The 55,518-nt window shown below is 31.5% G+C and overlaps 1 protein-coding gene across 1 annotated transcript; it reads right to left on the minus strand.

Annotated features, from left to right (window-relative positions):
- Nucleotides 1-25,449: 25,449 nt before the first annotated feature.
- LOC127715983 (uncharacterized) lies at nt 25,450-49,566 on the minus strand. The gene is made up of 5 exons (XM_052222085.1): nt 48,681-49,566; nt 40,702-40,924; nt 39,414-39,631; nt 37,270-37,450; nt 25,450-31,056 (listed from the first exon to the last, which is right to left on the minus strand). The coding sequence occupies exons 2-5, from the start codon at nt 40,922-40,924 to the stop codon at nt 28,376-28,378; spliced, it is 3,303 nt and encodes a 1,100-aa protein (XP_052078045.1). The 5' UTR covers nt 48,681-49,566; the 3' UTR covers nt 25,450-28,375.
- Nucleotides 49,567-55,518: the final 5,952 nt, after the last annotated feature.

The following is a 55,518-nucleotide window of genomic DNA, read 5'->3' on the forward strand; positions in this document are numbered from 1 at the left end:
TCTACCATTCAGCATATAAAAAGTTGAAAAAATTGGAAACAACACGTTATAAATTTCATGCGTCCGAAGCGCTTTTCTGGATTTACCTTCACCAGGAACGCTCAAAGCCGAATATTTGAAAGCCAAGAAAATTTGTTAACTCATTTCAAACACTGATCTAGGAGTTTCGCTTAACTCATGAATTATCATTTGATGTACATTTCGGAACTGTTCTTGGTAACAGAACAAAATTATAAAATGCTTTTCAATTGGAAAAACATAAATTGTTTACGTTAATCTTTTAAAAGGCTGGCATGTGATAATGGGTCTTAATCTAACAATAGCTCGATAATTAACAAGCTATATAAAAATAATGAAATGTGGTATGATTGTAAATGAGAAAATTATAAACTAGAGACCAAATGACAAGGATGTGAACACTAACTGGGCACTGTACTGTACAACAATGAGCTAAACCCATAACATATCGTAAGCCATAAAATGCCTCGGCGCATGATAACATTTTAAACAATACAAAATAGGAAACCAACGGTCTGATTATGCTACCTAAATAAAAAAAAAATCCAAAGAAGACAGACATCAACTAACGACAACAACTGAATCAAAGGATGCTGACTTAGAAGAGGAACATGAAGAATGTGGCGGGGTTGAAAACCCACACTCTTAACTGGGACAGCTGTGTAACAGCATTCAAAAACTAAACTGTGAAAATCAGTTGAAACGGTTGACTCATGAGAAGTAAAAAAAAAATGCAAACAAAAAAATGAAAAAAATGCCCCCTCCCAAGAAATATTAAATCACAATAATCCTTTGGTTACTCAAAGCTAATTCAAGGCTGATTATTACTAATCAATTCACATTGCATTTCCAAGTGTACTCGTTGTATGTTAAATGACTAAAAAAAGAATTTAAAGGTGTCAGACCATCAATTTAAATTCCTATCTATTCAACCAAATTTTGCAATTTTCACAGCTTTCTTAATATTTTACTTTAAGTTTCTCTTCATAGAAACCAGGTATATCCTGAATTTTACATGTATCACCTTTCTACATGCCAATTTTCAACCCATGTTTAAAGTCTTCTAAGAAAGAGATGCCTTGTGGAAGTCAAGTACTACTAAAAATAGCACCTGGGTTTCTGGAAATCTTAAATTGGTATACTATGGAGCGCATTATCCTCAATTTTAAATGCAAACTCACAGACAAGTAAATTTTGGCTCAAAATGGTCTAAATATATTTCTCATTCTCCAAAAGTTTCATTTCTGCAAATGTGTTGGTTAGTCTAAGTTTACAATGACATCAAAAGCACTATTTTGTGTCAGAGTAGGGCTACTTTTACATACGGTCTAAATTGAAGGGAGTGAATTGGTGGTATGACACCAAAAATTACCACAAACGGAAAAAGTTGCAACATAATTTATGATAAAATATTATTGTCCCTCATCACGAAGCGGAGTGGGGTTATTGAAATTCTAATGTTTGTTTTTGACAAGTGCGAAACTCAGGACTGTAAGGTCTCTCACACATACAGTTCTCATCAGATTTCTTTAAAATAATATGTCTAGAGAGTATGTAAGCCAATTCGCGGACAATTTCGAACTCCCATGCTGATCGATTATTTTTGGGTACGTTATGGCCCTTGGAAATGTTAACAATAATGAAATTGACATTGAAAATGCTCTCACACCTACAGGTCTCATCAGGTGTAAATAAAATTTATATAAAAGTTCAAATAGCAAGTTTAAAAATCAGTGCCGATCGTGTTTGATTTTTTTCGGTGGAGGCAACGTTTCCCATTGAAGTTTGATTTAATGTAGGTCAAGATTATCAACAGCGAAATCTATGACGAATTACGAAATCTGAGTTGGTGGAATATATTTGGGAAGTTATATCACCCTTTTAAAAGGAAATACATTTGTAATACGGGAAAATAAACATTTCTCAACTTCATATGAACTTCACCTCACTTTCGTGTTTACTTTGTCAATATTACGTTCTCTCAATTAGTTCAGTTTCCCAAGATCAACCGATAGGAAGTTTATCTTATATGTGCATTAAGTAAGATAAACCTTATCTGATCTATAGAATGGTAAGGTGTACATGTCCGTCTGACTTGGTTTATCTGAATTGACGTAATTTCATGGTACATTTGTCCAGATTAGTGTTCTTGAATACATGAATTTTGCAATTATTTTCCAAGATTTTGTTATAATCTATATTAACGTCATTCCAATAATTACGATTTTAGGTAGTTGGGAGAATTTGTCAGCTATTGGAGCAATTTTATTTTATTTGAATTTTACTGTTAGATTTGGTTTTAATAGACGTTTTTAGTCTAATAAAAGGATCATGTTTTGTTTAAACGACAAAGAAAGTTGCTATACGTAGAAGTCATCAAGGACATTTTTAGTGTTTGATTTTAATCAAATTTATTGATATGTTTTAGATATTGAGATTGTTTTGAAATATAACTAAAATTTTCAATTGGAAAAAACTGACCTATACTACATTGTTCTTTTTGGCTTTCTTTATTTTCAGGGGTAATTGACATTTTGGAAGATATTATTTGGTTTCTTCAATTGAAAATTAGCCATTTAGAATTTAACATTGTTCTGATGACCATTTTTTTTAAGTTGTCCGATTCAACATAATTTGTTAACACTGACTTTCGTAGTATTGAAAAGTAATTACAATTCATATACAGTACTTTACGTGAATTATTATTGCAAGGACGTTATGTATCTGAGAGGAAGACCATTTGAATTCCCATATGATGGCTTTTGACCGACCTGTTTTAACCCATTTATACCCAGAAGGATTGATTTGCATACAATAGTTAACAAAAATGAATACAATACAAATATAATAAAACAAATCTTTTAATTACCAGATACATAGATGTGTTGTGAACTATACATTTACCGAGTCCACTTTCCGCTGTACTGTGCACATTTTAATAAATGGATAGAAAAACAACTGTATACGTTCAGGCATAGTAAGTATTTTGATTAGTTTGTCTTTTTATCAAAATTATTCAGATCTGGAATCAAATTATAATTTGTTTTTCAAAATCTGGACGTACAGTTTTATTTTTGGGACAATATAAAAATATCACAACTTTGTATTTTATTGATATTTCTCATATTTTTAAAACTTGTTTCTGAGAAAAAAAATATTTGTGTTGTAATCAGTTTTAATTTTGCCATATAGGAAGATTTGACTACTATTTATATCGGAAAGTTATTTTTCAAAACAAGTTTTCTCATGTTTAAGTGAATCTATATTTGTATAGCCTGTATCTTAGGTCAAACCTGTCAAAAACTTTGACAAGTTGAATAACCTCCATCAGATGCTTGAGACTTAAAGTTTAAAAAGACGGATAACATTCACCAAGTCCGCTTCACACATAAGATTAACAAGTGTAAGAACATTTGGCAACTCCGCTTCAGCGACACATAACGACAGTTCAGGACATGAAATCAACTGCCTAAACAGGACAGGAAAATCCGTCCGAAATCGGTTTGTCTGAGGGAACTGCTTCCTTAGTTATAAAACAATTATACAATCACATAATTCATGAACAAGAAATGATATTGGTTTATGCACTAGAAATTAATTATACACCGGCTTTCTCACAATGAACTTAGTTTACCGATAGTTTTCTCAATTGAATTGTTTCATATTTCTCATGTCGGGGCCTTTTATAGCCGACTATTCGGTATGAAACCTTTTCATTGTTTAATGCCTATAATTGATTATATCAACTTCATTTGAATTTTGGTGGATAGTTGTCTCATTGACAATCATGCCACATGTCCTTATTTAAATCAGCATTTATATAAATTGAAAATTAATGTTGCTTATTCATAAAGAAAAAAAGGCTAACAGCGGGAAGTACATAGATAATATCACATTCATAATATTGTATTACATACAAGTTTGAATAATTTATTATTCAATATCATACTTTGCACAGATGAAAGTTTTAAATATCATCTGACCCTATACAATCGTTTTAAGGAAGTTCGTTAGTTAAAGTATTGTATTACACGAACTGCAAATACTTTAAACAGCTAGACGAATGGTGAAACTTTATACAGTTGAGAAACACTACCAAATAATGTGCATGCAGGATGATATTCCAAATCGAAAGGCTAGTTTACTACGTTTGGGTTTCATGCGATTTTCACTATTTCCAGTAACTAGTATTATGTTTATACCGGCGTTTCAGATTTATTCCACACATCGCTGCACTTCAATCGTGTTTTATATGATACCTCATAAAAAGTGAACTTTTTATCGAAGGAAATTGTATTGGTACAAAGCAACGTTATATCTGTCAACACTTGTTTCAAACGGTTGACACTTTTAAATCCAGATTGCATACACAATCCAAAGAGTTGTTGTAATTCTTTTTTGTTCATATCGAAAGCGTCTACTCAGAACATGTTAACATGTTGAATTTTGAAATCGAATGTTTTATGTTAAAATTGAAAATTGATTATTGTACAGAAAATGTTGAAAGCTACAAATAAAATGTAGATTTTGAAAATCGAACGTTGAATATTTGAATGTTGAAGTTTTGAATGGAATGCTGAATGTTGAATGCTAAAAATAGAATGTTGACAATTATTGATTTAAATTGTTGAATGTTGAAAATTATAGTTGATAGTTGAAATCGAAGATTTATGATAAAATCTAATGTTGAATGTTGAATGCTGAAAATTGCATGTCAAAATTTGAAAGTTGAATGTTGATAACGAATATTTGATGCTGAAAATCAAATGTTGAAGGTCGAAAATCAAATAATCAAATAACAAATAATCAAATAAAAAATTTGAATGTTGAATGTTGAAAAACGAATATTGAACAGTGAAAAAAAAAACAAAAAAAACGACAATTGAAAGTTGAAAAAGAATGATGAATGTTGAATGAAAAAAGAATGTTAGATATTGAATTCAAATGTTGAATGTTGAAATCGAATGTTTGAAAATTTGAATCGAATAATAAAAATAATATTTTGAATAAACAAAATTGATTGTTGGGTATTTGAATGTAGAATATTAACATCAGTCTAAATCATTGAGTTAGTAAACTATATCGTTCTGTAAACCCAGATGGAAAAAGTGAAATTCGAAGACAAGTAGATTAAATTATTATTAATTTCAATAATTAAAATTACCAATATCTGATTTAGCTTCAAAACAGTTCGTAATGTTATGTTTCAATGAGTCAAATGGGTAGTGTTTGTCTACTTGTAGGATGTTATACTTTGTAAGACGTTTGGTCATTTCTGTGTTCCCGCTGTTGATAGGGTCACAACTAAGTAAGTACATTGATTGCATTAATTCTTTTCTCCTTTCACTTACAATTTATCATACTAAATTCCTCTCTTTACTAAACAAAATAAAACACAATTGTTTTTATAAAATGTGTCTTCGATTTTGACCACCGATTCTTATTTATGAAAAACTTCCATAGAAAAAAATATCTAGAATATTGCTTTATATTAAATACAGAATGATTAACTGTTTGTACTGATATGTACTACGTATATAAATACAATAAAGAAAGTCCAACAAGGATTAATGTTTGGGAATTGATGATTTAAAGCGACAAAAACACAGTTACCCGTTTATAAACGTATTTAATTCTTATATTGTTGATATTCATTATAAAGCTTTGACATTTTGATTTCTATTACACGGGAATAACAAACAACAATTCTGCCATTAAAATAAAAACGAATTGACATGGGTTACTACTTAAGGAAATGCATATCTGATGTTTAAATTAGGATTTGAAAATCTAAATTTTCCTTAAGCGAAAAATAAACTTTGAAAAAATGAACCGTAACTTATCTCTCTTGATTTCTTTTTCATTTTGTTATACGGTTCGGGGTGTGCTCAATTCGAAGAACCTGCGATGACCTATAATTGTTTACATCTTATAGTAATGAACAGAGTTTTAAATGGCAATCATATTACATTAGGTTAAGAGTAATCTGAAGAATCGTTACAACTTATTCATCTTTCTGATAAATATAAAACTAAGAACAAAGTTATGATTGCCAATAAGACAACTTTCCATCAGAGACTAAATGACGTAGAATTTAGGAACTATACTTCACCATACGGCCTTCAACAAACAACAAAACACATACCAAATGGGAAGCTTTAAAAGGCTTCGACATGACAAATGTAAAGCAATTCAAAAAGGAAACTTACAGCCTGATTCATCTACAAAACAATATGACACACATCATCAAACGACAAACAATTTCGGTTTATCAGACTATTTTTTCATCAATCAGAATCATATTAGAGTAATATGTTTACATATTTTCAATGTAAAATATGTGCCGTACATGTTAATATCTCAGTAGCAGATCCTGGAGGGATGGGAAGGGGAGGGTGATACACTTTACAGAATTTTGTATGAACAAACTCATAGGATTGACTTAGGTATAGAAATATGAACATCTCTTGACTCCTCACGGTCGGCAGTAGCACCTTGCTAAAGTGTCACAAGAAAAAAGTGATGTAAGTTAATCAATTATTTTCCTCGGAAGGAAAAATGTTTTTTTAGGATAACAGCAGCGTCTTCAAAAGACAACGTCATGGATATTAATTCTATACAGAAAAAAAGTTAGTGTTTGTGTGTACTGTCACTTGCAAATAGAGATTGTTCAATTAACCGATAATGGACTCTAAGAACTTTGTCAGTGGTTCTATGTCATACCCAAATGTTGTTTTATCTATTAGTTGGAGAATTGGGTTTTAATGGCTGGTCTTTGGTTGTTCTGTAAAATTATTCACAACTTTATAGACTCAGGACGATGTACAGCTTGAGATAATATTGTTTTAACACCTTTCTATGATTAAAGACTGTATATGTTGCCCTGTACATTTCTTTTGGTAATTTTAGTCGTTCGATTGATGCCTAATTGACATTTACGCTTCATCTACTTTTATTCTTATTTGTACTTTTCTTTGAATAAAACTATTTATTCGGGCACTTGTTTTTTGTGCATTATAACCGATAATTTAGACACACCACAGAACTGATAAGATATTTTTTTTCAAAATCTATTAGGTATGCATGTTGCAAGAGAAATCTATGAAAAAATAGTTGCATCAAATTCTTTGCGATATGTCGAATAATTCTAAACTTGTATTTTATGTTAAAATGTTATCATTAGTGGTTGATTTTAAAATTTTAGATATCTTAATAGACATTTAAAGTTGAAATCTCTTTTCATCCAAAATAATTCTTGTTTGTAATTATCTATTCTTGCAAGGACTTTAGGCATCATAGAATTTTTTTTCCAATATGATGGCTTTTTGCTAACATGTTTTTGGTCAAATTGGGATACACTGGACGTTTAGCAACCAACAATCAACCAATCAAATTGGGATAAAACATCAACATATAGTTTTTTAAGAAAAATCTATAGAGTAGAAATTTTAGATTTTATGATTTAAGACAAATTTCAGAACGTTTTTCGCTTATTTTATGTGCTTTCTATACAAATATTTACCTATTTTGAAAAAATACAATCAGTAATATTTCAGACAATTAAAGAGATAAATGCATTATTTTTTCGATTTTCAGTTCAACGAGCCAAAGTTATATGCAAAATTTTACCAAATTCTGTGACATAGCTCATTTACTGTAATTTGACCTTAAAAAACATGTAAATATGGTCAAAACACTCACTGAGACAACATTTAAAAATATTTCGATGAATGGTTTGTTTTAATTTTACTTTTAATTATGTCTTTGACTAGTATATGTTTGTTTGGTTTTCGGACAAAAAAATAAGAGCTGATGTCTGTCAACAGTAGCTCACACTGACTGCAAGAACGTGTATATATTTGCTTGATATTAGAGACCCCCAATAAGATAATACAACAAAACAAAACAAAACAAAACAGAAAAAAAAAGGAAAGAAAAGGCACTGATGATAAAATTTAGTAAATGTTTTGACTAGTTTGTGATAATGAACCCTGGAGTAATAATTTTTCAATTATACAGTTTTTAGCTATTCAAAGGAGAATAATGTCGACATTAAAAGTGAAACAAGGGTGAATCATTTGGTTGACTGATTGGATCCACAAATAAATCAATTTTATGAGGTGAAAACGATGATTTACATATTTTGAAACTTTAATATGAAATCAAACATAACTAGAACAATCCAATTACACGTTATCGCTAACTTTTTATATCTACTTATTTTTATGTCGGGTTATATGACATGTGGAAGTCTTTGGAGGTAATCTAAAATTTTAATATTTTGACTTATATCTAGACTAGAATAGAAACGAAATGCTGATACAAATTAATGAGTCCATGCATTGTTAATTGTTATAATTTTAGACTTATTGTTATTTCGATATACATTTAAGTATGCAACAAACAAATTCGAGAATTTGAGTCAAATTGGTTGAAATGAATTTGACATGCCCATTTTATGTTGAAATTTAAGGTTTAATGTTAAAATTTTAATGCTGAAAACAGAATGCTGAAAAAAAGTATAATACTGAAATCAAATGTTAAAATTTAATCTAGAAAACACATAGCTTCAAACAAAATATTAAGTGTTAAATGGCAAATCTTGAAATTGCGATGTTTGAAAATTTTGGATGTCGGATAATGAAGCGAATGAGAAAAATAAAATTTGAATGAGAAAAATAAAATTTGAATGATAAAAATTGAATTGAATGTAAAAAATCTAAATGTTGATGTTGAATAGTAATCGAATGTTAAATGTTGAACATTTATTGTTGAATATTAGAATTTAAATGTTGAAGTAATGTATGAAATAATGAAATCGACGGTTGAGAATTTGAGAGTAAAATACCGAAAACAAATATGAATATTGAAAATATAGTATAGAATGTTGAAAATCGAATCTTGAATCTTGTTGGATGATGTAATAGGATATTGAATAACAAAATATTGCGTACAATGACATTAGGTCATGCACATGCTTATCTTTATACATTAAACTTCTGAAATTCTGCAACCTGTTTTAATCATTGAGATAGTTACTTACATCGATCTGTTTGACGATATGGAGAAAGTGCATTTCGAAGTCAAACTAGATGTTACTATATAAAGGCAACAGTAGTATACCGCTGTTCAAAAGTCATAAATCGATAGAGAGAAAACAAATCCGGGTTACAAACTAAAACCGAGGGAAACATATCAACTATAAGAGGAAAACAACGAAACAACAGAAACACTAAAGCGCAACAAAAAACAAACGACAATGCAACATATATAAAAACGAACTATTAGATAACAACTGCCATATTCCTGACTTGGTACAGGGCATTTTAAGAAACAAATGGTGGGTTGAACCTGCTTTTGTGGTTAGCCAAACCTCGCGCTTTTTTGGCAATGTTAAATATACTGCTAAAATGACAACATTACATGACAGGAATACAGTACAAATCAATGCAAGAACACTCAGGACAGACAAATACATAAATAAATAATATAATTGTACATTTCGACATGTTAACCACAGAATAACAACGAATACATAAAATTAATTTAGGACAGTACACAAAAACAGCATAATAGAATTACGAACTGTGTGTCACACGAATGTATCAACGCCACAAAAGGTGACGTCACAGGTAAGTTTCTAAAAATTGGATATAAATCGAGATAAGGTTTGTAATTATGTTATTTGATGTATTTTATAACAATTACAAGAATATAAATATAGAATTGTGTTAGTAATTGTGCAACTAACTGCACTATATAACTATGACGGCCTTTCTTCCAAATCAAACTGTGTGAAACAAATAAATCCTGTGGACATAATTCTTTAAACTAAAATCATACAAATGAACTGGGTGATTTATTATCTTTATTTTTACATACGAATAGAAAATAAAAAAATAGAATTACAACTACAAACGATATAACACAAAACAATATCCGATCAGAATTACAAATAAAACATCATAACTAAATACATGAACGCTGGATAAACAAATACCGAGACACGTCTTATAGCAATGTGAATTCACACTCAGCAAAACAGTCATATTCGGGAATAGGTCACGTTCGGTACTTAAAAGACCAGACGACGTATCCTTAAATTTCAATAATAAAATTCCAATATCTGATTCAGTTTCTCAACATTTCGTGTTTTTGATTCTAAATGAGTAATATGTGTTGTTTCTGTATTCTTTTAGGATGCAATATTTTGCAAAAGTATTGGGAATTTCTATTTTTCATCTGGTTATAGGATCACAGCCAAGTAAGTTGAATAATCGTGTTATCGCTATTTTACGAAATTTTCCTTTGATCTTACTGACTGATAATTTCCTTTCTCAGCACAGTAGAGTGATGTTAAAAATTATCGCTAGAAATTAAGGACGCACGTGCCGTTGTCAATGAAATTAACAACGTCGTCATAGGTGAAATAGCGATAAACAGATTATCATTGGTCATCTCAACTCGATTGCTTTTCTCACTTTCTCCGTACCGGCTCAAGCGAGAAAACCAATCTCGTTGAGATGACCAACGATAATCTATAATGATTGCATTAATAAGTTTCTCCTTCCATTCGCAATTTTCAATTTTAAGCTTCCCTTTATATCAAATAAAATGAAATACAATAATTTTTGTGACATATGTGTCATCTTTTTTGGCTGCCAATTTTTGTTCATGTGGAACTTCTGTATAAGAAATATCTAGAATATTACTACTAAGATACGTAAAATATATATAAACTATATGTACTGATATGTACTTTGCGCCACACAATTTTTTTTTATATTCTTCCTATGTTTGCGTTATAACGCAAACCTTTGCGAAATAACGCACACCTTTGCGATATAACGCAAATCTTTGCGTTATAACGCAAACTGTTCTATCTTATTTCTTATTTAAGTTTCAAAGGAAGCAGCTGTTATTAATGGAGGATGCTGCATATATTACAATTTATCACCCTTTGTACTCATTGCGAAGTTAAATGCTTGAATGTTTAGAATATATCATGGACTAATAATGAGCAGGATAATACATGTATATATTACAAAGAAAATTGAGTAAATTGAAGTAATACCGAAGAAAATAAAAAATCAACCCTGCTAATATAGCTATTAAATATATTTAAAATATTTAAATATACTTATATAAATCTTTGGACTCTTTTTTTAATTCAGTAATGAACATAGTCTTAACAATAACCTTATGGAAATATTCTTTATAAAGCACAAAAATGTCAGTATTCACCTCTGAAGCTAACAAAACCTTTAAATAGACTTATTAAGAAGGGATATAGTTACGATACTGTTGTCAGGTCATTAAAGATTGCGTATTTTGGCGTTAATATTGATTCACTTATAGGGTCTTTGCATCGGCACTAAACACATTTATTTAAAAACCAGTTGTTGGCATGACACGGGTTATGTTCTTCTCATATATGTTATGATGGTATGATACTAAACCCCTAACGGGAAGGATTGTGCCTGATATTCATATGATGAAGACATAATCTTTCAATCAGTTTAATTGAAGTCTGGAGCTGGCATGTCAGTTAACTGCTAGTAGTCTGTTGTTATTTATGTATTATTGTCATTTTGTTTATTTTCTTTGGTTACATCTTCTGACATCAGACTCGGACTTCTCTTGAACTGAATTTTAATGTGCGTATTGGTATGCGTTTACTTTTCTACATTGGCTAGAGGTATAGGGGGAGGGTTGAGATCTCATAAACATGTTTAACCCCGCCGCATTTTTGCGCCTGTCCCAAGTCAGGAGCCTCTAGCCTTTGTTAGTCTTGTATTATTTTTAATTTTAGTTTCTTGTGTACAATTTGGAGTTTAGTATGGCGTTCATTATCACTGAACTAGCATATATATTTGATATGGGGCCAGCTGAAGGACGCCTCCGGGTGCGGGAATTTCTCGCTGCATTGAAGACCTGTTATTGACCTTCTGCTGTTGTCTGTTCTATGGTCGGGTTGTTGTCTCTTTGACACATTCCCCATTTCCATTCTCAATTTTATTTCAAAGTGTTCTCGTTTGAGCATTGTGTAATGTCGGTTAGATCCAAACAAGCTACCCTTCTGCAACAAATGTATGAAATGAAGATGTTTAATTATTATAACTATGTTCTCTACATTCAAATTGCTACCCAAGCATCTTAAATAGCTACCTCACTGGTTTGAAATGAAAATTCCATGACTTTTTATCAAAGAATCTTTGTCATATTCTACATATATCATATATATCAAAATTAAAAAAAAAATGTTTTTTTTCTGAATAATTCATTTAAAACCAGAAAGATCCTTTGATAGCTTCACAATTGTATGACATTATTTTTGTTCTTTTCTACTTAATCAAAATTTTCTAAATCTTGGCCTTTCAATCAAAATATGCCTATACTACATCTATTTTCTTGTTAAATTATATTTTTTTCTGATACAAAAATCATTTTTAATTGGTGTATAACTGCTCTTCAAGTATTCTCTTATTCCTATGCATATTTATTATAATAATTTGGCCTTGTATTTATGGTTCTTTTCTTAACTAAATAACAACCGAAATTTATTGACAGACGGACATATATACAAAACTAAATGAATAATTGATGCAAAGGTTTGCGTTATAACGCAAAGGTTAGAGTTATAACGCAAACATAGGAAGAAATATAAAAAAAAAAACAACATTGTGTGGCGCTAATACGCTTCCGTAGATATGTACTAAATGTGAAAAAACAGATTAGAAATTGCAACAAGGATTCAATCTTTTGACCTGTTTTATAAATAAAAATGCAATTGACCGTTTACAATGCTTTATAAACGTGTATTGAATTGTTAGATGGTCCATGTTCAAAATCAAAACTTTGACATTTTGCATTCCATTAATGACAATAACATTAACCTCAATAAATACAGATCGAAAAACCAATCAAATCTTAAATGTTCACTTTAGAAGATGAAAATCAAAGACGCAAATAACAAAAAAAGTGTTTTCTTTTTTGAATTTTACACATCTTGTTACACGTTAGCAAGGTTGCTCGTTTAAGAACATGCGATGATCTCTAAATATTAATCTGACGAGTCAACAACACTTATGCATCTTTTATTAAATGTAATGAAAATAAGAAAATGCGGTACGATAGCAAATGAGATATGTTTTCACTATATGTCACCATATACGGTATTCAACAATAAAAATAAACATTGCAAATAACAAGCTATAAAATGCCAAGACTTGAACAATGTAAAAAAAAATCAAGCTAGAAACATAACGGCCTGATTAACGTACAAACGAAACATCGAAAAACAAATTTAATATGCATCAACACTTATCTTCGTGGGTCTGAAGGACTCTCCGGATTTATCTTCATTAGGAATACTCAGCCAGTGTGAAATACGAGCAACGTGCAGAGCTATGTAACCAAAAGAGACATAGAAAAGCAGAATTTTTCTAAGGTCAACTTTGCACGAAGGAGTTGAAACCTTAGTTTTCTTAGTAATTCTTAATTTATCAACAAAACATAAGTAACAATACATGTCACTACCGGACTCCTAAGCTCATGATATCACAGGAAACCAACAGTCCACCGTGATTGGAATGAACCAGTACTAGCAACAAAAATAACATTATACAAATGAAGTGCGTCCAGTGCGCATTTTTGGATTAATCTATATCATGAACACCCAAAGCAAAACATTTAAAAGAAAGGTAAGAAGTGTTCAATGAGTTTATTTGCACGCTTATTACATTTACATGTATTAAACAGTGAAGAGCTTATTGATACAGTGAGATGGATCTTCTTCGCACCGTGTAAAACCTAGAAAAATAACAAATCCGCAATCATTGATCGTTGATGGAACGTTTTTTTTATCAAAAGTACAAAAAGGTGTATCAAAGATACGACAGAAGGAAAATTTCATGGTCGCAGTGGACCTCATACAATGCAGAAAATCGATATTGTTAAGTAAACTATTTAAGTCCCCGTCACTTCAAAATGTTAATTAGTTCGAACGAGAAAACCAACGGCCTCAATCATGTAAAATGTTTGTCTCTTTTCATCAAAACACTTGTTAGAATATACGTCGTGTCACAAACATACGGACTTATTTCCTCTGTCATCAAATCGTATTTGGTATACATGGAACCAATAATATTTCATTTACATGTGATGATTAATGTTACTAGTACCTAAAAGATTGCACAAATATGTTTCTTTTGACGAGTGTAATCTTATCGCGCAGATTAATTACTACATTCTACAAGGAAGACTTTATAAAACAATGTTAATATACATATAACGTCAATATGTTAGCTGTTAACAATATTTGTTAGTGTCATGTTGAAATAAATTTTTAGGAACTCAATATTACTTATTCATCGTACTAAAAATCCCACTCGTACCTTCCTGTGGTGAACAGGTTATAAGCGTTATCAATCAAATTAATAATACAATTAATATTACTATATATAAGAAGATGTGGTATAAGTGCCAGTCAGTCAACTCTCTATCCAAGTCACAATTTGTTAATACGGCCTTCATCACGGAGCCTTGGCTCACATCGAACTACACGCTATAAAGGGCCCCAAAATTACTAGTGTAAAACCATTCAAAGAGGGAGACCAACGGTCTTATCAATTTAAAAAAAGAGAACCGTGAAACACTTATGAACCACACTAACAAATGACAACCACTGAACATCAGGTTCCTTACTTAGGACAGTTGCAAAAAAATGCAGCTGGTTTAAACGTTTTAATAGGCACCAATTTTCGACTTATATCGAATATATTAGCTGTATTTAATTTGGCTCAAACGAAAAGAAAATACTTTATTAAAAAACGAATTGTTGATTGGCGCAAATTGAAAACATACTTTGAAATCTCTGATGTATTCACATCATGTTCGGAGCATAGGATTAGATCAACAAATATTTGACGAGAAATCATGTAAGGATGAACAATAAAAACATTGCTTTATGCTAAACGGATATCAAAACTAGCATCAATGTATATTCTGGAAATTTTTTCATATTTGATTCTAGCTGATTTCCCTATCGCCATGTGTCCATGGATATAAGGTCAAGTGAGGGTAACAATGTTGGTTTGGTAAAGTATCGTCAATTCATTGGGGCATTCAAATACGTTACACAATGTGAATACTCAGTAATATAATTGCAGACAATTATTCCAATTGAAGAACATGTATATTCTTGCAAAGGACTAAAACAATTACATCAGTTTGCAAACTGTCTTCTCGAAATAATGATATAAGTCAATTCTCTGACAGAAAAAAATGGTACTTTAGAACGAACAAGGATTTACTGGTATTTTTCTACTTAAATAATTAAAAGTATCATTTAATCACGCTTAGGTTTAGTAGTTTTTCAAATTAGAATGCGACCTAGACTATTGATCATACTTCAAGGTTGCAGGTACATGATCTAAGTTGGAATAAATTCAATCCATCAGGAAGAACTTGCAGCTAAATAATATTTCAAACAGTATGATAACAGTACATTGTGTTTTAGTATTTTGTTTGTGTGTATAGGTACTTTTACTTGTCCTACTGGTTGGGAATCTTATGGATTAAAATGTTATAAAATATCTCATCGATTTTCTAACTTTTCGAATGCACAAAAATACTGTCATGATCAAAATTCTGAGGTTATCATGCCGAAAAAAGAAGAAGAAAACAATGTTACGAAAACGCTGCTTCAACAGTAAGTTGTAATGTCATATTTATATTTACAAGATTGTTTTTTTCTATGAGTTATATCAAAATTAAATTTTCAAAAGAAAGCCTTTCAAAAAAGTCATCACACTCATATATTTGTTAGTTTTCAATATAAATTAGAAGATTTTAAATGAGCGCAATGAAACAACGGTCGCCCAGCGTCTATATGACACCAGGTGCCCATAAAAGATTTGGTTCCCAGGTCAACATATTACAACTGTCGTAAAATTATCAACAAATGAAAGCTAGAAAAAAGACCGAATAGCTGAGGTTAAACAAACAGCTAGAAGAATGTCAACGAGTTGTTATGAGATGCAGTCTTGTCCATTTGTCTTTTTCACAGATAGGTGTCTCACTGGCAGTATACCACATCAGTCTTATTTCAAATAATCTATTTTTGAACTGTTTGCCAGGTAATGGAATTAAAATAACAAAAAAAAAAAAAAAAAAAAAAAAGTTTCATTTATCCTATACTTTGTTCGATGCCTCTGAATTATGTAAACATATGCTACATGAATGTTTATTATATTACTGCATACAATCTTTACAATCAAAAGGGTAAAAATTCAACAATTCTGATCAATGGAACGGAATTTGGATTGGACTAACCGATAATGAACACGAGGGAACATGGTTTTGGAATGATGGCACAAAACTAGATTCTATATATATGGACTGGAAAACTGGTGGAGGTAAGTATGGTCATATAATTTTAATCGGTCGATTTTAAGAATTAGAATGAAATAATTTTCTTCTGAATAGACTAACCTTAGGTGGCGTGTTAGGTTTATGTGTTTTGTGTCATTTGGTGATTAAATCATTTGGCATAACAGGGTCTACTCGATCGGATACTTTAATTTTCCTAGTTATGTTTATCGATCTAAGTACATTTGAATTTAATTATGGATAATGTAGGTGAACCAGATATCTCATTGAGATCTGTTTTAACTGCTTTAAACCAACAGACACATAAAGAGGCAATTATTGATGTCAAAGTGACGGAAATAAATGTTGATTTAAGAGAAGAGTTGAAGGGTGCAAATCAGTTCATGAAATCCAAGTTAAGAATCTTTAAACGGAAACTAGGTATAAATGGAAGTACGAAGTTAAAAAAACTCAATTAAACTTTAATACTGCGAATTTTGTGCAGAATGTGTGGGCTATAGACAATGGGAACGTAGCTTATGCACGAGATTTCTTATCATCTACCATAGATTAAATGAAGCATTGTAACAAGCTCATAAGAAAAGCTGACACTTCCGAGGGAGGTTTGGATTATAAGTTGAAGCAAAAAACATCAGAGCTGACAATATAGCTGTCTGCAAGAAGAAAGTAAAGGCTAAGAAGGATAGAGGAACTGGTTTTAAAATCTAAGGCCAAGAATCAGTCTCTAGGAACGGCTCCAAATTCGTTCCTCACCATCATTGGTTAACGGGATTTCCTTTCTTCAAGGCTTCAACGCTGAGGAAAAATGCAGAGGAAACAATGCTCGTCTTGTGGGTCCTACACATACGGTAGGTCCAGATATCCGAACGTCAGTTGTAGTAAACAAGCCACCCAAACCAGGCCACAGTGAATTATTGAAAGATGAGTATTCTTTAAAGTATCGTGAACTTTCACCTGTAGATAATCATTCTGCAATTCAACGAATGATCATTTTAAAATGCACTAAAGGTCAATCTGATATCACTGGTCAATATCTGAATTTGTATTTCAGATAGTTGAATCCCTTTGGGGGTCTTATGAGATTGATTATTTTGCCTCTGATGACAATTTCAAATTATCATAATTTTAAATAAATTTTCATTATTTATATTTCTTTTCAATTACAAATATATTTGTGTAGGCATTTGCTGGAGTATTGAGTAGTTAGTAAAGTGAATTTTCTTCCAGAATGTCTTTTATTCCAGATTTTTATACGATAGCAAAAAAATTTTTGTGGTCGTATATTGGTATGACGTTGGCGTCGTCGTCGTCGTCGTCGTCGTCGTTGTCGTCGTCGTCCGGCGTCGTCCGGCGTCGTCCGAAGACACATTGGTTTTCGCACTCTAACTTTAGTTTAAGTAAATGGATCTCTATGAAATTTTACCACAAGGTTCAATACCACAAAAGGAAGGTTGGGATTGGGGGTTATGGTACCAACAGTAAAGGAATAAGGGGCCAAAAAGGGGCCAAAAATATGCATTTTTGTAACTTCCAGACATTACTTGTGTGTCAGTGTATGGATCTCTCTGACATTGTACCACAAGTTTCCATATCACAAAAGGAATGCTGGGATTAATTTTGGGGGTAATTGCCTCAAAATTTTAGGAATTAGGGGCCAAAAAAGGGGCAAAAAACAAGCATCTTCTAGTTTCCAGACAATAACTTGTGTTCAAGTGTATGGATCTCTCTGAAATTGTACTGCAAGATACCATACCACAAAGGGAAGGCTGGGATTGAGTTTTGGGGTGATGACAATAAGGGGGTTCAAAAAATTGGGGGGGGGGGGTTCCTTTTTTTTTCTTTTAAAATTTTCCATTTTAAGTTGGTTATTTCTGATTTATATTTAAAAGCAAATAATAATGATATGGTAGGAGATACACACCAAACAGGATGTGTAAATTATTATATAATAAGTATTGTGCAATAGCAAGAAATTTTCAATTGCACAGTATTGCACAATAGCAAGAAATATCCAATTGCACAGTATTGCGCAATAGCAAGAAATCTTCAATTGCACAGTATTGCGCAATAGCAAGAAATATCCAATAGCACAATATTGCGCAATAGCAAGAAATTGTCAATTGAACAGTATTGCGCAATAGCAAGAAATATTTAATTGCACAGTATTGTGCAAAAGAAGATACTTCGTATAAATTGCTTATTTCTTGACCAATTTCAATGGGGTTTTATTCTTGAATTCTTGGGGTTCTTTAATATGCTGAATCTAACCGTGTATTTAGTTTTTGGATTTTGGGCCCCGTTTTTAAATTGGTCCACATTGAGGTCCAAAGGGTTCAAAATTAAACTTTGTTTGATTTCATCAAAAATTGAATTATTGGGGTTCTTTGATATGCCGAATCTAACCATGTATTTAGATTCTTAATTTTTGGTTCCGTTTTCAAATTGGTCTACATTAAGGTCCAAAGGGTCCAAAATTAAACTTAGTTTGATTTTAACAAAAATTGAATTCTTAGGGTTCTTTGATATGCTGAATCTAAACATGCATTTAGAGTTTTGATTATGGGCCCAATTTTCCAGGTGGTCCAAATCCGGGTCCAAAATTAAACTTTGTTTGATTTCAAAAAAATTGAATATATGGGGTTCTTTGATATGCTGAATCTAACCATGTATTTAGATTTTTGATTTTTGGGCCCCTTTATCAACTTTGTCCACATTGAGGTCAAAAGGGTCCAAAATTAAACTTTGTTTGATTTCATCAAAAATTTAATTCTTGGGTTCTTTGATATGCTGAATCTAACCATGTATTTAGATTTTGGATATTGGACCATAATAGGTGAATGTCCAATTTTAAATTTTTAAGTTCTTAGACCACATTCATTCTGTGTCAGAAACCTATGCTGTGTCAAATATTTAATCACAATCCAAATGCAAAGCTGTATCAAGCTTGAATGTTGTGTCCTTACTTGCCCCAACTGTTCAGGGTTCGACCTCTGAGGTCGTATCAAGCTGCGCCCTGCGGAGCATTTTATTTAATTTGTATTCATCAGGTGTTGACGCGTTCTTGGTTGACCAGCGAGGGATCAACGAGTTGTTTGTTCTTCCCGTTTCTTTGATCCCAAGCCATTTTATCATGTTTATGTATATGCGGTAGTGTGAAGCTGTTGGTACTTTAACGTTGTCATTCTGGTGATGGTCTCATTCCTGGTAGGCAAATTTCATAGATCCTCCTACTTACAAAAATGCTTATATATCTGGTAAGAGTAAGAAGGCCATTTTTGGCAATTTAACTGTTCGTATGTTAGCATTCAGGATGGATATTTTTATGTGATCATGCATTATAAACCTCTCTTGATCTCTGCATGTAGAATATAAGCGTCATTAGTATTATAATCTTTTTTGAGATTTTGAGTTGAGATTTGATATAAGAGTTGCAGATATCACAGCGACAATTAAAAATCGTAGTACTAAATTAAAACTGATTATCATAATTTTAAATAAATTTTCAATATCTATGTTTCTTTTCAATTACAATTATATTTGTGTAGGCATTTGCTGGAGTATTGAGTAGTTAGTAAAGTGAATTTTCTTCCAGAATTGCTTTCGGAATCAAGAGCAGTTTCTACTACAAAAGAATATTTTTAGAGTTTTTTTTTTATGGTGGACGAATTGGACTACATTAAACGGGATTCAAAATAGTGATGTTTACCAGCTAAAGCTTTTTACGTTGCTTTATGTTTAATTTCTTTGACACAGTCGGGCAAAGTCGTGAGTCCAGTTCAAGCGTTTAATCTTTAAACTGGATACATTCTCTTATTGGCTAAGCATGTTCACCGACAGATCTGTCACTAGTATTTAACGTTATAGAAGGTGCGAAATGTAGCTTGGATACTCCTACGAATAAAAAAAAAGAACATATTTCTATAGAATTGCTGCATAAAATGTGTAAAGCTATGTTTTCCTTTGGTAATTTATACAATCAGCGTATTATTTTCGCATGTTTTCCCGCATTTCGCCTGTTTTTCAAGAGTTTCTGAGTTGCTTAATATTCAAAGAAGTGATAGAGTTATATAGTAATTTTAGATCGTTTTATATTTAAGAAATAATTCAAATACGGTCATTGAAAAACTGAAGTGAGGGTGGGTATGCCGTGTGTGGCTGTTCTATTTTACCCCTTGTTAGATTAATGTAAAAAAATCTAATAAATCTGTAGCTTGCATGAATTATTTCTTAAATAACCGCAAGAAAAAATGTGATTGATTCTTTTAATTCTCAAACCAAACATTTGCCATTTTAATTTACATTTTTTCTCATAGGTTCCGTCAAATTCACTGTTGACATTTTGTAGCTAAGGAGCCGTCATGTTGACTTGCTGAAATCAGTAAATGTGCGAATAATGCAAAAGAATAGAATAAAAAAAAAGCAACACCTACCTCAAAACTTTATTTAAATGCAATATTATTCGAATTTAGAAGGTAAACGCAACGGAAAAACCTTCAACTTTGGCATTTTCATTCGTATGCCGTCATGTTTTGAAATGACGTTAATGCGCAAAAACAATTAATGGAATTTGGCGGAATTTTAATTTATTTTGATTTTGTACATTTTTCCGATCTCTAATGCATTAATTCTTTTTGTTATGCCTCAGAAAAAGAATAAAGGTTCTGTAGGTTTTGTTTCAATTGTAATTTTAACACAGCGAAATCGACATATCGTTTGCACGTAGGTTACGATACATGTGGATTTACGTGGGAGGTATATACTAACAGCCATTGTTATGTACATCTCGGAGTCTGCGCTAAGTATAGATATATCGAGAATTTTATCACGGTGTTGTTTACAAAGCGAAAGAAGCACGTCATATTAGAATGTTTCATTCAGCATAGTAAAACAAGCCATTTGTTCATGCCATTAAGCGATATGGGTTGCACAGTTTAAGGTCTGGAGGTGCTAGTGTTTGTTCTAAGTGAGATTTACCAGACCGTATTTTTAAAAGATTCGGTAGATGGCGTTATGAAACGGTCAAAGATGGTTACGTTAAGGCTTCTCCAGACATGTTAGATAATGTGGCGTTTTAGGTTTATGTGTTTTATGTGATTTTGCGGATAAATCATTCGGCACGACATGGTCTACTCGATTGGTCACGTTACTTTTGGTATACTGCATGTTATTTTAAATTTTGTATCATTCATTAAGAGAATGGTTAGCTTTACATAAGTTTGTGTTCAGTGATCTATGTATATGCATTAGTGTTGTCAACGGTTAAATGATTAACCGATTAACCGTCGGAAGGACCGAATATCGCTAACCGGTTAACCGGACTTTTTTCAATTTTAATAGATTCGATATGAATGTATATTGCAGTTATTTATTTGAAATGTGTGTGAATCTTTAAACGAGCGACTTGCTACCAGAACTGACAAATCAATTGAAGTCATTCAATTTTACTAACTGAATTAGCACAAATACAGCTTGTTTGTCAGCTTGAGGCAAGATCTAAGGAAAACATAACTTCATCATACATATGTATTTTGAACAAATACAAGCTGATCAAATTTTACTAATTACTAAATTATTCCACTTATAATTTAAAAAATGCGTTAATATGCCACCTTCATCGTCCAAGACTTTGTCATACTTTAAACGAAATTCAAACAAAAAAATGGGTAAATGCAAATTATTTGAATGAAATTAACATATACTGGGTTATACCAGTAACATGCTTAAAAATCGAAAAAATATCTTACGGTGTTTACAATTCTCATTTTGCAACACCCTTTTGTAGTCAAAAGGATGAATACTGGATTCGAGAATTGGAACTTGCGACACAATACGGTTGCAATAGGGAAAAACGATGGTATAAGTATCATATTTAGTCCTACTATGTAGCTGTGTGTATGTTATGAATATTTTCAACTCTGCTCCTTGACGTGGTTGCAGTCGGGGACGTCGTCAATTTACACCACTTACTCTCCACGATGTCTCTATTAATAACCATCTGCCATGTATATAGAAACCGAAGTTTAAATTTCATTCTCGGTACATCTTAGTTTGGAAAAGATAACAAAAATACCAAACTGCAAGGGAAATTCAAAACTGTAAGTCCTTTTAAAATGACAAAATCAAAAGCTCAAACATGTCTACACACATATGGAAACAATTGTTTCAAATCCCAATTAAAATAAAATACATATTTACAGCTATCATCTTGGATGTTGCCCATCACATATTTTTTTCGATCGGGTCGCATTGGAAGAGATGAAACGGAGAAAAGATGATTTGTGAAATGTTCAATTACAATAACGTGTTGCAGGATCTTGATATATTAACGACTTCAAATATAAATCTCCTGATAACACATGTGCAATGTCCTCATTTATATATTACCCGGCTATCTGCGTTATTACTTGATATGCAAATCTTTAATAACAAATCTCTTTGAGCTGTGTTGATTACCGGCCCGAAATATCGCGAGCCATCAATTGGAATAACAACTTCAAAATACTGATGGATTCAGTCGAGGATTATATGTTAGTAAATGAGTTGATCACCAAAACGAATAAAATTATTTAAATGAAAGGAAGGGTCTACTTTTATTTTTAAATTCCAAAACGTTATTAAGCACCGGTCCTACCTCTATCACAAATATGTTTTTGTCTCCAAAGATAAAGCAACAAACAATTTCTTGTTTGTGTGTAAATTTCATTACATAAACTGCTTTATAAAGCAATAAGGTATTGAAAATTCCTTTGAAAACTGAACGTTTACCCATACTACATTTTCAATACAGGAATTCCTAAATAAGCATAGGTCTCTTCTATGTTTCTTAGCAATTTCAACCGAAGATGTAGAATTGGATTTTTAAATCCCAAAAAGAAAACCTTTGTTTCACATAAAAAGAATGTATAACAAATGTACATGCTTTAAATACTACAAAATTCATCAATATTAAAACAATATAACCTAAGAATAATTTACGTGACTGGGATTGATAACGTAAAAAATATATTAAAATTTCTATATATATTATGTCATTCTGAACAAAGCCCATGTGAAAGATATGATCTCGTTAAACAAGATTTAGTGTGTGAACTGATGGACGCAATGAGTACAGGCTACTACATTTGTATTTCCCATTTACAAAAACTTAATTAAAAACACGTATATTGTAATGGTCAAATGATTAGATTTAATCGAACAATAAAAGGCTTAAACGAAAACATGTGAAAGTTATGGATGTTTAAATACATAAAAACTGTACGAGATATATGACCAAAAAAAGACTTGAAACGAATAGCCGAATTCATCTTTTCCTGTTGGAGTTGGAACCTTAGTTTCATATATTTGTTTTAATTCATTAACCATATTAGCGTAAATTATGTTTCTTTTAAATGAAATTACAAAATCTTCATAATAAGAATAGTAAATAGATAAGAGTCAAATCATGTCACTTTTGGAGCAGGATCTGATTACCCTTCCAGAGCACCTTAGATCACCCAAGTTTTTGTTGGGGTTTTAGTTTCTCAGTCTTTAGTTTTCTATGTTGTGTTTTGTGATCAGTTGTTTGTCTGTAGATCTTCTTTTCTGTTTTAGCCAAGGGGTTGTTAGTTTATATTTGACTTATGCGTTTGAATGTCCCTTTGGTATCTTTTGCCTCTTTTCAAATCAATCTCCACTCTTGGATATATGTCCTTTCCTGCAATATGTGTACTGTAAGGTCATGACACGTGGATTTATGACACTTTGATCAATTTCAGATCTGAGAAAAGGACACAGTTCAATACGCTTTTCTCTACGAATTATTAATTCAGACCACTAAACCATGAAATGTGGTCTGCATAACACTACGAGGAAAAAGAATTTCAAGCAATATAAATATACAAAGTAAAATAGTTATTGAATATAAATATTGCTCGCACTGGGTGTGTGAATAAACATATATAACATACGTATACATAATGTGTGCACCTAACAATAACACTGCACGTTTTACTATTGATGTCAAATTTTATAACTCATAATGAATGACAGGAAACTCAAACTACCATTAAAAAGAGGATGCATTATGTGGAATAGAGGCAGAAGTTTTACCTCGTCACATCCCATCAATGGACCCTCATACAAATTTTGCATAGGTTCTTTGTCGTGCACACTCTTCCTACAACAGGCACGAGCTTAAACGTAGAAATTCGACTTGGCTGTGACTTTGCTGCGAATTCATTTATTCCAAACATCCAAACGGACGTCCCAATTAAGCAAAGGTTTTACTTTCAAACAGGAAAAGTTCATGGATAATAATAATAAACCCTCCTGACTTAGAATTCATGTTTTATGTGTCAGGTTTAAACATGTTTGTAAGTAATAACACCCTCGTCACACACCTTTACCTGAAACTGAGGCGATGCAACTTTTCGCACGGACAAATGGTGTTTTTACATGTTTGAAATACAGTTTTCCCTAGATGTATACATGTTTTTAACGATTACTATAGACGGTTTTAAATCCTGTAATTTTTTGGATTAATTATTGGGAAATATAAAACGATAATGGCCTTATCTTCCTGTTATAAATTACCTATAATGGTTTACTTTTATAAATTGTGACTTGGATGAAGAGTTGTCTCATTGGCACTCATACCACATCTTCCTATATCTATAATGATTTGAATAAGTAAATTGTATATAATTTAGAATACTGTTTATAAAAACTGGTAATTCGTTTCCGAAATTCGTAGCCTATTTTATACAAATATTATACTTGGTTTTTTTTCCTGTTCTACATAGAAATATAATTCGAATGCATACAGGCTTGGCTAATAAAAAAATGCACGAAAGCTGTATCTATCTATAGACAGTGTTAAAATGTAAAAATATAATGTTGAAAACTTTGCAGTATTCATTTTTACATTTAAAAGAAATCATTATTAAGATATCTCCATGTAAAGTAGATCAACTTATAACTGAAAATAATAATTCCATCCAAGATAACATAATCATGGACGTTTGAGGAAAGTTAGTTGTTAATATTTCAAAAAGTCTGATATTTACATAACAACTTTCCTTTTATTCAAAACATTATTTGTAAAAAGTAGAAAACCAACTCGACGAGTAACATGTTCCTTTTGTTTGAACAGCTTACAGTAAACGCCTACAAATTAAAAAAAAAAAAACAAATAAAAAAAACATACATCATATCAAAATATAACGAGATAGATATAGTATTCTAATTCCAAACAATCTTGTAGTGTCTTTTTATTCATCTTAATTTTAGTTTTTGAACAGACAGTATAAGCTAAGGTTAACTTCACTTTTGTATTTCACTTAACGAGCACTAAACGGTAAAAATTAATTCAAACACACTCACGACTAAAATCGCCACTACATTTTTAAACAGCTGTTCGAATTGAAGCACATTAAATTTGCGTATATATGATACTTAATTCCAAAAGCAAGTACAGCTTATAGGATATATACAATGTTTGACAAATTAATCATACAGGCACCATATCACATAAACAGACATATAATAATAAAATGTTAACTGTACATTTAACTACATTAAATCACTCTTATTCAATACAATGTAAAGTATAACGCAGAGTATGACAATAAAATTGTTAAAAGTTAGCAGCATAGTTTCCCAGCTAATTAAGTATTTACCAAGATTGTTTAGTTTTTATATTTTTTTTTTTTATATTTTGTACAGATAACAATTATATTAATTTAAAAGTAGAGGGGTGTCTCCAGTAATATTGTTTGATATATTTACCTTAATCTCAGCATATTTATTACATTCCAATAAAAATGAAATTCGTCTTCAATATAACTTGCATTACAATCAGGACATAATCTATCTTTCCCGTCAATATTATAATATCGTCCTGTCTCTATATTCAAATTATTTGCACACATACGGTATTTACGAACTATTGGATTTAAAAATGTAATTCACTTGTTTGTCTAAGTAAAATTATAAAGTATGTATACATAAAATATATTTATATAATTGATATTTATTTCAGACTTCAAAGAAAGCATTTGCTCCGCATACAAATGTATCAACCATTCTATTTTTTAATTGTCTCAGAAAAAAATCTTCATTATCTACCTTTTGACTTAACCAAAAAATAGTTGAAGCCGTATTTACCCAAAATATCTTTAACCTTACTGTACCAGTTTTGCTTATCATTTGTTTTTTTACAGCTACTACACATTTCATCATAACAATTATTCAATATGCAATTTTCAGAACATAATAATTGTTTCTAATATTTTACCATTCTATATTCTCTCTCTACACACGTATGTATTCTACTCAGTTCACAATATACCATTTTAATAACTATATTTTACTTTCAGTATACGTTTCGAAAAATACATATGAACCCTTTCAATATCTGGTGCCTAATGATACCCAAAAAGTTCACAGCCATAGTTCAAAATACTTGCATCATAAGTTTTAAATAAAGTCATTAATGTTTCATGGATATAAAAATCATCCTGTTTTTTACGAAACATACTATATACGGATTTTTTCTGAAAATCTCTTTTGTATATTAACAAAATTACCAGTATAAAAAAAAAAAATAAGCCTAAATACTTAAACTCATTACAAATACCGATGGTTTTAGCAAAAACATCTTTATTCTTGTTTAGGCTAACCTCAATTTCTGAAAATTGCAATCTTTGTTTTTTATTAAAATACAAATTGTTTTAAATTGAGTAAGTATTTACACTATGAATCATTTGCTGTAAGTCTTGTATATTTTCACTGAATAAAACCATATTTTATGCTTACATCAGAAAATTTAAATTCATCATTTTAAGCTCATAAGATTTACAATTATGATTTATCAACTTCATCTCCTTGTCATTTACATATAAAGAATACAGATAAAATCCCCTTGAGTAAGGCTAGCAGTGTATTAAAACAATCAGATAATTTACGGTTCAACTTAAACTTAACACATGATTTCAAGTTCATATACATTGATTTAATTACATTAAATAACTTCTCTGTAATATCATGGCTTATAAATTTTTGTCACAATTTAAAATGTGTTACACTGTCGAAAGCTCTACTATAACCTATAAAACGTTTCCCTTTTTTAAAACTCTTTGTTGTGAGTGCCTGAAGGGCAAAGATAGCATATATATAGTACCAAGGCCAGGACGGAATCCGCATTGCGCTTCTGTAAGTACGTTGTTTCTATCGCTCCATTCCAACAGTCGAGTATTTATCATTGAACATGTTGAAGTAAACAGCCTCCCAATGTGTGAAACCAACGATATTCCACGATAGTGTTTAGGATCATCCACACACTCCTTCTCAAACACAGGTACCATATCTGCGGGAAATTTCCAGTATTTAAAATGTTATTAAAAAGTTTACACAGTACTTGTGTCAATACAGCTTTACCAGTAATAAGGTATTCATTTAGTATGTTGTCAAACCCAGGAGTTTTATCTCGTTTTAGTTGTCGTATTCCATGACTTAGTTCATTCTCAATGAACGGGGCGTCTAAATCTTCAAATACATTTTGTATTGAATTGATTCTTTTATTTTATTTTTCGATAGTGTTAAAGGACTCACATTATTATTCCGTGTTCTTTTAAATTTCCGGAAAAAAAATGTTTTTGATCATTTCTACGCAACCAATTCAACATATTTCTGTGTTGGTGTTTGTACTGTGTCTGGAGTCTCATCTTTGTTTATTTGTATTTCTGTTTAGCAATGGTCAATTTAATTCTGTTGTCATTTATACTGTTTTCATTAAATCTTTTAACGCTGATATATATTGTCAACGTAAAAATTTGCAGTTCTCTGTAATCCATGGTTTGTCAATTTTAAATATTATATAACATATGGTTCAAAATTTAGTTTAAACGAGGTTTCACAAGGGAGTACAATTAAAGGAGGAAATCTTTATCTTCAGTGAAATATTACTATTGTTACATATACACATTAATTACACTTTCATTTTCTTTAATTGTTCCTCCAGGTTTTTTACAATATCATAGTAACCGCCTTCTTTTGCTAGGATTATTGGTTTCAATTGTGGACAACGTGCAGCATTTACATCAGCATTGTACTTTAAGAGACTGACTACTGCATCTCTGTGCCCATATTTACAAGCACCCTGAAGAGGAGTAACTCCGCCCTCCTCCCAATAATTAACGTTTGCCCCGCGACTTAAAAGAAGTTCTATAACATCAAGTTTATTATTTCTTGCAGCATAGAATAAAGGCGTTTTACCCCCTCTGTCACATGCGTTAATGTTTGCCCCGTTACCTACAAGTATATCAACTATTTGTGCATGCCCATTGCTACATGCTTTATGTAAAGCGGTACTATCATCACAGTTTTTAGCATTGATGTCACAGTTGTGTTTAATCAATAATTCGACTGTATCCAAATTACTGTTCGAAGCATACAACAAAGGTGTAAACTCTTCATTATCACTTTGATTGATATTTGCATTATTATCAATTAATAATTTTGCTATATTAAAGAATCCGTTTGCACAAGCCATCAGGAGAGGCGTTTGTCCTTTGCAGTTACCTACATTAACGTTCATCCCTATTTGAATCAATAATTTCACTACTTCAATGTGTCCGTTATAGCATGCAGCGTGTAAAGCGGTATCACCCCCTATATCCTTTACATTTAGATCAACACATTTGTTTATGTGAAGGCTATGATGACTGAAAGGAACAAATACTGAGGGATTGTCTGATGATAGTGATATACTTTTTTTGCTACCAATACTTCTTTTAATAGGCTCGTTACCAAAAAGTAATAGTTTGATGATATCCATGTGACCATAACAGCAAGAAATATAAAATGGTGTTTGATTCTTCTGATCAACTGGATCCACTTCAGCTCCATGACTGACTAATAAAAGTACAATATCTGCATGATTGTTTAAACAGGCATAATGAAGGGCGGTCGATTCATTGTGGTCTGCGCTATCAAAAGCAACATCAATATCTAGTAGAAATGTAACCACGTCTGTATGCCCATTATATGCAGCAGCCATCAACGGCGTTATTCCTGCATCCATTGGCTTGTTGATAAGATTATCGTCTGCACCTTTTTTTATCTCGTCTTTTTTTAATGCAGCACTCTTTCTATTTTTATATTTCTTCCTCTCACTTTGATTAATTGGATCCTGCTGAAATAAAAGCTTAGCAATATCTACGTGTCCCATTTGGCAAGATATATAAAATGGAGTACAGTTACGATTTTGAAGTTGATAGACATCTTGGTCAAAGAGCAACAAATATTTAACAACTTCGACATGCCCTTGTTTGCAAGCTATATATAGAGGTGATCTATTGTGTTCATCTCTTTGGAAAATTTGTTCTCTAAATTTATCTACGAGATATTCGACGAAATCTTGATATCCTTTATATGCTGAAACAAATAACGGAGTTGAACCATCATTTCCAAACGTGTTCATCTTTATCTGCATTTTGCTTAAATTGCGTAAAAACAATTGTCGGTATTGTATGAAACGTGTTTGTATGTTACCAAATACATCCCAATGACACCCGTGCTCTATATCCAAATGAAGCCTGTCAAAGTAGGTACTTTCGAATTCAGTGGGTAGAAGCTGTACAAAGTCATTAGGTTTTTCCTCAAGTGAACGTAACTGAATCCGACTAGACAACAACAAACTGTTACCAAATTTAATTACACACTTAAACATTAATGGAATCATTACAGCGGATATGATGTCAAACATCTTATCATGAATCGCGACATATTCCGATCCATTGTCTGAAACAAAAAGATGCAGCTTGTGTTTAAGACTCTGCTCAATTTTTACTAATGAAATATCACAATTAACTTTAGTTTCACGAATAATCATTTCTACACAATCAGTGATACTTGATGAATTCGACTCGAAAATCTGTTTATCTAAGGCATTGTTGTGAAGAACCAGTAAGCAGAGTGCAAGAAACGAAGACTCGTGTCTCTGCTTTATGTCATTGACTTCCTTTTGTATAAGTTCGATTGGATATTTAAAGAAATTTGGATCTTGCTCTGTCATATTTGAGTAAAGCTTACACATTAAAGGAAAAAACGGAAATAGATCAAATGTTGAGTCATCTATACCAACAGCTGTGTCTCTAGGGATATACGATAGTGCTATTGATCTCATTTCCTCGTTTGAAAGTTTAGAAGTACCTGCAAAATTACACTCTTGAATGTCTAAACATGTAAGCTGTGGAAAACATTCACTCTTGTATATACTAACTCTTGTTGTAATAAGAAACTTATTAATTATATTTGGTTGTAGCAATTTTTTGATTTTCGAGTCATTTTCTGTCCATTGATCAGCTTTTTGCTGATCAATTGCAAATCTTCCACATATATCTTCTATCAGAAATAATTGCTTAATTTTTGAATTATAATATTTGACAATATCATCAGGCTGATCTACTTCTTCAATTTCGTATCCTTCCTCTGTTTGTAACTTTAACGCCACATGCTTAGCAGTTGCTGATTTACCACATCCTGGGTGTCCTACTAGGATGACTGCTTTATGTTTTGTTATTGTTTCAGTAACGAGTTCTGAAATCTTTGTTTCAACAAATTTTTTATCTTCTTCTGACCAATTCGACATTGTCTTTCTTCTTATTTCTGAAATGATAGAGCGGATGCATGGTTATCTTTCAAGGAAGAATTTACTTTTTTATGTAAGTCTATCAATTTTAAGCAAATACTTCTTGAAGATTTAAACCTCTGGATTGATAAGTATATTTTCAATTTAAATGGTTAAAAAACTAATTAACAAGACATTAAGCTTAAATAAATCGATTGATGTCGATTCAAAAGCATGATATCACAGTTAACCTTCATTTGATTCGATCAACATTTTCTGGGAGGGACTTGAAAACGACAATATAGAACAGCGATTCATATTGCCATACAAAGCAGTGATGAGGTATCTATTTGATGACAGTCCATAATTGCAAAACATTTCTACAAAGTGTTTCTACATCTAGAAAATTTGAGATAATGACTTCATGTTTTATCAAAATTAATTGCGCCGTATAAAACAAAAGAAATGTTAAAACTTTTATATATTACTTCTATGTTAATCAGATTTATCGTCAAATATCTTCGGGGCAGACCGCCTCATGTATGAGAAGCTTATATTAACTTTTTGAATGTTTTGTTTGAAGATGTTTTTCAACTTTGTATTTTAGTTGTCCTTATAACTTTTTTTGATTCGGCGTATGAATTATTTTTATACGAACGCGTCTGATGAGTCGTAGTAGAGGTAACCGGTGAGATCACGAATCACGTACGAATCACGAACGTATCACCTACTTTGTTGTATGACACGAAGCGGGATCATTAATTTCAAGTTAGGATGCCTAAGTGTTCATGATTATCTCGCTTTGATTATAAGTGCATTTCTTATTGATTGATACGCGTACTGTCTGTTTTATTCTTTTTATTTTGTATGTCGTCGTCAGTCACGGAGCATTTTCTGGTGGGAGTAGGGGGGGGGGGGGGGGGGGGTGTTATATTTTTTAGAAAAAAATATTTTGATTCTGATTTTGGTAAACAAATAATTCTGGCCAGCACCTAGAGTAGGGAACGACCGTTTGATTTGTAGGGGGGGGGGGGGGGGCTGAAATAAAAAGGCAGGACAGGCCATGAGGAAATCATAAAAACATAAAAAGATAGGCTCTCTTATTTTTCATTAATTATGTACTTATTATATATATATATATATATATAAACAAGTCTAAATTGAAATTATATATATATATATATATATTATAAGTACGTCTGAACAAGTGACAACTCTACGATAGATTGATACATTGGATCACCAGTGAAGGCGATACATGGCTGAAAACACATATTATATACATAATTACTCTAGATAACAGCACAACAATGTTAGATGTCCGGCGATCTAGACCACTCGACCACCTAGGCTTGACAAAAATCAAGCTTTCGGTGGCCGTGTGATGCCTATATTTTAAATCGACCCTAAGCGCCGAAGAAAAAAAGGCAGCACCCATCTTTTTTTTTAAAATAAAAAAGCAGGATAGAAAATTTCATCCTAGACCACCCCCACCTTGATTTTCTACATTGAACATATAGCGGGCGAAAAAAAATTCTGGCCCGCATGAAAATCATAGCCCCTTCTCCAAAAAAAGCCAATGGTCCGTGATTGACCATTATAAAGTATTTATTATTTGTAATGTATGTAAGAATTGCGTGGTATCTTTTTCGTTCGACCAAATATCTGAAATAATACCAGCAATACTGCATACTAAATATGGTTAGGGGTCGACCCTTTGATTCTAGGATCGGAGCTGGCAGATTTTGTAAATAAATTTATTGGCCAGGAAAAAAATAGTAATAAATATGCTGGCTTCCACCTTAAAAAAAAACTGGCCTCCAAATTCTATTATACAGTAAAATGATACATGTGTAATAAATAATCTTGCGTGTAGCAGTTGAAATGTTTTTTCTAAAATAAATACTAGTAATCTGACTGACCAAATCTGCCAGGCCGGCCCCCTCAGAATCAAATGGTTGCCTCCTTGTACCCTCCTCAAAGATAGATGACCGATACCCGCTATAACTGCGATATAAAATAATGTATAGGAAAAATATATGGGGGTTGGGGGGGGGGGGGGGGGGTGGTCAAATGATTTTTTTTTATTATTTGTTGCAAATTTCTTGTAAGGGACAGTCCCTTACAGTCCCTTGCAAGAAATTTGCAACAAATAATAATAAAAATCATTTGTCCCGGACCGACCATTTAACATGAAGAGGGGGCGGGGGCATGTTTTCTTTCTGAAATAATATATTTGATTCTGAATTTTGAGAAAACAATTAATCTGGCCAGGTAAGGAAGAAAAAAATCTTATCTTGGATAATAACCACAAAAAAAATGTTTAATTTGAAAAAAATGATTTGTCGCGCCGCATAAAAAAACCTTCAAGTTAAATAGTCGGTCCCTACTAGTTTAAATGTTTATTTTTGAACAAATATATATTCAATATCTTCTATATGTTTTTCTATCAAACACATGCACCGTGGTATTTAAAAGATTGTCCCCATGATTAAACCATGCTATCATTCCACGTGACTATTAAAAGTGTAGATGGTGATCACCACAGGTATTTATACGTACTGTTTCGTTTTAATCCGTACATAAGCACTTCCGGTATATAAGTTAAAAATACATAGTCTTATATATCCATCCTTATACTTGAAAGCTCGTATTTTATCATTGTTTTCTAATAAAGGAAACTTTGTGAGGTGTCAAGGGGTATTTTAGTCGATTAATCGATTTTAATGAGCTTTACCCAATATGAAAATCACTGCTCCCAATACGTTCGTTCGTCATTATTCGTCGGTTCGTGATCTCACCGGTTACCTCTAGTCAAACGTAGCGCATCTGGCGTACCATGTTATAAGTTGTTTTAACTTTAATAAGTTTGTGCAATTAAATATACCGATCAAGACTTTCAACAGTCTTAACACTAGTATGAAATAACCGTATTTTGTTTTTAAGTGGCATTAAAACAAGGTTTATATACAACCCAGACAGCAATAACTTTTTGAATGCTTTGTTTGTAGGTGTTTGTCAACTTTGTATTTCAATTGGCCTTTTCACTTTTTTGATTCGGCTTTTCAACATTTTTTTATTCGAACGCGTCTGACGAGTCGTATGCAAACGTAGAGCGTCTGGCGTACCAAATAATAAGTCTTTTATCTTTAGATGAGTTTGTGCAATCAATTCAAATACTGCGATCAAGACTTTCAACGTTATTTCAACTAGTATGAAATAACCTTATGTTGTATTTGAGTGGCAAATATAGTTATGCATGTAAAAGTGATTACCAGTTTGTTTACGAGTCAGAACAGCAATTTCACAAACGTATGATCAGTTTCCGTAGTTGATATGAATTAAGCAAGATCTGCCTCTTAGTTAACGTTTGAGTTCCGGTGAATGCACTAAGTTAGATCAGAATTTACTTAAAGCTTACTATTCCCTTCATTTACCAAAACACCGATAGTCAAGGAAGAGAGAATTATTTGGGAATGATTTGGGATTAAACATTTGAGATTAAACATTTACATTAAGACCAACATTTCTGAAAAAAAAAAATCCATCATAGATGTAAACAACATTTCATATCAGACTGTTTAAACTGATGAAAACATTTGCTTTCCAAATATTCTATTTTTATAGTATGCAGTATCGTTTACCTTCCAACGCCCTTATGATAAAATGACCGTCGTGATTTTGATTAAATGTCTATCTTGCTTTTTTCAAAGGCTTATAAGCTCAAAAAAAATTTTTTTTTTACTTTTGTTTACATTCTTATTCCTGCATTTTGTTTTGTAAAATATTCATTTTGGCATTCAAGGTTGTCCCTATTTTCACATTTTTGTCAAAGCCAGAACATTTCTATTTCTTTTCAATACCCACCCCCAACAGTACAACAATATTAAAAGTTTGTCCACAAATAAAATTCAAGATTTTAAAATTGCTAAGATGCTGCACAAAACATAGTAAAATCAAATATAATTATGGGTCGGCACTAAGCCGGTCCATTATTTGATATGATTTGAGATTGTTACATGAGTTTCTGCGGATCTATATTTTTATTTTCTGCGGTATATGAAAATTAAAGATTTTCGGTAATTGAAATAAATACATATTTTTATATTAATTTATAAATAAGAAGAATATGCCATATATTTATAACAATGAATGTTCATTGTTTTATTATGCACAGAATGCTTGACCCGTATTTGGGGATTTCCCGAACCAGGTTATTTTTAGAAATGTAAACAAGGTACCAAGTTCGTACAACAACTCGTCGTCGGAACATGGGAAATGATTTATATTTTGCGTTTTTTTTCTCCCAAATAGTTATTTTATATTATATTTTGATTATTATATATACAGTTTTTATCATTTAGAAAAATAATCATAATAAAGATATCTTTACTTTCAACGTAAACGATCTCGGGAGTTTTTATAGGTAACATGTTTCAGTAACTGGAAAGTGATTTTCAAACCTCTCAAATATCCACTTTGTGTTTGTTAATTCTTTGCAATTTTACTGCAACCAAACAGATTGAAATGAACACATTTTGTCAAGGATTTGTCAGTTGTTATGAAGAGAATAATTTGCTATACTGTCTGAAGCTTTCTGATTTTTATAAAATTGAGAATGGAAATGGGAAATATGTCAAAGAGACAACAACTCGACCAAAGAGCAGACAACGGCCGAAGGCCACCAATGGGTCTTCAACGCAGCGAGAAAATCCTGCACCCGGAGGTGGTCCTCAGCTGGCCTTTAAATAAAATTGTGTACTAGTTCAGTAAAAATGGACGCCATACTAAACTCAAAACCATATAAATGAGCTACATTCCTTTTTTTATGACTGTTTGTTGATACTTTTAAATTTCACCAAAACCGAAGAGAAAAGAAACATTTATTGTGTCTACGATTTCTCAACCTTTACTGAGAGGAATAATTTGACATTTTTTGTTTGTTTGCTTTAAGATTTTTATATTTTTTGTCAAACAAAGTTGAGGAAGGGATATAGTGTTTCATTTGTCCGTCACAAAGTTAAAATCCATCTATCTGTGGAAGTATATAAGTCATAGTTCTTGAAATTTTGTTCATAGATGCGTCTTGAATAACCAAGGGGTCCGGATAAAAATTAGGTAATCTTGACCTACATTTCACAAATGAGTGACTGATTAAAGTTTCCGTTAGAGTCCATATCTGAGATACAACTCGTAGAGAAATAATATTTTGTCAGTAGATGCGTCTGTAATAGTCAGAATCAAGGGTCCTAAAAAATATGTCATCTTGACATAAAATTCATGGATGAGTAAATGAGGTGAAAGGCTGCGTTTCAGTCCATATTTGAGATGAGGAATACAAATATTTTGTCAGTAGATGCAACTTTGATAATCACGAGTTTCAAAATTAAGTCTTGAAAATGAATTAGATCATATTCCATTTCATCAACTGCACTTGAAAGATACTCGAATTCATCAACTGCACAATAAAGTTATATTTTATAGCATTATCATAACTAATTGGATTGGACCAGTTCTGGCAATTGAGGATTAAAGTAATCTCAATATACAGATTGTTTATACAATACTTTGCACTTTTTTTACACCAAAAAACCTCCATATTTCTGGCCCAAAAATTTGATGCGTGCACCAATTAACTCTCTTGTAGTTATATGAAACAAGTTTCTCGAAAGTTTAATGTTAGGAAAATAAACGAACCGTTGCATGCATGTATATACATACATGTATAACTAAGCTAGTCCGCTATGGACACTTTTATGCTTCCTTAGCGTGTTATCGACAAAATACATTTCATTTACGAAAAACTTTCATTGCTAAATAACTAAAGTGTTTTATTGCCGATTTGGACCGATCGTGACATTGATAAACATTCAACATAGAATCATGGAGCGATGTTGATGTCTTATATAAATACTTTCGATACATTTCTAAAATTTGGTAAATGATTTGGTGTATTATATTTTTTTGTCGAATAAATTAAAACTACATAACTTCAACGTTTCTTTACCATTTCATTCATCACAGTTTAGCGTCGCGTTCTAGTGGAAGTTCCCGTGGTTGCGATTAATGACTATGGAAAAACTACCGGTAAATAAGAGTAGTCAGGAAGACAATCATTCAATAGCAATCTGAAGATTGTTAACAGGCAAAACACTTTATTACCATGAACACAGGTAACATAATCAACTTAAAAAAAACGGAATTGTCAAATAGCTTTAAATTACAATTAAGTTCTTGTAGTTATTATTTACCTGAGCGATTTATATTCTCCGTTTCTAATCTTATTACTCTTTCTGTCAATTCATCCAATTGCCTGTGTTGATTAACTTCTTGTTGAATTGAGACCACATCAATAGAACCGGACAGGGTGGATACCAATAGAGATGAAATTTCTCCTTTGTACAATTGTTCTTGTGCAAGTCTTTCAATAGCCTAAGTCATGAGAAAAAAGTTTATAGTGAAAATCGACTATTTTGAAGTTCACTGTCATGGCATCATAACTCTTTTTGGTCAAGATCATTGTCTCCAAATTAAAAGCCACCATACTGTTTTAACGTATTTTTATTAGCTGCAATACGTTATGAACGAACATATAAAAAAAACTTTGCAGCCCTTCACAAGGAAAAGAAATAATTTCTATTTTACATGTGGCCTGCAGGATGAGCAATCGGTTATTTACGCCCCATAAAGACATCAGGAAATGATTGTTGGATATTAAATAAAACAAACAACAAAAGAAAAACAAAAAAAAAAACAAAACAAAAATCAAATAATTTATCATATTCTACATAAGAAAATGCCTGTACCAAGTTAGGAAAATGACAGTTTTCGTTCATTCGTTTAAAGTGTTTGAGCTTTTGATTTTGACATTTGATTACGGACTTTCCGTTTTGAATTTTCCTTAGAGTTCAGTATTTTTGCTATTTTACTTTTTACATATGTATTGCTGTCAAATGAAATATGATGGTGCTTTGTTTTTTTTAATATTATTAGTAGTGGTTAAATTTTGGTTCGCTTTATTATAAGAAAACTTTGTAAAAATACTATACTTTAATTGTATTTTGCCATTTTATATTTTTGTTAAGTAAGTTATGGTTGACACGTAAAATTCATATTGTTTTTGCTCTATTGATTTGATGAAATACAAAGGTATCAGACATCCTTGTGAATTCATTATCATTAAACAATTGTTATGGATTTCATGGGTGTACTAGTTTAAGGTGGCTGGGGCGTCTTAATTAAAATTGATAGAATTTTTTGATAATTTGTCAAAATGAAGTTTTTATCATGCTTTTTTCAAAAATATAATAAAAAGTATGGGTCACCGAACTTTTTTTCACAATAAAGGTTGTGCAAAATTGTCAGATTTTGTATAGATTATGCATGGAATATCAAATTTTGTTTGATAAAAAGAAAACTACTTAATATAACTTTAAGATAAAATGTGAGAAGATAGCTCTTATAAGATGCTTTCAGATAAGAAAAAGAAAAAATGGGGTCACCGAACTTGTTTTCTTGCTACATATCAAAATAGGTAAATTCACAACACTTTCTATTATAAAAATTACTTTATCTAATTATCTCCCCTTATTTGGCAAAGTTGAAACAAATCTAATCAAACACAATTAAGGTGTTTTTGAGAAATTACAGCCGTAATTATGATAAAACACACAATTTTCTATATTTACATCAAAAGTCTTTAACATAAATTACTTACTACTATCAAAATTTGCACATTTCATGAAACATCTAGACCAACGTTATCTGCTATTTCGAAATCCAAAATGGAGGAAGACACCCAAGCCACCTTAACCACAACTTTAGTGTTGAGCAATTGCTTTGGACCTGTATGCAAACTTTTGCAAGACCACACAATCAAATATATTGTTGGTTCTTATGTTGTTCCACAACGACTCAAATTACGACAAAGGCTGAGTACTCGCTGACCTGTAAAACCTTGACATATCCCTCAAGACCTGTCGAAAGGCAGAATCCTGTATTCCAGCCTTCGTTGCTGGTCGCTCATTTCCATATTTGTTTTTCGTTATTTTCTTTGGTAAAATTAATAAGGTCACTGATTTTGTCTTTACATTATTTCAATTTTGCTATAGCAAGATGTATTATAGCTTGCTATTCAACTTACTATACTGTGTTTGCCACATTTAGTTGAAGTTTTTTTTAATCAATATGACATGTTGTCTCACTGACAATTTTAACACAAATTCCTTATTCTATACTATTAATATTATTAATATTATTATCATTATTATTATTATCATCATTATTATTATTATTATTATTATTATTATTATTATTATTATTATTATTATTATTATTATTATAATTATCATTACTATCATTCATATTATTCATATTATTCATATTATACTGTTACCTGTGAAACACAGTGCCAAATTGTATGAAACTCGTCTTCTGAAACACATCCATCTTTTGAGTGGACAATTACATTCCGGTAGTGTCCTAACCGTGAAATGTCAGATCCAAGATCTATCAAATAGTCTGATGGAAGTTTGTCGGAAAAACTTAAATCCGTAAAGTTTCTCAAAAAGAAGGTCATTAAAGTCATGTCAAAGTTCGTTGACGATAGTTCACCTGTAAAATCATATTTTTAGTTGCATGATATAACCATTACTAAAGTCAATTGTCTACTAGATCTTTTTCATAAAGCTATTACAGGACATCTAAAAATATGTACAACGAATCTGTTTGAAAACAATTTGAACGAAGTTGTTTTTATCTAGCCTCAGAATACTTGTGTTGTCATTTCATCTATATAATGTTTGCTCTTGATAACACATATTAAGTCGATATGTTTTGTCGCTCTCTGTCTTTCATTTTTTATTGTTTAGTGTGTTTTAATTATTTATTGTTTAGTGTGTTTTAATCATATATTCAGTTTATTATTATTATTTACGTCTGGTATTTTATTTACTTTGGTGCATGCAGTTAAAAACCATAACGGATTCTGTAGTATTTATAAATATAAATGGAATAAAATGTTGTACGAAGAAGTATCCACCAGAGACCAAATGACACAGACGTATATGGCTATCAGTCACCGTAAGGCTTACAACAATGAAAAAAATTCACACTGCACAGTAATTAATAAAAATCCCTAAAATGACGAATATAAAAAAAAATATGGCGGCCTGATATTTACATGAAACAATAAACGGAAACAAAATATGAAATACTGAAACAAACAATAAGTTAACAGGTCAGGACAGGTACTTACAAAATGTGGTGGGGTTAAATATGGTTGAAAGCATAAAACCCTTCCCCTTACCTTTGGCATTGGAGTATTAGTACAACATTAAAACACACTATAAACATCAGTAGAAAAGGGCATTACTTATCCAATTGATACAAAGCACAAAAATTATTTTAACAAAACACAAACAAAAAAGACGGACAAAACAGAGCTGGGAGTACTGGCAGGTGATTTAAGCTAGTTCAAAGCAAATAGCAGGTAATAAAATCAATGTGGCTATTACCATCTTTAGTACATAGCTATCGCTGATGGTCAATGTGATGATTTGTGCAATAAAATTGATGTGTGTTTCTTCTCAATATTTGTTACACATCAATGATAACCTGAAACACTAACATTTTACTTTATGAAGAGTGGCATACTTAGTTCTAAATCTATTAATATGAGTTACCTGCTGGATATAATAACTCATATTGTGTTTGAGTAATGCACCTTCTCTGTTTAAGTTCCGATATTCTACTTTGTTTCTGTACAAGAAATGCTTGAAGTTGGTCCGGGTGAAATTCATGGTCAAAATGTCTCATTACTGCACGTGGAGCTATATGTAACAAAAGACATGCTAGGCGTAAAAAGCGTATGATGTCGTCCCTCAACTGTGGTTCACTTTTTTCCATCTATAGAAAGTAAATACTCAGTCAATATTAGAATAAATAGTACAAATCAAAAGTTCATACAATTTGCATCTTCCTAATAAAGAAATATAAAGTTAAATACACATGTATTTCTAACAACGAAGATCAACTTGGGAAAAAAATTATACAAGTGTATAAAAGACATAACTGAAATATGAAAGCCAAAGATAATTGTCAAGAAATATGGTTCTTTGTAGGGGACTTGTAATGGCGTAAAAGAATTAACGCCTCATTCTTTACGTAGCAATAATGTTGTTGGTAATCGATAACTATCATATCAGAAATTACATTTATTAAACAACCAAACAAAAGTCGGTGAAGCGTTTATTTCTATTTTCGAAAACATACTCTTTTGTATAGAAAGCAAATATATGTCTTTCAAAGGACATTGAATAGTTGCTATTCAAATATACAAAGGAGGTGAATTAACTTTAAAAAAAAATACATGGTCATTATATCTTATACAATGTATATATTATAGTTTAAAACTTGAGGATACGTCCTGGACTAGAAATCTGTCCCATATGTACATTTGTTAAGAAGTAAACATAGAATAGTAGGCTAATATGATTTCAAATAAACATTATTGTTTTAGTTTGCAAATGAAAACTTCTTATTCAAATTAACATAACATAACAAGCTCAAGCGTTTAATTTTACGCCGTTTTGGTATCCATCAAAGTTTTTTTCACATTAGAGTATACTCCATATTCAAAACTGTGTCAACAAGCTTTGTTTAGGGCAAATGACTTACATTTTTAGTTGGATCGGTATAGCTTATTCGCAAATTGTAAGAGTGTTTTCATGTGTCGAAACTATTATAACTTTTCCCTTGTAATATATCTACATATCGGGAAGTGTCAATCTTATTTTTTTACTGGCTCTGTTATTAACAACTGGATAAAACTTTTGAATTCTGACGGTCAAAATTTATACAAATACTATTACTCATTCTCTTTGCTGAATCTGCATTACACACAATTCTTTTTTCATTCACAGTATTTCTTACGTATAATATTTTATGATATATCAATAATCCTTATTATATGATATACGAAATGGGATATACATTGGTCTATACACTAGTGCGTGAACTCAGTCCTGATCGATATGTAAAGCTATTCTACAGTTATTTGCTTTATAAGTGTTCCATTTCTTGTAAAAGCTGAAAGAGATATTTTATGGAATTCAGTTAGTTCATATTCATTATTTCTTTGTGTCAGAAACCTTACTTTTCGATGCAAAGTCATGATTTGACATGTACCCTTTCTGTAAACATGCGTGATATTGCTTTTACTGTTTAGTCTGTTTTTGGTGATATCAATTTGACGTGACTCTGTACTTATACACCCCGTCATTGTGTTATTGTGCTATTGTACATTTTTATATTCGTCTTTCAGTTTTGCTATTGTGCTTTGTCTATATGCCTTCTGTGCCCCTATTTTTGACATTTTTACCTATGTATATGTCTGTTTGCTTTGTTCACACATCGTTGTCGATATAATGGAATTTGATGCGACTCTCATACAAGTGAGAGGATAAGCTAGCTATTAAACAAGGTTTAATCCACCATTTTCTACATAAAAAAATGCCTGTACCAAGTCAGGAATACGACAGTTGTTATCCATTCCTTTGATGTGTTTAAGCTTTTGATTTTGCAATTTGATTAGGGACAGTCCGTTTTGAATTTTCCTCGGAGTTCAGTATTTTTGTGATTTTACTTTGTGTGACTCTCTTTTCAAATTATTCATTATTTTTTAATATTTTTAACACAACTGTATAAATTGCATTGCACGATGCACGTCGGTTGTCGCTACCATCACAAATTAGTACATATACGATATGTCTGTGTCTAAACTAACTAATGACATTTTTACCACGTCTTAGATAGTGATTTAACATGTCTTAGATGGTGATTTAACATCTAAGTCGTCCCCTAACGCGACCTTTTACCGAATATGACTGTTTTGCCGAGTGTGAATTTGCATTACTACACGACGTGTCTCCACATTTTATACATTCAACATTCATAAATTTATTTATGTTTCTGTTGTGGTTTCGGTTTGAAATTGTGTTATGTCTGATCGTTTATGCTTTGAATTCTGTACTCTAGGTACATTTCACATATGTCTTATTTGTCGGTATAGTCTAGTTAATTTCCAGTTTCCATCAAGTATTGTGTTTGTCGAAATAATAATGACGTCATCACAGCATTTACTTAATTAAAGGCAACAATAGTATACCGCTGTTAAAAAAAGTCATAAATCGATTGAGAGAAAACAAATTCTGGTTACAAACTAAAACAAATGGAAACACATCAATATCAGAGGAAAACAACGAAACAACAGAACACTGAAGTGCAACAAAAACAAACGACAATGCAATATACATAGAAACGAACTATTAGATAACAACTGCCATATTCCTGACTTGGAACAGGACATTTTAAGGAAAAATGGTGGGTTGAAAATGGTTTTGTGGCTAGCCAAACCTCCGCGTTTTATGCCAACGTTAAACATACCGCTTAAATGACAATATTACATGACAGGAATACAGTACACATAAATGCAAAAACATCAAATACAGGGAAATACATAAATAAATAATATAAAAGTACATTTCGACATGTTAACTACAGAATAACAACGAATAACTAAAATTAATTTAAGACAGTACACAAAAACAGCTTAATAGAATTATGAATTGTGTGTCTGTCACACGAAAACATCAACGCATTAGTCTTTCAATACCGTCATTATCATGATAATTGTTTAGACTAGTATTGTGAAAATAATTGTATGAATTTCAAGATTATATATTCGTTTCAAAATTACGTCACTGTTTGTGATATCATTTGCTGCCTGTCGTTAATGGAAGATGTTTGTTACTATTTTGCGGTTGTAACAACTATAATATCATTCATGTGAGCATTTCTATGTGATGAGTGTTTTTGCGTTTGTTGTGCTGTATTTCTTTAGCGTATTGTTGTCATTTTAGCGATAATTATTTACATTGCCGTATATTTGGCTGCCAATAAAACCAGGTTCAACCAACCATTTTTTTTCTTTTTTAAATTGTCTTGTACCAAGTCAGGACTATCTAGTAAGTTGTTATCATTTAGTTCGTGTCTATATATGTTGGCGTTTGTTTTTGTTGGGCTTTAGTGTTTCTGTTGTTCCTTTGTTTTACTCTTTTAGTAGATGTGTTCCCTCGGTTTAAGTTTGTAAAGAGGATTGATTTCTCTACTTTTGAACAGCGTTATACTACTGTTTTCTTTTTTTAACCTAACTTGTGTTTCCATCAATATTTACAAAATCTTAAAACGAAACGCAAAATCGAGTAAATAATCATTAAAATGTCTAGTTTACTATCCAAACAAGAAAAGGTCATTACGGTAGCTGGGGTTTCTTCCTCTATCTTGGATTTTGAAATAGCAGAAATCAGTCAGTCAAGATCTTTAATGAAATATTACTATTACGAGATCAATTTGTAAATTATGTGTAAGACATTCCATGTTTATATAAAAAATATGAGCTATATCATACTTATGGCTGTTTTTACAACAACAAAAAAACCCTGATTATTTTTGTTTCATTCAATGTTTTTCAACTGATCTCTATAACGGTAAATAACTCAGATATCAGGGGAGATAGTTCAGATAAAGTAACTTTTATAATAAAATATGTTGTGAATTTACCCATTTTATTACAAAACAAAAAAAAACGAGTCCGGTGACACCATTTTTTTCTTTTCTTATCAGACAGATATTTGAGAATGGAAATAGGGAATGTGTTAAAGAGACAACAACCCGACCAAGGAAAATTAAATAGCAAAGGCCACCAATGGGAAAATCTCACACGCGGAGGCGGGCTTCAGCTGGCCCCTAAACACAAATGTGTACTAGTTCAATGAAGCATATTATAAAGCTATCTTCTCATATTTTGTCTTAAAATACAATGGTGTAGTTCTCTTTTTATCACACACAATTGGGAATTCAATGCATAATCTATACAACATCAGAAATGTTGTCCAACTTGTAGCGTGTCCGATACTTTTTAGCATATTTAAAAAACCATGATATAAACTACAATTTGACAATTTATTAAAAATTCTATGTATTTCAATTGAGACCCGAATCTACCTTAAATGTTATATTAGATCAAAACAAATACAGGATTTCTAGGATTTGAAAAATCATTTAATATTTATTGAAATAGCCATATGTCAACATGTCAACAGGATGTACAGAAATCGTGGGAAATGTACTGAACTAATAAATTTAAATTTATTGTCAAATGTTATGACGGCAATAATTCAAATGGTATAAAGTTACATGTATGAACTATAATATTTATTAAACTCATACGGTAGTTTTTTAAATGGCAAACAGAGATTTTTTTTATGAAACACCTGATAAAAAAGAGGGATTGCATTCCTGTAAAAATATACGGTTAAGATGAATGAATATTGAAATATAATAGTATTTTTACAACCTACATTGTGTAGCATTAACATACTTATTTTTGAAAGGGATTATTTTTTTCCTATTATAAGAAATATTTTACCACTTGGCATGTACGTTTAAAAAAATCATAATTTTAAAAATGTATGCAAATCTATATAAATTGAAAATAAAAAAAAAATAAATCAAAGTTGGTCATTAAAGTCTTTCTTAAGTGTTCTATTTGAAATACATAAATACGTGAAGATACTAAAGTGTAAAAAGATGTACGAATATGCAACATATTCACTCTTGAAACGAAAGGGAAGGGAGTACTCAAAAACAAAATATCATACAAATGTATATATTTCTGATTTAATACTAAATTTAAGGAAAAGGTATTTTCTTTTGTGAAAAAATAATGCATTATTTAATTACAAATATAGCAAAAACATGAGGACTGAAACAACATAATTCAAAGATTACAACAACAGTGAACCAACGCCTAGTTAATCCTCAATTTGATATAATTCCTAAAGTGGAAACGTCGGGTATGCATGGTAGTTACGATAAAAACACAAAATGTTAAAGAAGTTATAATAACAGCACTTTAGGGTTTGCTGCAGTGATGTAACGATATCGATTTTTTTCGTTGCCTAGAGCATCCCCTAGCAATAGGCACCGACAGATGTCGGTCTAATTACATTACCACAGCAATCCGTTAAGTGATGTTGTTATAACTGCTTTCACATACCTAAAAAGAAATTGAAAACTACATACGGGATTAATTACCTTTATTAGTATATGAAAGGTACATTAAGTATTATTTTATTTGTTTAAAACTGGTTAGACCTTACAAAACTAGGGGTCCAGCTAGCCACTGAAGAATAATGTATGTGCAACACTCGGACCAGAGGTAATTTAATGTACAATGCTGTGTACTTGAGACGACGAGGAAGTCAAGGATATAATGTATATTCTTGCTAACAAAATATTATTCATTAAAGAAAGATGTAAACTATTAAAACAATAACGGTAGCATGTTAAAGTTTAATGAAGGAATTCAAAAACAAAAAAATCGTTTGGTCAAATCATTATTTTTTAACCAGTTTTTGTTATAATTTTCTTTCCCGGTCCCTTATTTGTGATCAACAGAAATAATGACACAAATCTTTGCTGCAAGAACCTTTTATTTATAAAATTGCAGTGTAATACACATAAACTGCATGTATTTTATTTGCCAAGTGCAATAACTGAAAAGAAAAAAAAAGGTTTTCACTTGCAATTACTATCTAATCTTGAATAGCGGTATATTACTGTTGCCTTTAATTGGACATAACACGTGTAAAAATAATTAATAATTAGTGCTAATTTTTGAACTCGTTCCAGAAATTATTGATATACACCTTCGTTCTAAATTTTATGAAACTCTTACAGGAAATGAAAAATTATATATATATATATATATATATGATCAGTAAGGTTCCAATTCCCTCAGGCAATATTTGATCTTTGATGAATTTAGTTGTTTATTAAGTTTCTTTTGAAAAATAACCCTTGTGTGCGTTTTTGTTCTTATTCATCCATGGTTTTTTTATAGACAGATTTGTTTTTACAATTATACCGTTTTGGTTTGAAGCTCTAAAATATTATATAATTAACAAGTTCAGAGGTCTATACTCCTTACACATAGCATATAGGTACTACTTTCTCTAATTTGTCCGAAAAAATTGCTGATATAAACCTTTGTGATAAGTTTCATAAAAATCGGGAACGATTTGTACAATTAAGACTGTTAACAATGAAGTGTGCTATATAATAACACTTTTCAAAGAAAGTGTTTGACGTTGAATTTCAAACGTGTTCGAGACATTGCTGATATAAACATATGATAGAAGTTTCTTAAAATCTTTTAAGAATTGCAAACGTGAGAAAATTACACACATTTACAACACTGGACGCAAGCGCGGATAGACATACCGATGGACGCTTGGTTATTTTTACGTCACATGCACGAGATGCACGGGGCACAAAAGATATACTTATAAACTAAGAATACAAAATCCGTCATTACCACTGAAAAATACAAAAAGTGACAAGATTTATGATACTGCTCAGCATTTAATACCTTTGAATCTGGCTTTATAACATTTAAATGATTTTAAAAGTATTTTGCACAAATTAAATCTCTAAAATACCACAAATAATTGTTCACTATTTAACGTTAAACACAGTATAGAGCATTTATGTAGTGTATTTATTGTACGAACCAATACGATATCTAATTTCCTTTCAATTCAAATCATCATAGGTTCATATTACAAAGTATTCAAACCATGGTGTTTTATGACATTTAACATCTGCACGACAAATGTTTTAAAGGAAATTACGCGGAAAAGCCATTTGTCTATTTAAAAATTTCTATAGAGATCATATAATGATGAATTACAAGTGTTATGATATTGGATTACTTTAAACAGTGAACATCAATTATCATACGGTATTATTTTGTAATTCATGTAAATGAATTTTGTGTATAAGAAGAAGGTGATTGTACTAAAACATTAAAGATGTTGCTGCACCTTCCTTGTGAGGCATTCGTCCTCTGGTTCAACATACGAATCAGATGTGTCTGTTTGAGTTTTAAACCTACAATTGGTCCCTTGTAGATTAGGACGCCCATTTTTACTGAACTAGTACACATTTTTATTTCGGGGACAGCTGAGACCCGGGGCGGGATTTTGCCTTTGGTGTTTTCTGGTCTTTGGTCGGGGTGTTGTCTTTTTGACATGTTCCCTATTTCCATTATTTTGACAATATATGAATGTATAAACATAGTGTGAAAGTAATGGTATTCAAGAGAGAAATGGCATAACAGGAAGTTAGATACTTAAATGTCTTATTCGTTATATGAATCTGTTACGCAATATGCAAAACAAAAGTTTGATATACTTAATGCGCATTTGTTAAACATTAAAGAAAAATACAAAAAGAAAAAAAGAAATTCACACCCTCAACCATAGTTATAAAGCAATTATTTCTAAAAAAAAAAAAGCTACCGAAAGAATCGCTATTGATTGCAGATTCCTATATTTTTCTATTCCATTTTGTAACTTGTCTCTTGCTGAATACTGTACTTTATCTTAGTGGGTTTTTTGGTTTCCCATTGAAGTCTACTCTGTTCATTTATAAAGATAAAATACATTATTCTGACCATTAGATCAGTGAATAACCTAGGAATCTTGTAAAAATAATTAAAAAAAAAAAAATGAAAAACGAGAGAAAAAAATGTACTTACTTCAGACTATACTATATATCCTTGTTTTCAAAATAATCAAGATTAATGCAGACACACATTTTTTGATTGAATGAAACCATCTTTCAAGCGTTTTTATGATATACCATATATTTCGTAATAATTCTTCTTTGATATGTTAAATTTATATAAATAGGCCGACAAAAGTAGAACTACAATATGGGCAAATAACCGGTTTGGATTTAAAAATAGATATCTTATCTGTATAAACAGATAAAAGGACATTTAAATTAAATTTCGGTTTAATTTATTAAAAAATAAATATTTGATAGTGTCTTTCGGTCACATAAAATATAACCTTCAATGTGGAGACTATTTTTTGGACAGCTGTAATAATTCAACCCAAAGACAGGAGAAAGTGGGTTTGTTCCTCTCCAACATTTTAAAATCAATTATTTTGATCTGCAGTAAAGCTTAAGCGTTTAGTTATTCATAAATAATATTATAAAGTATCACAGAAAAACAAATTGTAACGTCCAATTTCATTTGCCGAAAGATACTAACATAACAACAATCGAAGTGTGCACGTGAAGTTCATGGAATGTATTATCATGGTTTATACGAAAATAAAATGCGTGTTTGTGTAAAAAGGGGTCAAAATGTTAACACTGGAGAGGATTTTTGCTATACATGGGTGGAACGAAAAAAAAATATCTGAGTATTATATACCGGTTGTGAAAATGTAGGATACACATATATACCAACCCATCTTTCACACGGACGGCAAACTGTCATTATCTAGATTTATACTCATGTCAGTAGAATTAGAAATTACATAGTTTATACGGAACAATATTTATATACTGCTTTGGTTTTAATGGGATGCAAGTTAACTTGTCTTTTCATATCTTATTACAATGAACCTACTGTAAGAAAAGAGCGTTGTAGAAAATTTGACAGCGTGTTTTCGTTAAAAATTGATGCATACTTGATCATGAATATGATTAAAACATGTAAAAAAAAACCAATCAAAACTGATAGCACTGCTATTGCCTTTTAGTGGTGTCCTGTAACATGAATTTTATTGCTATGTCGTGGTTAGTAAGGAACAAGTTACAATCTAATAATCAATTAAAAACAATGCATGTTCTCATTCAAAATCAAGTATATTAAATCCGGAAAAATCATACCGAAACTTTACCTATCCCAAATGGAACCCAAAATCCCCAGGCTACATAACTGCATACATTTATGTAGTCTCATATCTACAAACAAGTTTAGAAATATTGATTATAGTTTAAGGTTAACAGCGTTAGTTCTACCCTTTCTAAATCACACTTTCAAATTGAATTATTGTCAAAACTAAAATTGTGTTAACAAAATATTACTAGAGGCTTTTTACATTCAAAGTCATATCTGTCTTATGTATTTTGGTTATTTTTGACGTTGATGACGGTCTCAATAAAATTTATTTTAAATCGCTCAAATGCTTTTATTCCTAATTTTCAATGTTGTCTCAATGCAAACATATAATGATGTAAATTAGCAGGAGAAAAGTGATTTAACTGCCTGTACCAAGTCAGGAATATAACAGTTGTTATCCATTCGTTTGATGTGTTTGAGCCTTTGATTTTGCCATTTACTTAGGGACTTTCCGTTTAGAATTTTCCTCGGAGTTTGGTATTTTTGTTACTTTACTTTTGATTCAATATTCGCCTTGATAAAAACTAAGAGCTTATGTTATGAAATTCTAAATTTTGAGACAAAGGACTTGTGAATACAATGATTTAAATAAAATTACAATGACGTGAACACGATAAACGCACTTAATACCTATTTTCATACATGTATAGGGAATCTATTTTCTATCTTCTCCCCTAAACCTCTATCATTACCTCAGCTTCTATTAACATTTGTTATATTGACATCACCGAATCAAACTTATCTCCGAATTTGAAATTACTATGAGCAATACTACGGATTGCACATGTAGAACATGCATGGTCTGTTTACCTTTCTGGAACACCTGGGAGCACGCATGGTTTTTGCTGGGATTGTTGTTATCCAGTCTTTAGTTTCTATGCAATATTGTGTAGTGTGTTTATGAGTCTTTTCGTCCTTTAATTGATACTTTTGTATTGTGTTGTCGTTAAGATTTCGACTTATAAATTATGATTAACCCTTTTGTAGCTTACGCTTTTTTTTTAACGTGATCCTGTTTTCAACACGTTCTCATATTAGAAACATTTCATTTGTGTCGCCCTTTTCTGTTGTTTTTTTTTTTTTTTTTTTTTTTGGCACGGTTGCAAACAATCAAAAATTAAAATATCGGACGTTTAAGTGATTGCCACCTGTAAGCTTTTGATTTTGCTTTCCTACTGTTACAAATATGTAATGCCCATTCAACACGAGTATAAAAAATAACAAAAGGTTCACTAGATAGTTTCTGGTAAGTTATTTGGTCATCATACAAGACTGAACTGTAATCTGTCGCTTGGAATTGGTCTTTTGGAATGAGACCAACATTTTGCCATACAACATGCATCTTAAAGACAAAATTGATAGTTGTTACAAGGGTACTTTAACGTGCAAAGATTGTATCAATTTCTCCTAACGAAGTCCCTATTCTGGAAGGACGATGCGAAAGCGTATTTATAATCCAACACTGCCAAATCGGACGCATCTCTCTGTGTTCAGAAGAATGAGTTTAACATACACACTATTTTGCATGTGATCCGTTTATACAAATACTACATGTACACGTACATCGTCTGTTGCTAGTGCTGTGTTGATGCACTTGAATGTGTCTCGTATATTTGTGCATTTCTTCCATTTATGGTCATGCTGCATGTACAAGTACAGGTTCTGTTGTTTGTGCTGTGTTTATGAATTAAACTGTGTCTCATATATTTGTGCATTAACTAGTATTCTATTAACGAACATAATACATGCACACGTGCAAGGTCTGTTGCTCGTGCTCTGTCAATGCACTAGAATGTGTCTCATATAATTATGCATATGCTGTATACATGTACACTTGCAGGGATTGTTGCGAGAGCTCTATTTATGCAGAAAAATTATTTCTGCATATCTTTGTGCAATTGTTTCATCTATGAAAATACTTTAAGTACTTGTTCAGGGTCTGTTGCTCGTGCTGTATTGATGGAGTAAAATGTAGTTCGTATTTTTGTGCGTTTTGTAACATAAATGGACATACCAAACGTGTTTAAAATGTACATGTACAAGCTTTGTTGTTTGTAAGTTCTATAAGTATGACCAAATGACTAAAATCAACAAGTGACCATTATATGAGTTATTTTCCTAAAGGATGTTCTTTATCCATTTTTTGCAGATATTTTGATAGAGAGAAAAGTCTAAGGTAGTAATTATGATCAGTCAATTATGAATTCCAAATAGGTCAAAATGACACGTAATCGTAAATTGACCACTTATAGGAGTAATAGCCCTAGAAAAACAATTTGTATCTATTTTTTATGTTTCTTGGAGGAATTCAGCATGTTAGATGGCGATAAATTCTAAATAGCGAAACTATTTAGCAATATAGGCTTTACGAATAACATGAATAAGTCCAAACAGCCGTATTGTCAGTTGGCCCCTTATAGTTGTAATTAGCCCTGAAAGACAATTACTACTCATTTTGAATTTTTTTGCAAAACAAGTATGAAAGATAAAGAGAATTGGTAAATAAATTCCAAAAATGATACCTAGATATACGAAAACCTGGCAAAAATACCTCAAAAGCTATGATAAATAAATGTTAAGACACAGTCAAATTTTAAAAGGTGTCTGAGCGATTCAGGATCTTAAGAGCCTATTGTTTCTATATTGTTATGGCTCACAGTTTAAGGCCAAACTCTTTACAGATATGTGTATATGTCATTTAACTCATAAATTTATCAACACCGTTAGCTTGCTGATATTTTGCTTATTATGATAACGAATTATATAATCCGCACGTATTAAAAGTGTAAAACCCGAATAGGATTACAAAGTTAAACACCCTAATCAATCGGCGTTGATTATTTGTGTTAAAATTTTGTAATTAATCTATTCTGTAGGACTTTATGTTGCCTTTAACATGTTATGTATTTGTGTTATTTCGTTGTTAACTTGTTTTTTCCTTCAATCATATAGCTAAAGGCCATCATTCTGAGAATATGAGAAAAACCTAAGAATGTCGAAAAATTTAAAACTTAATAAAAAACATATACTCACGTTAACTTACACTTTAATATCATTATTAACATTGCAATCCAAATATATGCAGACGCACTGTATAATATTTTGAAGTGTTTAGATATGATTTTATATAATTCTTTTATTAATAATGAAGTATATTCATAATTATGTTTATATCAGTAGCATGAGAAAAGCAGAAATACAATATGAGCAAAAAAAAAAAAAAAACGGTTTGGATTTATATCTTATATATATGCACATGCGATTTAAAGACGAAAAGACATTTAAATTTAAGTATGGTTTAAATCTTTAGAAAATATTATCTATTAGCATCTGCCGTTCACGTAAAAGCTTCACGGAATACAATAACCATTCCATTGCGATACTCCTGTATTGCCCGGCTGCAATCATTTAACTCAAATTTAAAAACGGATACGGTTTGTTCCTTTTCAACTTTTGGTATCCCAATAACAAGATAAATGCACGTACTATCAAATTGATATCTTTGTAGGGGACTTATTTCCTTTTGTCTCCTCGAAAACTCTATAATTAATATTTCAACTTACTTAATATCTATTTTTGAAAATAATATCTTGACATCACCGAATGAGATTCATCTCCTAATCTATACTTTCTATGGTCAATAAGGCAGATGAAACTTGTGGAGCAGTGTCTGGGATCACCCTACGGTTTTTGGTGGGCTAGTGTTGTCCTGTCTTAATTTTCTATGTAATGTTTTATAGTCTGTTGTTTGTCCGTTCGCCGTTTTTAATTTTTCACATGGTTTTGCTGGTTTGTATTTGACTTATGAATTTCGGTTGACCTTTTTCTATCTTCCGCCTCATTTTGACGTGATCTTGTTTCCCATCAAGTTGCACATTAGAAGTAGATTAGTTGTATCACCAATTTCTCGTTTCGGCACTACTGGAAACTAAAAATTAAAAGACCGTGTACTTTCAGGTGCTAGACTCCTATTAGATTGATAATGTTTTCGTACCGTTACATATATGTTATGCATAGTCAACACGAGAACAAATTAAAAATAGATTAAATAGGTGTTTTCTGCTAAATTGTTTGACCATCATACAGACGAAAATTTAATTTACCGGTGGGAAAAGAGAAATGTTGGAATGAATGCAACATTTTGCCATACAACATGCCACTTTAAGACAATTATGGTTTGTTGCAAGGATACGTTAACGCACAAACAGCGGGTTACTTTCATCAAAACAGATCCCTATCATAGAATCTCTTCTAAGTCCATGTGTATAAGAGTATAACAGATAAACAGATAACACAAAAAAACCTTGTATCACATTATAAAACCAATACAAAGTGTTCTGGTTAACCTTATTGTGTTGCAGTTATCTCTCTTTTAATGCAAACCAATTCTGATATTAACCTCTTCGTACATATAATTCATTCAATATCGTTTCATATGTGAAATTACGAAATGTACACGTGTACAGTGTTTGTTGCTCTTGCTATGCTGATGGAATAAAATGTTTTGCGTATATTTGTGCATTTGTTCCATTAATGAGCATACTACATGTACACGTGCAGGGTCAGTTGCTCCTGCTGTATTGATGGAGTAGAATGTATCTCGTATAGTTGTGCATGTGTTCCACTAATATATGAACATACTACATATACACGTACAGGGTGTGGTACTCGCGCTATGTTTATTCATTATAATGTGTCTCGTATATTTGTGCACTCTGTCTTTTTATAAGAATACCATATGACTGTTTTGTGCAGATTGATGGTTTGTTGCTTGTGTTAATGTCATATCATCATTCTCGTATATTGTGCATTTAAGCCATTATGTACACGTATGGAGTTAGTTGCTCGTATTGTGTTGATGGAGTAGAATGTGTGTCGTATATTTGTGCACTTTTATAACATTATTTAACATGTTGCTCGTGCTGTTTTTATTCAGCAGAAAATGACTACTGTATATATGCATTTGCTTCATATTTGTGCCCTTTTACAATAATGAACATACTACATGTACACGTACAGTGTTTGCGTACAGCATTATATACGTCGTATATATTTGACTTTTATTTTAATGAACAAACCAAATATGCATGTACAGTGTTTGGTGTTCGTGATGTGTTAAGTATAATGTGTGTCTTATATTTGTGCCTTTTTACTACAACGAACATGCTACATGTACACGTACAGGGTTTGCTTACAGTATTTTGTGCGTCGTATATTTGTGACTTTTTATATTAATGAACATATTATATATACATGTACAGTGTTTGGTTGAGTATAATGTGTGTCGTATATTTGTACCTTTTTACATTAATGAACATACTACATGTACACGTAGAGGGTTTGTTGCTTGTACTGTGTTGATGTAGTCAAATGCTTTTCGTATATTTGTACACTTTTTAGATTAATGTACATACTAAATGTACACATATAGGGTTTGTTGCTCGTTTTGTGTTTATGCACTGGAATATGTCTCGTATATTTGTTCTTTTTAATATTATTTAACACACTACAAGCAAACGTATTTGGTTTGTTGTTCGTACTGTATTGATGGAGTAGAATGTGTCACGTATATTTGTGCACTTTTTACATTTAATGAATATACTATATGTAAACGTAAAGGGTTTGTTGCATAAGCAGGGTTAATGGCGTATATGTATTGATGGAGGAGAATACGTGT

This window comes from Mytilus californianus, unplaced genomic scaffold, assembly GCF_021869535.1.
Source record: "Mytilus californianus isolate M0D057914Y unplaced genomic scaffold, xbMytCali1.0.p SCAF_9, whole genome shotgun sequence".
Taxonomy (NCBI): Eukaryota; Metazoa; Mollusca; class Bivalvia; order Mytilida; family Mytilidae; genus Mytilus; species Mytilus californianus.

What these genes read in the sequence shown, in the direction of transcription:
- LOC127715983 (XM_052222085.1), bottom strand. Translation starts at nt 40,924, where the DNA reads ATGGAAAAAAGTGAACCACAGTTGAGGGACGACATCATACGCTTTTTA. An exon ending in TGAGTTATTATATCCAGCAG is followed by an intron (nt 39,632 to 40,701) that starts GTAACTCATATT and finishes ATGATTTTACAG; the next exon opens with GTGAACTATCGTCAACGAAC. An exon ending in GGAGAATATAAATCGCTCAG is followed by an intron (nt 31,057 to 37,269) that starts GTAAATAATAAC and finishes CTATCATTTCAG; the next exon opens with AAATAAGAAGAAAGACAATG.